The following is a 72,089-nucleotide window of genomic DNA, read 5'->3' as shown; positions in this document are numbered from 1 at the left end:
GCTTGAGGTGATGAATACTCCATTTACCCTGATGTTATTATGCATTGCATGCCTTTATCAAAGTATCTAATGTAACATATATATATATATATATATACACACCTATTATGCACCCACAATTTTTTTAAGACAGGCAACAATAAATACTGGACAGGAGGTGGAGAAAGGGGAACCTTTGTACGCTGTTGGTAGGTATGTTAATTAGTTCAGCTACTACAGAAAACAGTATAGATATTCCTCAAAAAACTAAAAATAGAACTATCATATGATCCAGCAATCCCACAGCTGGGTATAATATATCCAAAATAAAGGAAACTAGTGTGTCAAATAGACATCTGCACTCCCATGTTTATTGCAGGTCTATTCACAATAGCCAAGATATGGAATCAACCTAGTGCTCATCAATGGATGAATGGATTAAAAAAGATGGTACATATACACAATAGGATTTAGCCTTAAAAAGAAATGAAAGCCTATTATTTGCAGCAGCATGAATGAAACTAGGGGAAATTGTGTTAATTAAAATAAGCCAGGCATAGAAAAACAAATATCGCATGTCCTCACTCATGTGTGGAAGCCAAAAAAACTATTGATCTATCTAATAGAGAGTAGAAGGATGGTTACCAGAGGCTGGGAAGGGTAGTGGGTAAGGGGGAATAAAGAGGGACTGGTTAATGAGTACAAAAATACAGTTAGATTGAAAAAGTAAGATATAGTGTTTGGTAGAACAATAGGGCGAATATAGATAACAATAATGTTCTATATATTTCAAAATATCTAGGAGAGTGAAATCAGGACATTCCTAACACAAATAAATGATAAATGCTTGAGGTGATAGCTTTTCTGCTTTCCTTGATTTCATCATTATACATTGCATGCTTGTATCAAAATATCACATGTAAAACTATTATGTATTCATAAAAATAAAAAATAAATTTTTTAAATGTAAAAAATTATTTTTAGAAAAGTGAAGTATAGATGTTACTAGAAAAATCATATATTTTACTTAAATTTCCAACTGATATTAAGAACAATTTTTAAAATTTTATTTTTTCTATTCTTAAAAGTTATGACTAGGTTGAAAATTATATTTTAAGAAAATTTTCAAGTTAGCATCTCAATGTTTCAGTGATAGACATAATGAATTGTTAAAGTTTCAATTTAAACTGAACATGTAGTTCATTCTGAGGAAAAAAGCTAAAAGCAATTTCTTTTCTGAGTCTCTTAAGATTTTCCAGAATACATATATAAATATATAATTAATTTTATATATAATTTTACATATAATTAATTTTAAGTAGCATGTCCTCAGCAAAATACTATGCTAATTTATATTAACTATTAAATACTATGTTAATTATATTAATCCACAAGGGACTTGAGAATTCTGGTGTTATAGATCAAAGATCTATGGTATATTTCACAGATACAATATACCAATTATTTATTTGACCCTGGATAAATATGGTGTACTTCCAAATGTAAGGAAGCTGTAATTGAAAAGTACAGAGCAACCAAAAAATAAAATAAACCTACAGTGCCCTCTGTTGGTGAACTAGAGAATATGTGATCAGAAAGAAAATTTTCAACTATGTTTCTTCATTTTTAATTCAGTATAACTCAGTTTTTGTGTCTGAATTTAATTTCATGGGATGAACTTGTTACGTTCTGTTTTTATGTCAGTCAGTTCAAAATTATGTAAATTAATAGGGAAAATGTCAAAACGTTAATGGTTAATGCAGTGCATCCTGTTGCATGGCCTTCAGTAGGCACGATGTAGTCTGGCCTTGTTCTGGGAGAGTAACAATAGACAGAGAAGAACTATTTATAGACAATTTCAATGAAGGTGTTTGAAGAGGAAAATAGGTGGTATTATGAAAAAAACAGATTGCTATTCTCCTCCTCTTTTTCTCTAATTTTCAAATATCAGCCGAAGTTCTTACAATTGAGCAAGTTCATTGCAATTTATTGGCAAAAATAGGAGTTGGTATCCTGAAACTAAATCTAAATCCCCTTCTAAAGAAGGTTGATAGATATCCACAAAGATTGAACTATATCCCCACAATACTCATTTCTTTTCTCCTTGGTAGTATACCATAAATTTTGGTTCAGCATATTGGCCACTTAGAATAAACATAGTATTTCTTAGTTTCCTTTGCAGTGAGCTTTGGCCATGTAACTATACTCTCGCCAGTAAAATGAAAGTGGCACCATACACAATGTTTGGGAAATGTACTTAAAAGGGAGGAGGCACGTCCTTCTTTAGTTTTTCCACAAGTGTCGTAGCTGAGAGCAGTTCAGCAAACATTTTGGACAATGAAGTTGAAGATATACATTGAGGATGGCAAAGAAACTGTATATAACAAATCTATATTCCCCAATAGATTTATGAATTTCTCCTCCATGTGCCAGACTGCCTGTCTTATAATCAACTATATTGTTTTTTTAAGTTATTGCTATTTTGAATCTCTGCTACAGCTAAACTTAAACCTAAATGAAAAAAGGACTATTAGGGTAAAAATTTTCAAAAAGACTATGAGTGGGGTCCTCTCAAACAGCATGTGAGTACCCAATAAAACAACCAACCAAGATTGTTACTTATTACATGTACTTGAAAAACTGAAAAGTACACAAGAACAAAATGACACTATCAGTCATTATGAAGTTATAGAATTACATTTTTCAACTGCTTATGAACACATTAACATACTTAGTATGTCTGCAAAATGCTGCCAAGGCGTCTCCATTTGTTCACCTTCTCTACACAGGAATGGAAAGCAAAAACCATATAATAAGTAGCAATTCTCTGCTATTTGAAGATACATATATGGAGGCAGTATAATGAGGGAAACGAATCAGGAGATCAGGTTCCTAGTTAACTAATTCTGAGAACTTAATCAAAGCAATTAAATAATCTACATCACCTTACTCAACTGCAAAATGGGAATTAAACCTGTCCTATCTACCACAGAGGGTGGTTGGGAAAATTAAATGAAATCATGTAAATGAAGATGCTTTGAAAGCATAGAAATAATAAGCAAATGTAAGGGCATGAACTTACTGTCCAGATTACTGGAGGTAGCAAACCATTTTCACAAATAAATTGTCCATGTAACCAAATACATTTATCTAACTCTCGTTACCATAAACAACACTGTAAAGGGCTCAACTGTAACGTAAATATTACACATATTCAAACACCAGCTTGAAAATATTCATCAAGTTGCCTACCAATATTTAACAGTGAGATGCAAATGGTTGAGGAATCAGGTATTTTCAAATTTAACATTGTTTTTTCCAGGTTTATTGATGTATGATTGACAAAAAATTGTATATATTAAATGTATAACAACATAATAAGATGTACATGTGCATTGAGTAATAATTGCCACAATCAAATTAACTAACATCCTTCACCACACATAGTTATTATTTCCACAAGTGTGTATGTGTGTGTGCAGTGAGGACAGTTAAGCTCTGCTGTCCTAGTAATTTCAAGTAAACAATACAGTATCATTAATTATAGTAACAATGTTGTACATTAGATCCCCAGAAATTATTCATCTCATAACTGAAAATGTGTATCCTAACATCTACCCATTTTCCCTAATCCCCAATTCCTGGCAACCACCCTCTTAATGCACTCCAGATTGTCCATTATGCTAAGTGAAGTAAGTAAATATCTATGTTGTCTCAGATGGAATCTTAGAAATAAGCTAAGTAGATTTCTATGTTCTTGTGGATGGTAAGATTTCCTTCTTTTATGGCTGAATAATATTCCAGTGTGTGTGTGCATGTATATATAGTGTGTGTGTATATATATGTGTGTATATATACCATACACCATATTTTCTTGAACCTAAATGTCATGCATTGATGGACACTTAGGTTGTTTTCATATCTTGTCTATTGTGAGTAGTGCTGCAATAAACATAGAAGTGCAGATAACTCTTTGAGATATCAATTGTATATGTACCTGGAAATGAGAATCCTGGATCATAAGGTAGTTCTATTTTTAATTTTTTGGCATAATGTCTGTACTAATTTCCATTGCTACCAACTGTGTACTGTCTCCCTTTTCTTTATACTCTTGCCAATACTTGTTTGGCACCTTTGTCAAAAATGGTCTTTTTGATAATAGCCATCCTAACATATGTGAGGTGATATTTCATTGTGGTTTTGATTTGCATCTCCCTGATGATTAGTGACATTGAGCACCTTTTCATATATTGGTTAATCATTCATATGTCTTCTTTGGAAACATGTTTATCCATGTCCTTTGCCCATATTTTAATCAGGTTATTTTTGTTTTTTCTGTTTAATTGCACGAGCTCCTTATATATTTTGGACATTAACCTCATAGGAGATAGTTTACGGTTTGCGAACATTTTCTCTCATTCCATAGGTTGCCTCTTTATTCTGTTGATTATTTCCTTTGCTGTGCAGAAGATTTTTTAGTTTGATGTAATCTCACTTGTTTTTTGTTTTGGGATTTTTTTTTTTTTTTTTTGGCTCTTATTTCCTGTGCTTTTGGTGTCACATCCAAATAAACATTTTAAAACTCATTGTTAAGGAGATTTCTCTCTATGATTTCTCCTACAAATTTTATTGCTTCACATGTTACTTTTAGGTCTTTAATATATTTGAGTTAATTATTGTATATGGTATAAGACAAGGGTTCAGTTTATTCTTTTGCATGTAGATATCCAGTTCTACAAACACCATTTTTGGAAGAGACTGTCACTTTCCTAATGTGTGTTCCTGAAACCCTTGAAGATTAGTTGACCGTATATGCATGGGTTTAGTTTTGGACAATCAATTCTGTTTCATTGGTTTCTATGTCTTTTTTCACTGAAAGTATCATATTCTTTTTATTACAATAGGATTGTAATAAAGTTTGAAATCAAGAAATGTGAGGCTTCTAGCTCTGTTTTCCTTTCTCAAGATTTCTTTGGTTATTTGAGGTCTTCTGTTGTTCCATACAAACATGAAGATTGTTTTCTCTTTGTCTGTGAAAAATGCCCTTTGGACTTTTGTAGGAATTGTATTGAATCTGTACATACTTTTGCATAATGCAGGTATTTTATTAATATTAAGTCTTTCAATCCATAAACATGGAATATGTTTACATTTATTTGTCTTCAATTTTTTATCAATATCTTATAGTTTTCAGTATATAGATCATTCATCCCCTTAGTTAAACTTACTCCTAAATATCTTTTAATTTTTTAATATTTATTTTATTTAAATGAATCTGAACTTAACATGAAATGATAACTCATTTCAGTTCCATGTTTTCATTCTTTGTTTTTTGTAGGTACATGAAATATTTTGATACAAGCATGAAATATGAAATAATCACATTATGGCGAATGGGGTTTCCATCCCCTCAAGCATTCGTTCTTTGTGTTAAAAACAATTCAATTATACTTTTTAAGTTATTTTAAAATGTACAATTAAATTATTGACGATATCACGCTGTTGTGCTATGAAATCATAGGTCTTATTCATTCTTCCTATTTTTTGTGCCCATTAAGCATCCCCAACCCCCGCCCCCCAATTCCTCTACTACCTTTTACATCTTCTGGTAACAATTCATGTCACTATATCAGTGAGCTCACTATGTCAATGAGCTCACTATGTCAATGAGCTCAATTGCTTTTAATTTTAGATACTACAAATAAGTGAAAACATGAGATGTTTGTCTTTCTGTGCCTGGCTTATTTCACTTAAGATAATGATTACCATTTTGATCCATATTATTGCAAACAACAGAATCTCATTATTTTTACAAGAATAATTCATTGTATATATGTATCAGATTTTCTTTATCCATTCATCTGTTGATAGATACATAGGTTGCTTCTAAATCATGACTACTAGGAATGGTGCTGGAACAAACATGTAAGTGCAGATGTCTTTTCAATATACTCATTTACTTTATTTAGGTATATAATGAAAAGTAGAATTACTGGATTCTCCAAACTGTCCTCCATAGTGGTTGTAGTAATTTACATTCCCATCAACAGTGTACATGGCTTCCGTTTTCTCCATATCCTTACCAGCATTTGTTATTGCCTGTCTTTTGAATATAAGCCATTTTCACTGGGGTGAGATGATATTTCATTGTAGTTTTGATTGGCATTTATCTGATGATCAATGATGAGCACCTTTTCATAAGCCTGTTTGCCATTTGTATGTCTTCTTTTGAGAAATATTTATTCAAATATCAAATTCATTTTCTTATTGGATTATTAGATTTTTTTCCTATAGAGTTGTTTGAGCATTTTATATATTCTGGTGAGATGGGTAGTTTGCAAATATTTTCTCCCATTCTGTAGGTTGTCTCTTTACTTTGTTTCCTTTGCTGTCCAGGAGTTTTCTAAGTTGATTGGATCCCATATGTTCCTTCTTGGTTTGGTTGCCCATGATTGTGGGGCATTACTCAAGATATTTTTGCCCAGAACAATGTACTTGAGATACTTCCCAAAGTTTTCTTGTAGTAGTTTTACAGTTTGAGGTCTTAGATTTAAGTCTTTAATTCATTTTCATTTGATTTTTGTACATGGCGAGAGATAGATAGTGCTCTAGTTTTACTCTTCTGTAAATGAATATCCAGTTTTCCTGGCACCATTTATTGAAGAGACTGTCTTTTCCTTAGTGTATGATTTTTGCACCTTTTTCAAAAATGAGTTTACTGTAGGTGAATGGATATGTTTCTGGGTTTTCTATTCTGTTTCCTTGATCTATGATTCTGTTTTTTATTCCAGTACCATGCTGTTTGGGTTACTACAGCTTTGTAGAAAAATTTAAAGTCAGATAATGTGATTCCCCCAGTTTTGTTCTGTTTGCTTAGGATAGTTTTGACTGTTCTGGGTCTTTTTTGGTTCTATACAAATTTTAGGATTATTTATTGTATTTCTGTGAAGAGCATCAGTGGTATTTTTATAGGGATTGCATTAAATCTCTATTATCTCTTCCTCTTGTCCAATTTTTCTAGCTAGGACTTCCATTGCTATGTTAAATACCAGTGGTGATGGTTGGTATCCTTGTTGTGTTCCCGATCTTACAGGAAAGGCTTTAAGTTTTTCCCAATTCAGTATGATATTAGCTGTGGGTCTTTGATATATGGAGTTATTACGAGGTATATTCCTTCTATTCCCTGTTTTTTGAGGGTTTTCATCATGAAGGGATGTTGAATTTTATAAAATGCTTTTCAGCATCAATGGAAATGATCATAGGGTTTTGTCTTTCATTATGTTAATATAATGCATCACATTGATTGATTTGCATATGTGGAACAATCATGACAACCCTGGGATAAATCCCATTTGCTCATGATGAATGATCTTTTTCATATATTGTTGAATTCGATTTGCTAGTATTTTGTTGAGAATTTTTGTATCAATATTCATCAGCGATATTGGCCTACAGATTTCTTTTTTATGTGTCTTTGGTTTTTACATCAGGGTAATTCTGGCATTGTAGAATGAGTTTGAAAATTTTCCTTTCTCCTCTATCTTTTAGAATACTTTGAGTAGGACTACCATTAATTTTTTAAATGTGTGGTAGAATTAAGCAGTAAAGCCATTGGGTCCTGGGCTTGTTTTTACTGGGACACCTTTATTAAAGCTTCAATCTCGTTACTTGTTATTGGTCTGTTGAGGTTTTGGATTTCTTCCTGGTTCAATGTGGGTAGGCTGTAAATGTCTAGGAATTTATCCATGTTCTCTAGATTTTCCAATTTGTTGGCATATAGTAGCTCATAGTAGCTACTAATGTTTCTTCGAATTTTGGCAGTATCTATTGTAATATCTTTGATTTCATCTCTGATTTTATTTATTTAGGTCTTCTCTCTTTTTTTCGTAACTAGTCTAACTAAATTTCTCAATTTTGTTTAACATTTTTAAAAACAATTTTTTGTTTTGTTGATCTTTTGTAATGTTTTCATTTCAATTTTATTTTTCTTTGAAATTTTTCGAAGTTCTAATCTTCATTACTTCTTTTAAAGTTAATTTTTGGTTTGGTTTGCCCTTGCTCTTCTAGCTATCCATGATGCAATATTAGGTTATTAATTTGACATCTTTCTTCTTTTTTGATTTAGGCACATATAGCAATAAACTTCCCTCTTAGCACTGCTTTTACTCTATCTCATATATTTGGTATGTGTTTCCATTATCATTTGTTTCAAGAAATTTTTCAATTTCTTTATTGATCCACTTGTCATCCAGAAGTGTATTTTCAAAATTCCATGTATCTATATAGTTTCAAATATTCTTCCTGTTATTGATTTGTAGTTTTATTCCATTGTGATCAGAGAAGATGCTTGATATTATATAATTTTTGAATGATTTAAGACTTGTTTTACGACCTCACATATGCTCTATCCTTGGGAATGATCAATGTGCTGAGGAAAAAAATTTGTATCCTGCAGCTGTTGGAAGAAATATTTTTTGAATATCTATTAAATCCATTTGCCCGATAGTACAGATTAATTCTGATGTTTCTTTGTTGATTTTCTGACTGGGAAGATCTGTCCAACGCTAAATATGGGATGTTGAAATTTCAGCTATTGTTATATTGTTATCTTCTTATACTTTTTGTTTTGATATCTATTTTGTCTAATATAAATATAATACTCCTGCTTTTTTGAAGTTTCATTGGCTGGAATATCTTTTCCCATCCCTTTAAGTGTATGTATGCCTTTATAGGTGAATTGTGTTTCTTTTTTTTTTATTTTATTATTATTATACTTTAAGTTTTAGGGTACATGTGCACAATGTGCAGGTTAGTTACATATGTATACTTGTGCCATGCTGGTGTGCTGCACCCATTAACTCATCATTTACATTAGGTATATCTCCCAATGCTATCCCTCCCCCCTCCCCCCACCCCACAACAGTCCCCAGAGTGTGATGTTCCCCTTCCTGTGTCCATGTGTTCTCATTGTTCAATTCCCACCTATGAGTGAGAACATGCGGTGTTTGGTTTTTTGTCCTTGCGATAGTTTACTGAGAATGATGATTTCCAATTTCATCCATGTCCCTACAAAGGACATGAACTCATCATTTTTTACGGCTGCATAGTATTCCATGGTGTATATGTGCCACATTTTCTTAATCCAGTCTATCATTGTTGGACATTTGGGCTGGTTCCAAGTCTTTGCTATTGTGAATAGTGCCGCAATAAACATACGTGTGCATGTGTCTTTATAGCAGCATGATTTATAGTCCTTTGGGTATATACCCAGTAATGGGATGGCTGGGTCAAATGGTAATTCTAGTTCTAGATCCCTGAGGAACTGCCACACTGACTTCCACAATGGTTGAACTAGTTTACAGTCCCACCAACAGTGTAAAAGTGTTCCTACTTCTCCACATCCTCTCCGGCACCTGTTTTTTCCTGACTTTTTAATGATAGACGTTCTAACTGGTGTGAGATGGTATCTCATTGTGGTTTTGATTTGCATTTCTCTGATGGCCAGTGATGGTGAGCATTTTTTCTTGTGTTTTTTGGCTGCATAAATGTCTTCTTTTGAGAAGTGTCTGTTCATGTCCTTCGCCCACTTTTTGATGGGGTTGTCTGTTTTTTTCTTGTAAATTTGTTGGAGTTCATTGTAGATTCTGGATATTAGCCCTTTGTCAGATGAGTAGGTTGCGAAAATTTTCTCCCATTCTGTAGGTTGCCTGTTCACTCTGTTGGTAGTTTCTGTTGCTGTGCAGAAGCTCTTTAGTTTAATTAGATCCCATTTGTCAATTTTGGCTTTTGTTGCCATTGCTTTTGGTGTTTCAGACATGAAGTCCTTGCCCATGCCTATCTCCTGAATGGTAATGCCTAGGTTTTCTTCTAGGGTTTTTATGGTTTTAGGTCTAACGTTTAAGTCTTCAATCCATCTTGAGTTAATTTTTGTATAAGGTGTAAGGAAGGGATCCAGTTTCAGCTTTCTCCATATGGCTAGCCAGTTTTCCCAGCACCATTTATTAAATAGGGAATCCTTTCCCCATTGCGTGTTTTTCTCAGGTTGGTCAAAGATCAGATAGTTGTAGATATGCGGCGTTATTTCTGAGGGCTCTGTTCTGTTCCATTGATCTATATCTCTGTTTTGGTACCAGTACCATGATGTTTTGGTTACTGTAGCCTTGTAGTATAGTTTGAAGTCAGGTAGCGGGATGCCTCCAGCTTTGCTCTTCTGGCTTAGGATTGACTTGGCGATGCGGGCTCTTTTTTGGTTCCATATGAACTTTGAAGTAGTTTTTTCCAATTCTGTGAAGAAAGTAATTGGTAGCTTGATGGGGATGGCATTGAATCTATAAATTACCTTGGGCAGTATGGCCATTTTCACGGTATTGATTCTTCCTACCCATGAGCATGGAATGTTTTTCCATTTGTTTGTATCCTCTTTTATTTCCTTGAGCAGTGGTTTGTAGTTCTCCTTGAAGAGGTCTTTCACATCCTTTGTAAGTTGGATTCCTAGGTATTTTATTCTCTTTGAAGCAATTGTGAATGGGAGTTCACTCATGATTTGGCTCTCTGTCTGTTTTTGGTGTATAAGAATGCTTGTGATTTTTGTACATTGATTTTGTATCCTGAGACTTTGCTGAAGTTGCTTATCAACTTAAGGAGATTTTGGGCTGAGACGATGGGGTTTTCTACATATACAATCATGTCGTCTGCAAACAGGGACAATTTGACTTCCTCTTTTCCTAATTGATTACCGTTTATTTCCTTCTCCTGCCTGACTGCCCTGGCCAGAACTTCCAATACTATGTTGAATAGGAGTGGTGAGAGAGGGCATCCCTGTCTTGTGCCAGTTTTCAAAGGGAATGCTTCCAGTTTTTGCCCATTCAGTATGATATTGGCTGTGAGTTTGTCATAGATAGCTCTTATTATTTTGAGATATGTCCCATCAATACCTAATTTATTGAGAGTTTTTAGCATGAAGGGTTGTTGAATTTTGTCAAAGGCTTTTTTCTGCATCTATTGAGATAATCATGTGGTTTTTCTTTCTGGTTCTGTTTATATGCTGGATTACATTTATTGATTTGCGTATATTGAACCAGCCTTGCATCCCCTGGATGAAGCCCACTTGATCATGGTGGATAAGCTTTTTGATGTGCTGCTGCATTCTGTTTGCCAGTATTTTATTGAGGATATTTGCATTGATGTTCATCAAGGATATTGGTCTATAATTCTCTTTTTTGGTTGTGTCTCTGCCCAGCTTTGGTATCAGGATGATGCTGGCCTCATCAAATGAGTTAGGGAGGATTCCCTCTTTTTCTATTGATTGGAATAGTTTCAGAAGGAATGGTTCCAGTTCCTCCTTGTACCTCTGGTAGAATTTGGCTGTGAGTCCATCTGGTCCTGTACTCTTTTTGGTTGGTAAGCTATTGATTATTGCCACAATTTCAGCTCCTGTTATTGGTCCATTCAGAGATTCAACTTCTTCCTTGTTTAGTCTTGGGAGGGTATATGTGTCGAGGAATTTATCCATTTCTTCTAGATTTTCTAGTTTATTTTTCGTAGAGGTGTTCGTAGTATTCTCTGATGGTAGTTTGTATTTCTGTGGGATTGGTGGTGATATCACTTTTATCGTTTTTTATTGCATCTATTTGATTCTTCTCTCTTTTCTTCTTTATTAGTCTTGCTAGTGGCCTGTCAATTTTGTTGATCCTTTCAAAAAACCAGCTCCTGGATTCATTAATTTTTTGAAGGGTTTTTTTGTGTCTCTATTTCCTTCAGTTCTGCTCTGATTTTAGTTATTTCTTGCCTTCTACTAGCTTTTGAATGTGTTTGTTCTTGCTTTTCTAGTTCTTTTAATTGTGATGTTAGGGGGTCAATTTTGGATCTTTCCTGCTTTCTCTTGTGGGCATTTAGTGCTATAAATTTCCCTCTACACACTGCTTTGAATGTTTCCCAGAGATTCTGGTATGTTGTGTCTTTGTTCTCGTTGGTTTCAAAGAACATCTTTATTTCTGCCTTCATTTCGTTATGTACCCAGTAGTCATTCAGGAGCAGATTGTTCAGTTTCCATGTAGTTGAGCGGTTTTGAGTGAGTTTCTTAATCCTGGGTTCTAGTTTGATTGCACTGTGGTCTGAGAGACAGTTTGTTATAATTTCTGTTCTTTTACATTTGCTGAGGAGAGCTTTACTTCCAACTACGTGGTCAATTTTGGAATAGGTGTGGTGTGGTGCTGAAAAAAATGTATATTCTGTTGATTTGGGGTGGAGAGTCCTGTAGATGTCTATTAGGTCTGCTTGGTGCAGAGCTGAGTTCAATTCCTGGGTATCCTTGTTGACTTTCTGTCTCTGTCTCGTTGATCTGTCTAATGTTGACAGTGGGGTGTTAAAGTCTCCCATTATTAATGTGTGGGAGTCTAAGTCTCTTTGTAGGTCACTCAGGACTTGCTTTATGAATCTGGGTGCTCCTGTATTGGGTGCATATATATTTAGGATAGTTAGCTCTTCTTGTTAAATTGATCCCTTTACCATTATGTAATGGCCTTCTTTGTCTCTTCTGATCTTTGTTGGTTTCAAGTCTGTTTTATCAGAGACTAGGATTGCAACCCCTGCCTTTTTTTGTTTTCCATTTGCTTGGTAGATCTTCCTCCATCCTTTTATTTTCAGCCTATGTGTGTCTCTGCACGTGAGATGGGTTTCCTGAATACAGCACACTGATGGGTGTTGACTCTTTATCCAATTTGCCAGTCTGTGTCTTTTAATTGGAGCATTTAGTCCATTTACATTTAAAGTTAATATTGTTATGTGTGAATTTGATCCTGTCATTATGATGTTAGCTGGTTATTTTGCTCATTAGTTGATGCAGTTTCTTCCTAGCCTCGATGGTCTTTATGATTTCGCATGATTTTGCAGTGGCTGGTACTAGTTGTTCCTTTCCATGTTTAGTGCTTCCTTCAGGAGCTCTTTTAGGGCAGGCCTGGTGGTGACAAAATCTCTCAGCATTTGCTTGTCTGGAAAGGATTTTATTTCTCCTTCACTTATGAAGCTTAGTTTGGCTGGATATGAAATTCTGGGTTGAAAATTCTTTTCTTTAAGAATGTTGAATATTGGCCCCCACTCTCTTCTGGCTTGTAGAGTTTCTGCCGAGAGATCCGCTGTTAGTCTGATGGGCTTCCTTTTGTGGGTAACGCGACCTTTCTCTCTGGCTGCCCTTAGCATTTTTTCCTTCATTTCAACTTTGGTGAATCTGACAATTATGTTTCTTGGAGTTGCTCTTCTCGAGGAGTATGTTTGTGGTGTTCTCTGTATTTCCTGAATCTGAATGTTGGCCTGCCTTGCTAGATTGGGGAAGTTCTCCTGGATAATATCCTGCTGAGTGTTTTCCAACTTGGTTCCATTCTCCCCGTCACTTTCAGGTACTCCAATCAGAAGTAGATTTGGTCTTTTCACATAGTCCCATATTTCTTGGAGGCTTTGTTCTTTTCTTTTTATTCTTTTTTCTCCAATCTTCCCTTCTCACTTCATTTCATTAATTTCATCTTCCATCACTGATACCCTTTCTTCCAGTTGATCACATCGGCTCCTGAGGCCTCTGCATTCTTCACGTAGTTCTCGAGCCTTGGCTTTCAGCTCCATCAGCTCCTTTAAGCACTTTTCTGTATTGATTATTCTAGTTATACATTCGTCTAAATTTTTTTCAAAGTTTTTAACTTCTTTGCTTTTGGTTTGAATTTCCTCCTGTAGCTTGGAGTAGTTTGATCATCTGAAGCCTTCTTCTCTCAACTCATCAAAGTCATTCTCCGTCCAGCTTTATTCCATTGCTGGTGAAGAATTGCATTCCTTTGGAAGAGGAGAGGTGCTCTGCTTTTTAGAGTTTCCAATTTTCCTGCTCTGTTTTTCCCCATCTTTGTGGTTTTATCTACTTTTGGTCTTTGATGATGGTGATGTACAGATGGGTTTTTGGTGTGGATGTCCTTTCTGTTTGTTAGTTTTCCTTGTAACAGACAGGACCCTCAGCTGCAGGTCTGTTGGAGTTTGCTAGAGGTCCACTCCAGACCCTGTTTGCCTGGGTATCAGCAGTGGTGGCTGCAGAACAGCGGATTTTCATGAACCGCGAGTGCTGCTGTCTGATCGTTCCTCTGGAAGTTTTGTCTGAGAGGAGTACCAAGCCATGTGAGGTGTCAGTCTGCCCCTACTGGGCGGTGCCTCCCAGTTAGGCTGCTGGGGGTGTCAGGGGTCAGGGACCCACTTGAGGAGGCAGGCTGCCTGTTCTCAGATCTCCAGCTGCGTGCTGGGAGAACCACTGCTCTCTTCAAAGCTGTCAGACAGGGACATTTAAGTCTGCATAGGTTACTGCTGTCGTTTTGTTTGTCTGTGCCCTGCCCCCAGAGGTGGAGCCTACAGAGACAGGCAGGCCTCCTTGAGCTGTGGTGGGCTCCACCCAGTTCGAGCTTCTCAGCTGCTTTGTTTACCTAAGCAAGCCTGGGCAATGGCGGGCGCCCCTCCCCCAGCCTTGCTGCCACCTTGCAGTTTGATCTCAGACTGCTGTGCTAGCAATCAGTGAGACTCCGTGGGCGTAGGACCCTCTGAGCCAGGTGCGGGATATAATCTCCTGGTGCACCATTTTTTTTAAGCCCATTGGAAAAGCGCAGTATTAGGGTGGGAGTGACCTGATTTTCCAGGTGCTGTCTGTCACCTCTTTCTTTGAATAGGAAAGGGAACTCCCTGACCTCTTGTGCTTCCCGAGTGAGGCAATGCCTTGCCCTGCTTCGGCTCACACACAGTGCACTGCACCAACTGTCCTGTGCCCACTGTCTGGCACTCCCTAGTGAGATGAACCCGGTACCTCAGATGGAAATGCAGAAATCACCCATCTTCTGCATCCCTCACGCTGGGAGCTGTAGACTGGAGCTGTTCCTATTCGGCCATCTTGGCTGCCCTCCAAGCCTGAATCAGTCTGAATTGTGTTTCTTGTAGGCAACAGGTTACTGGGTCTTGTTTTTTTTTTTCTTCTTTTTTTTGACTTTTTATTTTATTTTATTTTTCTTTCCATAGTTTTTGGTTACATGGGTAAGTTTTTTAGTGGTCATTTCTGAGATTTTGGTGCACCTGTCACCCAAGCCATGTACACTGTACCCAGTGTGTAGTCTTTAATCACTCACCCTTCTCCCACCCTTTCCTTGAAGTGCATTACATTATTCCAATCCCTTTACATCCTCCTAACTTAGTTCCCACTTATAATTGAGAACGTACGACATTTGATTTTCCATTCCTGAGTTTCTTTACTTAGAATAATGGCCTCCAGCTCCATACAAGTTGCTGCAGAAGACATTATTTCTTTCTTTTTTATGGCTGAGTTAGTAGTCCATGTTGTGTATATACCACATTTTCTTTTTTTATTATTATTATACTTTAAGTTCTAGGGTACATGTGCAGAATGTGCAGTTTTGCTACATAGGTATACATGTGCCATGGTTTGCTACACTCACCAACCTGTAACCTACATTGGATATATCTCCTAATGCTATGCCTCCCCTAGCCCCCCATTCCTGGCAGGCCCCAGGGTGTAATGTTCCCCTCCCTGTTTCCATGTGTTCCCATTGTTCAACTCTCACTTATAAGTGACAACATGCAGTGTTTGGTTTTCTGTTCTTGTGTTAGTTTGCTGAGAATGATGGTTTCCAGCTCCATCCATGTCCCTGCAAAGGACATGAACTCATCCTTTTTTATGGCTTTATCGTATTCCATGGTGTAGATGTGCCACGTTTTCTTTATCCAGTCTATCATTGATTGACATTTAGGTTGGTTCCAAATCTTTTCTATTGTGAATAGTGCTGCAATAAACATACATGTTCATGTGTCTTTACAGTAGAATGATTTATAATCCTTTGAGTATACACCCAGTAATGAGATTTCTGGGTCAAATGGTATTTCTGGTTCTAGAGCCTTGAAGAATCGCCACACTGTCTTCCACAATGGTTGAACTAATTTACACTCCAACAGTGTAATTTACACCACCAACAGTGTAAAAACGTTCCTATTTCTCTGCATCCTCTCCAGCATCTGTTGTTTCCTGACTTTTTAATGACAGACGTTCTAACTGGTGTGAGATGGTATCTCATTGTGGTTTTGATTTGCATTTCTCTAATGACCAGTGATGATGAGCTCTTTTTCATTTGTTTTTTGGCTGCATAAATGTCTTCTTTTGAGAAGTGTCTGTTCATACCCTTTGCCCACTTTTTGATGGGGTTGTTTGTTTTTTCTTGTAAATTTATTTAAGTTCTTTGCAGATTCTGGATATTAGCCCTTTGTCAGATGGATAGATTGCAAAAATTTTCTCCCATTCTGTAGGTTGCCTGTTTACTCTGATGATAGTTTCTTTTGCTGTACAGAAGCTCTCCAGTTTAATTAGATCCCATTTGTCAATTGTGGCTTTTGTTGCCATTGCTTCTGGTGTTTTAGTCATGAAGTATTTGCTCATGCCTATGTCCTGAATGGTATTGCCTGGGTTTTCTTCTAGGATTTTTTATGGTTTTAGGTCTTACATTTAACTCTTTAATCCATCTTGGGTTAATTTTTGTATAAGGTGTAAGGAAGGGGTCCAATTTCAGTTTTCTGCACATGGCTAGCCCAACACCATTTATTAAATAGGGAATTCTGCATATGGCTTTCCCAACACCATTTATTAAATAAGGAATCCTTTCCCCATTGCTTGTTTTTGTCAGGTTTGTCAAAGATCGGATGGTTGTAGATGTGTGGTGTTATTTCTGAGGCCTCTGTTCTGTTCCATTGGTCAATATATCTGTTTTGGTACCAGTACCATGCTGTTTTGGTTATTGTAGCCTTGTAGTTTTTCTTTTTTATCCATTCAGCCACTCTGTCTTTTGTTTGGAAGGTTTAGTCCATTTACATTCAATGTTATTATTGGTAAGTAAAGACTTACTCCAACCATTTTGTTATTTGTTTTCTGGTTGCTTTGTGGTCTTTTATTCCTTCTTTCTTTCTTTCCTGTCTTTTACTGAAGGTGATTTTCTCTGGTGATATGAGTTAGTGTCTCCCTTTTTATATTTTGTGCATTTACTCTATGCTTTTGTTACAAGTTACCATAAGGCTTCAAACATTAACTTATAACCCATCATTTTAAGCTGATGGCACCTTCATGCTCTTTTCATTAAAAAAAAAGGAGCAAAAAAAAAACTAATAAAAACTATAAGCCTTTACTTTGTCTCCCCACTTTTTAGCTTTTTGTTGTACCTATTTATTTCTCACTGTATTCTCTATGTCTCTAAAAGTTGTTCTAGTTATTATTTTGATGAGCTCATCATTTAGTCCCTCTACTTAAGACTAGCATACACATCACAGTTACAGTGTTATAAAATTATCTGTTTCTCTGTGTATTTACTATTCCCAGTGATTTTTTTACCTTCAGATGATTACCTTTTGCTCTTTAATATTCTTTTCATTTTGATTGAAGGGCCCCCTTTAGAATTTGCTATAGGACAGATCTGGTGTTAATAAAATCCCTCAGCTTTTTTTTGTCTGAGAAACTATTTCTCCTTCATCTTTGAAGAATATTTTCACTGGATATATTATTCTAAGGTAATTATTTTTTTCTTTCAGTGCTTTAAATGTGTCGTACCACTCTCTTCTGGAATGTAAGATTTCCACTGAAATGTTTGCTGCCAGATGTATTGGAGCACTATTGTATGTTGCTTGTTTCTTTTCTTTTGCTGCTTTTAAGATCCTTTTTTATCCTTGACTTTTGGAAGTTTGATTACTAGATGCCTTGAGGTAGTCTTCTTTGAGTTAAATCTGCTTGGTGTTCAATAACATTATTGTACTTGGATATTAATATCTTTCTCTAGGTATGGGACGTTTCCTGTTATAATCCCTTTGAACAACTGTCTGCCATTATCTCTTTCTCTATCTCCTCTTTAAGGCCAGGAACTTTTAGATTTTCCTTTTTGACGCTATCTTCTAGATCCTGTAGGTGTGCTTCCTTGCTCTTTATTCTTTTTTCTTTTTCTTTTGTCCCCTCTGTGTCTGTATTTTCAAATAAACTGTCTTTAAGCTCCCTAACTCTTTCTTCTGCTTGATCAATTCTGCCACTAAAGACTAATGCATTGTTCAGTAAGCAGATTGCAATTTTCAACCCCAGAATTTCTGCTTGATTCTTTTTCATTACTATAGTAGCTACCATAGTGAGGCATTTGCTAAGTCTCACCTGAGTCCAGATAGTTTCAGAGTCTCACTCAAAGCCATCAAGGTAGTATCTCAATATTGTTGCTGGCTATACAGGGCCCAAGGGCTCCTCAGTTAGAAGGTGATGAATGCTGCCAGGACTAGATCCTTCCCTTCAGGGAAGTGGGTTCCCTCATTTCTCAGAGTATGTCTAGAATTGTCTTCTAGGAGCTGGGGCCTGAAAAGGGACCTCACAGCTCTTACCAGTGCCCCATCCTGCTGTGGCTGAGCTGGTATCAAAGATGCAGGACAAAGTCTTCCCCACTCTTACTTCCCCTCTACTGAAGCAGAAGGAAGGAATCTCGTTTGGAGCTATAAGCTGTGCAGCCTGGGTTAAAGGAGGGGTGATGTCAGTATTCCTTTTGCTGCCCCAGCTGATATGTCAGTCGGTTGTGTGAGCCCCCAGTCTACTGGCTCTTGGCCCAGTTTAACACTGGGACATGCTTATGAGTTGCAGTCCTTGTGGCTTAGACTGCCTTTCCAAATTATTTACAGACCTAGAGCACTTTAGCCCACATTGGTCAGGCTTGCAAAAACTCAAGTTCTGACTGCTGGGATCAGTGATTCTCCTCTGGCTATGGCTGGTTTAAATTCTTACTCTGTGGGTGGGCATCAGCTGAGTGTGCTCTGGTTTTCCTTTCTCCTATAATAGACAGTATTGAGTTCAATGACACAATTGCTGGCTCACCCTCTCCCTAGGGCACAGAAACAATCTCTGCACTGCACTACCACTGCTAGGGGGATGGAGGATGAGTGGGGTCAGTGATTCAAGACCGTTTTTTCTACCTCTTCAGTGCTTCTTTCAGTGATATGAAGTTAAAACTATGTACTGTGAATGCTTCCTTGAGTTTTGGTTCTTATACAGGCTTTTTTTTTCTGTGTAGATAGTTGTTAAATTGGTGCTTTTATGGGGCAACAATTGGTTGAGCCTTTATATTCTGCCATCTTGCCCCACCTTTTCAGTCCTAAATATGGTCTTCTTTCTGACATTATTGGAAGTGGGATTTTTTTTTTTCAATTTCCTCTTCAGATTCTTCATGACTAGTGCATAAAAACACAACAAATTTTTGTATGTTGTATCCTGCAACTTTGTTGAATTTATTAGGTCTAACAATTTTTAATGAAATTTTTGATGTTTTCTATATATAAGAGCCTGTCATCTGCAAAAAGAGACAATTTAACTTCTTATTAAGATGGCTTTTATACATTTTCTTGCTGAATTTGTTCTGGCTTGGACTTTTACTACTGTGATGAATCCAAGTGGTGAGAGTGGGCATCTTTGTTTTACTCCTCATCTTAGAGTAAAAGCTTTCCATTTTTCACTGGTTGAGTATACTGCTAGCTGTAGGCTCCTCTTACATAGCTTTTATTATGTTGAAGTACTCTCCTTCTGCATCTTCCTAGCCTTGTTCACTTGTAATATCTTTAATATTTTCTATTGTTGTAAGAGGCAGGTATCCCAATTTTAAAACTGTGTATGAACATTGAGTCTTTGTCGATGCCAATAACCCATCTGTGTCTAATGCCCAACATCATAATATCAAACACATTCGCGCTGAGGTATTAATAAAAATAATAATATTCTAAACTAAAATAATTTTACAGGAAACGTATCTTTTCTATCAAAAAAACAGAAAATAGAGGATGAGAGTAAGATAACAGAATAGAAGGCTCTATTGTTAATTAAACCCCCAGGTTTATGGACACAAATTTAACAAATAATTACACAAAAAAGCACCATCGTTAAAAACTGAAAAATTAGGTAAGCACTCACAGTATGTGGTTTTAACTTCATATTACTGAAAGGAAGCACTGAAGAGGTAGAAAAAGATAGTCTTGAATTGTCCACGCCACCCCTTCCCAATCCCCCAGCAGTGGATGTATGGTGCAAAGAGTGTTTCTGTGTGCTAGGGAAAGAGAAACTGCAGAAGTTGTGAGGAATTGAACTCAGTACTCCTGTTATAGCAGAAAATAAAGCCAGAACAAAGTCAGCTAATGCTCATCCATGGAGTGAGCATTTAAAACAGCCATAGCCAGAGAGGAATAGCCAATCCCGGCAGCCTGAACTTCGGTTCCCACAAACCTCGCCAAAGCAGGCTAAAGCATTCTGGGACCCTAAATAAACTTGGAAGGCAATCTAGGCCACAAGGACTGAAAGGCCTAGGTGAATCCTAGTGCTGAACTGGGCCCAAGGTTAGCGGAGTGGGAAGGCACATGACCTACCAAGATACCAGCTGAAGCAGATAAGGCAGTACTGGCATCATCCCTTCCCTAACTCCAGGCTGCACAAAAAAAACACATTCCTTTTTTTTTTTTTTTTTTTTTTTAAGGACAGGAGAGAAAAGACTAGGGAGGACTTTCCTTGCATCTTGTATAAGAGCTGAGCCACAGCAAGATAGGGCACCTGTCAGCTTCATGAGGCCCCTTTTCCAGGCCCTAACTCCTGAATGACATTTCTAAACATACTGTACGCCAAAAGGGAACCTGCTGCCTTGAAGAGAAGAACCCTGTCCTGATAGCATTCATCACCTACAAACCATAGAGCCATTGCACCCTGAATAACCAGCAGCTATCCCCAGGAAATATATCCAGAAATTTGGATGAGACTCAGACTTCCTGGCTTAATTTGAGACTCAGCACCTTCCCACCTGTGTTGGCTATTGGATGAGAGTCCTTCTGGTTAAGAAAAGCAGATGGAAAAGTAAAGGGGACTTTGTCTTGCACCTTAGGTACCAGCTTGACCAAAGAGTGGTAAGCATCAAGCAGGCACTTTTGATCCCTGATTCCAGGACTTGAATCTTGGACATTATTTCTGGACCTGCCCCGGGCCAGAGGAGGGCCCAGTGCCTTGAAGGGTGAGTTCCAGACCAGGCAGCAATTACCACAGGCTGACTGAAGAGCTGTTGGGCCTTATAGGAACATGAGCAATAGCCTGGTGATACTCCACATGGGTTTGTAGTCGTGGTGGACATGGGTAAAAGCACTTCTGTCTTTGGAGAGGGGAAGGAGGAGTGTGAAAGTCTGCATCTAGTGGTTTGAGTGCAGGCTCAGCCACAATACAATATAATAGATGGTAGACTTATAAGGTTCTTGATTCTAGTCCCTGGCTCCAATACAGGATCTCTTGATCAACCCAAGGCCAGGGGGAACTCTCTACCCTGAAGAGAAGGACACAGGTCTGTGTGGCTTTGCTACATGCTGATTGTAGAGCACCAGTGCATTGAGCAAACACAGGAGATAGTCAGGGAGTGGTTACATCAGGCCTTGGGTGAGAACCAGTGCTATGCTGGCTTTAGGTCTGACCAAGCACAGTCATAGTGGTGGTGGCCACAGGAGTCCTTGTGTTACTACACACCCAGGTTCAGGGGGCTCAGAACAGAGAGAGAGAGAGACTCTGTTTATTTGGTGGAAGTAAGAAAAATGAATAAGAGTTTCTGCATGGTTGCCTAAAAAATTCCTCTGGATCTTGTCCAAGACCATAAACTCAGTACCTCTGTGAATCTACAAGAACCACAGTACTACTGGGCTTGGGGTGCCCTCTAAAACAGATGAAGCTAAGATCACAATCCCTAAGTTCTTTAAAATATCTAGAAAGCCATACTAGAAGGACAGGTACAAATAAGCACAGACTGAGAAGACTACAATAAATATGTAATTCTTCAATGCCCAGAAACTGACAAACATCTATAAGCATCAAGATAAACCAGGAAAATGTGACCTCAAAAAATGAACTATGTAAGTCACCAGGAACCAATCCTAGAGAAACAGAGAAATGTGGCTTTTCAGACAAAGAATTCAAAATAGCTCTTTTGAGGAAACAAAAAAATTCAAAATAACACAGAGAAGGAATTCAGAATCCTATGAGATAAAGTTAACAAAGAGATTGAAATGATGAAAAATAATCAAGCAGAAATTCTGGAGCTGATAATTGCAATTGGCATACTGAAGAATGCCTCACAGTTTTTTAATAGCCAAATTTATAAAGTAGAAGAAAGAATCTGTGAGCCTGAAGACAGGCTATTTAAAAATGTATGGTCAGAGGAGACAAAATAAAAATGACTAAATAACAATGAACCACATCTATACCACGTAGAAAATAGCCTCAAAGGGGCAAATCTAACTGTTATTGGCCTTAAAGAGGAGGCAGAGTAAGAGATAAAGGTAGAAAGAGTATCAAAAGGATATTATCAAATAACTTTCCAGACCTAGAGAAAGATATCATGTGCAACTACAAGAAGTAAATAAAAGACCAAGCAGACTTAACCCAAAGACCACCACCTAATAATCAAACTCCCAAAGGTCAAGGATAAAGAAAGCATCCTAAAAGCAGCAAGAGAAAAGAAACAAATAATATACAATGGAACCCTAACACATCTGGTAGCAGACTTATCGGTGGAACTCTCACAGGCCAGGAGAGAGTGGCATAACATATTGAAAGTGCTTAAAGCAAACCTTTTGCCCTAGAATGGCATATGCAGTAAAAATACCCTTCAGACATGAAGGTGAAGTACTTTCCCAGACAAACAAAAGCTGGGGAATGTTATCAACTGTAAACCTGTCCTACAAGAAATGCTTAAGGGAGTACTTCAGAAAAAAAAAAAGAATATTAATGAAAAATCACTAATTACCTGAAGGTAAAAAACTCCCTGTTAATATTAAGTACACAGAAAGACACAGAATATTATGTCATTGTTATTTTGGTGTGTAAACTACTGTTATCCTAAATAGAAAGACTAAATGATAAACTAATAAAAAATAACTACATTATTGTACTCTATGAAGACATAGAGTACAATAAGGTACAAATAGAAACAACAAAATTTAAACAACAAAAATTAAAAAGCGGGGTATGAAGTTATGGCGTTGGGCTTTCACTAGGTTTTTCGATTGTATGTTTGTTTACGCAAAAAGTGTTGCTATCACCTTAAATTAATGTATTATAAGGTATAATTTTTTTTTGAGACGCAGTCTCGCTCTGTCAAAAGGCTGAAGTGCAGTGGTATGATCTCGACTCACTGCAACCTCTGCCCCCCAAGTTCAAGCAATTCTCCTGTCTCAGCTTCCTGAGTATCTGGGACTACAGGCAGGTGCCACCACACCCAGCTAATTTTTGTATTTTCAGTAGAGACAAGTTTTCACCATGTTGGCCAGGATGGTCTCATTCACCTGACCTCATGATCTGCCCTTCTTGGAGTACCAAAATGCTGGCGCTTTTACACTGTTGATGGGAGTGTAAATTAGTTCAATCATTGTGGAAGACAGTGTGGCGACTCCTTAAGGATCTAGAACCAAAAATACCATTTGACCCAGAAATCCCATTACTGGGTATATACCCAAAGGATTATAAATCATTCTACTATAAAGACACATGCACACGTATGTTTATTGCGGCACTATTCACAATAGCAAAGACTTGGAACCAACCCAAATGTCCATCAATGATAGACTGGATACAGAAAATGTGGCACACATATAACATGGAATACTATGCAGCCACAAAAAAGGATGAGTTCATGTCCTTTGCAGGGACATAGATGAAGCTGGAAACCGTCATTCTCAGCAAACTAACACAAGAACAGAAAACCAAACACTGCATGTTCTCACTCATAAGTGGGAGGTGAACAACGAGAATACGTGGACACAGGGAGGGGAACATCACATACTGCGGCCTGTCTGGGAGTGGGGAGCTAGGGGAGGGATAGCACTAGGGGAAATACCTAATGTAAATGACAGGTTGATGGGTGCAGTAAACCGCCATGACATGTGTATACCTATGTAACACACCTGCCTGTTCTGCACATGTACCCCAGAACTTAAAGTATGATTAAAAAAAAAAGAATTTACAAGCCTTATAATAACTTCAAACCAAACAAAATACAATGAATAGTTTTTAAAAGCCAGAAACGAAATTGTATCACCAGAGCAAATCACCTTTGCTGAAGGATGACAGAAAGGAAACCAAGAATGAAGAGAAGACCAAAAACAACCAGAAAACAAATAACAAAATGGAAGTAAGTCGTTACCTACCAATAATAACATTTAATGTAAATGGGCTAAGCTCTCCAATCAAAAAACACAGAGTAGCTGAATGGAAAAAAAAACAAACAAACAAACAAACAAACAAAAAAAACACCCCCTTGATCTATTGCCTACAAGAAACACACATCACCTATAAACACAGATAAAGAATGAAAATCAAAAGATGGAAAAGTTATTCCAAGCAAATGGAAACAAAAAAGAGCAGGAATAGCTGTACTTTTCTCACATAAAATAGATTTCAAGACAAAAATTGTAAGAAGACACAAAGAATGTCACTATATAATGATAAAGGGGTTAATGCAAGAGGATATGACAATTTTAAATATATATCCACCCAATACTGGAGGATCCAGTTATATAAAGCAAATATTATTAGAGCTAAAGAGAGAGATGGGCCCCTATACAATAATAGGTGGAGACTTCAACACCCTACTTTCAGCATTGGACAGATTTTCCAGAGAGAAAATCAACAAAGAAACATTGGACTTAATCTGCACTATAGAGCAAATAGATCTGCTAAATATTTGCAGAACATTTCTTCCAAGTGGTACAGAATACACATCCCTTTCCTCAGCACACGGATTACTCTCAAGGACATTTATGTTAGGTCACAAAACAAGTCTTAAAACATTCAAAACATTGATGTAGTATCAAGCATCTTCTCTGACCAAAGTAGAATACAACTAGAAATCAATAATGAGGAATTTTGGAAACTATGCAAACACATGGAAATTAAACAATATACTCCCAAATTACCAGTGGATCAATGAAAAAATTAAGAAAGAAATTGAAAACAATTCTTGTAACAAATGATAATGGAAACACAACATAGCAAAACCTATTAGATACAGCAAAACCAATACTAGGAGAGAAGCTTATAGCTATAAGTAAGTGTGCCCATGAAAAAAGAGGAAAAACTTCAAATAAACATCTAACGATGCATCTTAAAGAACAAGAGAAGAGCAAACAAAACTAAAAATTAATTGGAGAAAAGAAATAATCATAGCAGAAGTAAATGAAATTTTAAATGAAGAAAACAATACAAATGATCAACGTAACAAAAAGCTTTTTTTGAAAAGTTAAATAAAATGGACAAACCTTTAGCCAGACTTTTGGACACAGGAAGGGGAACATCACACACTGGGGCCTGTTGTGGGGTGGGGGGAGGGGGAGGGATAGCATTAGGAGATATACCTAATGTTAAATAACGAGTTAATGGGTGCAGCACACCAACATGGCACATGTATACATATGTAACTAACCTGCACTTTGTGCACATGTACCCTAAAACTTAAAGTATAATAAAAATTAAAAATAAAAATAAAAAAATAAGGACATAAAAAAAAGGAGAGTGAAAAGATCCAAATGAATAAAATCAGACATCCAAAAGGAAACATTGCCACTGATACTGCAGGAATTCAAAAAATCTTTAGTGGCCACTACGAGCAACTATACGCCAATAAATTGGAATATTCAGGAAATGTACAAATTCCTAGGCACATACAACCTAGCATGATGGAACGAGGGAGAAATCCAAAACCTGAACAGACCAATAACAAATAATGAGTTAAAAGCTGTTAAAAAAAAAATCTAGCAGTAAAGAAAAGCCTGGAACTCAATGGCTTTACGCTGAATTCCACAAAATGTTTAAAGAAGAACTAATACCAACCCTACCCAAACTATTCCAAAAAATAGAGAAGGAGGAAAAACTTAAAATTCATTCTATGAGGCCAGTATTGCCCTGATACCAAAACCAGACAAAAACACATCAAAAAAAGAAAACCACTGTCCAAGATCTCTGATGAATATTGATGCAAACATCTTCAACAAAATACTAGCATGTCAAATTCAACCAGACATTTAAAAGATCATTCATCATGACCAAATAAGCTTTATTCCTGAGATGCAGGGATGGTTTAACATACACAAATCAATCAATGTGATATATCAATAAAATGACAAAAACCATATGAGCATTTCAATTGATGCTGAAAAAGCATTTAATAAAATTCAACATCCCTTTTTGATAAAAACCATCAAAAATCTAGGTATAGAAAGAACATACCTCAACGTAATAAAAGCCACATATGGCAGACCCACAGCCAGTATCATACTGAATGGAGAAAAACTGAAATCCTTTTCTCTAAGATCTGGAACACAACAAGGGTTCTCACTTTTACTACTGCTATTCAACATAGTACTGGAAATCCTAGCTAGAGCAATCAAACAGGAGAAGGAAATAAATGACATACAAATTAGAAGGAAAGAAGTAAAAGTATTCTTGTTTGCTGGTGGTATAATTTTATATTTAGAAAAACCTAGAGACTACAAAAAACTATTAAAACTGATAAATACACTCAAGTTTCAGAATACAGAATTCACATAAAAATCAGTAGCATTTCAACATGCCAACAATGAACAATGTGAACAATAAATTTTAAACAGTAATCTCGTTTTCAATAGCCACAATTTAAAATAAAATACCTATGAATTAATTTAACCAAAGTAAGTAAAATATCAGTATAATAAAAACTATAAAACACTAATGAATGAAATTGAAGATGAAACCGTAAAATGGAAAGAAATTCCATGTTCATGAATTAGAAGAATCCATATTTTTAAAATGTTCATACTACCCAAAGCAATATACAGATTCAACGTAATGCTTATCAAAATACCAATATCATTCTTCATGGAAATGGAAGAAAAATCTGAAATTTATATGGAACCAGAAGAGACTCAGAATTGCCAAAGCTATCCTAAAAAAGATCAAAATTGGAGGGATTACATTACCTCACTTCAAATTATACTACACAGCTATGGTAACCAAAACGGCATGTTACTGGCATAAAAACAGACACATAGACCAATGGAACAGATTAGAGAACCTGAAAAAATCCACACACCAACATTGAACTCATTTTTGTCAAAGGTGTCAAAAACATATACTGATGAAAAGAGTCTCTTCAATAAATTGGTCTGGGAAAAACTGTATATTCATATGCAGAGGAAGAAAATCACACCTTTATCTCTCACCAGATACAAAAATCAAATCAAAGGGACTAGAGACTTTAATCTAAAACCTCACATTATGAAGCTACTACAAAAAATTGGAGAAAACCTCCAGGATATTGTTCTAGGCAAACGTTTATTGAGCACAGACAACCAAAGCAGACATGGACAAATGGGATCACATCAAGCTAAAAAGCTTGTGTACAGTAAAAGAAACAATCAACAAAGTGAAGAGTAAACTCAAAGAATGGGAGAAAATATTTGCAAACTATCCATCTGACTAGGGATTAACGGCTAGAGCATATAAGGAGCTCAAACAACTCTATAGAAATAAATCCAATAATACCATAAAAAATGAGCACAGGATTTGAAGAGGCATTTCTCAGAAGACATACAAATGGGAATTAGGCACATGAAAAAGTGCTGAACATCATTGATCATCAGAGAAATGCAAATCAAAACTACAATAAGATACCATCTCACCCCAGTTAAAATGGCTTATATCCAAGACAGGCAATAACTAATGCTGGCAAGAATGTGGAGAAAAAGGGAACCATCATATGCTATTGGTTGGAATGGAAATTAGTACAACCACTTTGAGTTTCCTCAGAAAAAATAAAAGAGAGCTAGCGTATAATCCAGTAATCCCAGTGGTGGGTATATACTCAAAAGAAGTCAGTATATAAAAGAGATGTCTGCACTCCCATGTTTGCTGCAAATAGTCAAGATTTGGAAGTGACCTAAGTGTTTTTCAACAGTTGAATAGATAAAGAAAATGTGGTATATATACATGATAGATTACTATTTAGTCATAAAAAAATTAAATCCTGTCATTTGTAACAACATGGATGGAACTGGAGATCATTAAGTTTAAGCAAAATAAGGCAGGCAGAGAAAGACTGACACGGCATGTTGTCATTTATTTGTGGGATCTAAAAGTCAAAACAATTGAACTTATGGACATAAAGTGTAGGAAGAAGGTTACCAGAGGCGGAGAAGGGAAGCGAGGAAGGTGGTGGTGGAGGCGGGGAATGAGGATGATTAATAGGTACAAAAAATGCAGAATGAATAGAAGTGGCTTAGTATTTGGTAGCACAACAGGGTAGCTCTAGTCAATAATAATTTAATTCTAAAATTGTTTAAAAATAATAAAAAATAGATGACTAAAAAAGCATAACTGGTTTGTTTGTAATACAAAACATAAATGCTTGAAGAATAAATACATAAATACATACACCCACCATGTACCTAGAGCCCAGGAGTTGGAGACAAGCCTGGTCAATATACCAAGATCTCATTTCAAAAAAAGGGATAGACAGACGAATGAAACAGAATACAGAGACCAGAAACAGACCCACATAAATATAGTTGACTGATCTTTGACAATACAATGGAGCAAACATAATCTTTCAATTAATGGTGGCAGAATAACAGGACATCCACATGCACAAAATAAATCCACAGACAGACCCTACGACTTTCATAAAAATGAGCTCAAGATGAATCACAGATCTAAATTTAAAGTGAGTTTGGTGATGACTTTTTAGATCCAACACTAAAGGCACAGTCCATGAAAAAAAGATAAGCTGAATTTTATTCCAATTAAAATTTCCTCCTCTGTGAAAGACACAGTCAAGGTAATAAAAAGATAAGCCAAAGACTAGGAGAAAAGATTTTCAAACAATATCTGATAATGGACTGCTATCCAAAATATACAAAAAACTGTTAAATCTCAATAATAAGAAAACAAAAAATCTGATTTTAAAACGAGACAAAAATCTTAACTGACACCTCACCAAGGAAATATACAGATGGCAAATAAGCATACAAAAATATGCCAAGCATCAGATACCATCTGAACAATCCAAATTAAAGCAAGAATGAGATATTAATATGCATCTATTAGGATTGCCAAAATCCAGAACACTGACGCCAAATGTTGTCAAGAATGTGGCGCAACAGGAACTCTCATTTAGTGCTGGTGGAAAGCAAAATGTTATAGTCACTTTGGAAGACAGTTGGTTGTTTTTTACAAAACTAAGTAAACCTTTACCATATAATCTATCTGTCATATTCCTTGATATTTACTCAAAAAAGTTAAAAACTTATGTCCACACACAACCCTGCACATGGACGGTTATAGCAGCTTTTTTCATAACTGCAAATACTTGGAAGCAACCAAGATGTCTTTGAGTAGGTTAATAGATAAACTCTTGAACATCCAGAGAGGACTAAAAAGAAATGAACTATGAATCCATGTAAACACATGGAGGAAACCTAAGTGCATATTACTAAGAAAAAGAACCCGATCAGGAAAGGCTACAAATTGTATGATTCCAACTATATGACATTCTGGAAAAGGCAAAACTATGGATACAGTAATATGATCAGTGGTTTACAAGGGTTGAGGTGAGGGAGGTGTAAATAGGTAGAGCACATAGGATTTTTAGGTCAGTGAAACTACTTTGTACAATACAATAATGGTGGATACATGTCATTATAAATTTGCCAAACCCATAGAATGTACAATGCTCAAGTGAATCCTAATATAAACTCTGGACTCTGTATGATAAATAGGTACTAATTTAGATTCATCAGTTGTGACAAATTTACCACTCTGATCACGGAATGTTGAAAGTCCGGGAGACCATGCATGTGTGAGGGCTGGAGGCATACGATAAATATCTGTACTTCCTGCTCAATTTTTGTGTGGATCTGAAGCTTCTCTAAAATTGTATATTTTTAACTGGTAGCCAACTGAAGTCAACAGAATATTTAAAAAATTATACACCATAACCAAGTAGAATTTATTCCTGGAAAGCAAACATAGTTCAATATATAAAAATCAGTCAGTGTAATGCATCACATTAACAGAATTAAAAGGAAATAAGCACACAATCATGTGAATTGATGCAGAAAAATATTTGACAGAATTTAACAGCCTTCAAGACGAAAACCCTCAACAAACTAGGAATCAAACATCCTCAGTGATAAAAGGCTAAAGCTTTTCTTGTAAGACATGGAAAAGGGCAAGGATGCCCTCTCTTGCCAGTTGTGCTTAACATGGTACTAAAAGTCCTTGCCAGAGCAATTAAAAAAGAAAAACGAAACAAAAGATCTCCAAATGGAAAAGGAAGAAGTAAAATGATCTCTGTTCGCAAATAACATGATCTTATATTTAGTAAGCCCTAAACATTGCACACGCACACACACCGATACATACACACACACCTTGACACACACACTCAAAATTAGAACTAATAAAAGGATGCAGCAAAGTTGCAAGATGTAAAATCCACACTCAAAAATCACTTGCACTTTTGTCCACTAACAATAAAATCTGAAAATTCAGAAAACAAGTCCATTTTCAATAGTCTCAAAAACATTAAAACACAGAAATGCACTTAACAAAGGAGGCAAATTACTTGTACACTAGAACTACAAAATGCTGCTGAAAGAATTTAAAGAAGACACAAATAAATGAAAATATATACCGTAATATTGGGGTGAAAGTGTTAATAATCTTAAAATGTCAATACTACTCAAAGTGATCTACAGAGTCAAAGCAAGACTTATGAAAATCCCAAAGATGTTTTTTGCAGAAATATCAAAATCCATGCTAAAATTTACTTGGAAACACAAGAGACATTAAATGGCCAAAACTATCTTGAGAAATAAGAACAAAGTTAGAGGACACACATTTGTTGATTTCAAAACTTACCACAAAGCTATGGTAATCAAAAAAATGTGCTACTAACATAAAGACACACATGAGCCAACGGAACAGAGAGCACAGAAATAAACCCTTGAATGTATGGTCAATTTATTGTCAACAAGGGTACCCAGACTATTCAATGAGGAATAATTAGTCTTTTCCTTAAATGGTGCTGGGAAAACTGGATCTCCATATGCTAAAGAATAAAGTTGGACCCTTTAGACAATATGCAAAAATTAACTCAAGGGAATCAAATACCTAAACTTAAGGGGTAAGACAATAAGACTCTTAGAAGGAACATTTGAAAAAAGCTTCATGATGTTAGATTTGGCAGTGATTTTCAAGATATGACACCAAAATTACAGGCAACAAAAGAAAAGTAGGTAAAGTGGAGTTCATCAAAATTAAAAGCTTTGTGCCTTAAAGGACATTATTAAAACAGTGAAAAAGCAACTCACAGGAAGAAATAAAATATTTGCACTGCAAATATCTGATAAGAGATTGGTATCCAGAATATATAAAGAACTTTTACAACTCAGTAACAACAGAAAACAGACAAATTAAAAACCAGGAAAGGACTTGAATAGAGGTTTCTCCAAAGAAGATATAAGCACATAAGACATTCAATATCACTAATCATAAATGCAAATGGAAGTCATAGTGAAATACCCTTCATAACCATTAGGATGGCTACTATATAAACAAAAGCAAGAAAACAGAAAATAACAATTGTTGAGGAGGATATGGAGCAATTGGAAACCTTGTGCACTGTTCATGGAATATAAAATGGTGTAGCAGCTGTGGAAAACATCATGAAGTTCCTGAAAAATTAAAAATAGAATTACCGTATTATCCAGAAATTCCATTTCTGGGTAGGTACCCAAAGGAATTAAAAGCAGGGTCTTGAAGATATATTTGTACATCCATGTTCAAAGCAGCATTATGCACAATACTAAAACATGATAACAGCACAAAAGTTTATCAACAGAAGAATGGAAAAGCCAAACATGGTATACACATACAGTGGAATATTATTCAGCCTTCCCTTCCTGAAAAAAAGGAAATTATGACACATGCTACAACATGGATGAAACTTGAGTATATTACGCTCATTGAAATAAGCCCTTCAGGACAGGACAAATATTGCGTAATTCCACTGCCGTGAGGTATCTAATGTAGTCAAATTAATAGAGACAGAAAATAGAAGGGGGGTTGTCAAGGACTAGGGAAAGGGGAAAATGGGAAGTTAATGTTTAATAAATATAGAGTTTCAGTTGGGGAAGATGAAAAAGTTCTGGCGATGGATGGCTAATGTTTATACAACCATGTGATTGTACTTATTGCCACAAAACTATACACTTAAAATTGATTAAAATGTTAAATTCTATGTCATATATGTTTTATAATAAAAAATAAAATGAAAAAAAATCAATGGTTAGCAACAGTACTTTAATGTGTTTGATGAGAATATTTTCAAATATTTCTGAAGTTTTCACTTAAATACCAGTAGGATCAAAATTCAATATCCTATTGTTAGAGATAATGTTAATGGGCTTCACTCAATGTTATTCAATGAAACAGAAAATTTAGATGTCAGGAAGCCCACAATCACATACTAATAGAAGTGTTATTGCCCAGTTATTGAATATTAAAATCTTTCAATGCTCTATTCAAATTTGTCTTCATTTGTACTTCCTAGACTGACATGAAGAAATTTATTTTATATCTAAAATTTCAATTATGATTTATATGTAGATGACTCACAAATTTATGTCTTCTCTTATCTCCCTGGGAGCATTTATTTCATGTCTCAAAGCCACCTCAAACTGCGTTTGTCCAAGACTAAATTCATGACCAGCAACTCCATACTTTTTTATCTCCTATTCATCCAATTGAGTAAGCCATAAAGCCAGGAACTTCACTCCTCTTTAGATCCTATATTCTATTATGAGCTCCCACACCACCAGGTACTTTTTGGTACCATTTATCTCAGCACTTCCACATACATTTCTGTATTTGATTAATGTCTGTCTCTTAAACTAGAGTGCACATTCCAGGTGGAGAAAGACTTTATTTTTGCTTATAATCAGATTCTTAAAATACAGAACAGTGTCTAGTATATAAGTGTTTAATAAATATTCATTGAATCAACAAAACTTTAAGCTTTGTACTCATAACTAGGAAATGGTATGATATGAAAAAAATTAAAAATGTAATTTCTCCCCTTCCCATCTCTATGAAGATGAGAGTTGTTTACCTAGCAGAGTTACTGGGTTGCATTTGGACACTCACCTTAAGATTACCGTGGGTATTATTTTTAGTTCCGGGTCTTTAGGTCAGTGTCATAGTCTACATTTAACTGAATTTCCTGAACATTTTTAACTGGAACATTTCCTGAACATTTTAACCTAGGAAGAACAACTAATGGGTGTTGGGCTAATAGGTGCTGGGCTTAATTAATACCTGGGTGATAGGTTGATCTGAGCAGCAGGCCACCATGGCACACATTTACATATGTAACAGACCTGCACATCCTGCACATGTATCCCAGAACTTAAAAGTTGATAAAAAATAAAATAAAAATAAATGTCATGGTATAAACTTGAAATTAAAAAAAAAGTACCCTTAGTACAAATTTATTGTGAGGTTTATATGTGAAAATGTCCCCAAAATTATTTCTTAAACTGTAAAATGATACAAATGTACATAATTATTCCAATGTAACTAGGGTTGGAGTAAATGCTAAAATTGCAAGGTGACTGTGGAGGAGGTAGTTTCTGGCAAAGATAATTTGGGGGTAATTACTTTTTACATTGCATTTTTGTCTTGTTTTTGAAGTGAATAAAGCAGTGGTTGTACCAAAGACATATTTTTTAAAAGGTAGGAGCACTTTAAATATTCTATTTAACCAATCCATTTACAGCCTGTCCTTCTACTACCTTTCGGCTTCCCAGAAATCCCAAACTTCCTCACTGTCTTTCACTCTCCTCTCTAAGGACCTGACACTAACCAGGTGGGCAGTACTAAGTGCCGCCTGGTTTCCGGCAGGGCCGGTTTTTACATCATCTTATTGTGGCGCAGCACCGCCGCATGCGTGCCCAACTGTGAGGTCTCGCGCCCTCAGCAGTATATAAAGCGGGACAACGCAGAGGATCCCAGTTACACCAGGCAGTGCAAGACACATAGCATCCTGGCCCGAAGTTTCCCAAATCCGGGCGGCTAGAGGCCCACTGCTTCCCAGCTACCAGCTGAGGGGGTCCGTCCCGAGAAGGGAGAAGAGGCCGAAGAGGAGCCATGAACTTCTATTTAATCCTAGCGAGCGGCATTCTGTGTGCCTTGATGATTGTCTTCTGGAAATACCGCCGCTTTCAGGTAATGGTGAATGTAAGGGAGATTTGAATTACATGAAGCTAGATGAGTAGATGGACTTGGGAGTGTGTATGTAAGAGAGTAAAATACAGTAAAATGAGAGGTAAAGGGAGATCACTTCATCTCTCCTTTTCGCTCAAAGGAGCCCCGGACTTTTACCCCCTCACTCCCGCAATTCCTGTATTCTGACCAGTGATTCGACAGTTGTGGTCTCTTCCAAAAAGCCGCAAGTCCCTAAGTAATATGGTCAGCTTTTCACTTATTGGAGAGCAAAGTGCAGTTGTCAGTGCCCATTCCCCACCACCATCTCTCCACTTTAAGAATCTTACCTTCTCTCTTTCTTCTCTTCCTTCTCCTCTCCCACGTGTCTGTTTGCTAATCTCACCATCTTTATTTTATGGTGCTTTCTGGGCGTTCACAAATAATTCGAGTGTGAATGTGGATTTTCTGGTGTTAAAGTCACAAGTGAGGTGCTTTTAGATAAGAGTCAAAGACAGGGTTCATATGTTTACCTACTGGGCTGCTTTCCTTACAGGAAATGTAAGGAAAGGATATGGAACTTTGTCACTAACGGCTACTTTCATATATTTTTTTTCTCAGTCTGGTTTTGGAAGAATATGTTTTTGAATTAATGTAGTAATTCAATACATTTTTAATCTCGACATATTAGGGGAAATCAGTTTATTTTGGTGACCAAGATTAAACAAGTTGTTTTTCGGTAGTTTGGAAATTGCTTAATTCAATAAACTACATATGTATAATTCCCTTCCTTTACAGAGAAACACTGGCGAAATGTCATCAAATTCAACTGCTCTTGCACTAGTGAGACCCTCTTCTACCGGGTTAATTAACAGCAATACAGACAACAATCTTGCAGTCTACGACCTCTCTCGGGATATTTTAAATAATTTCCCACACTCAATAGCCATGCAGAAGCGAATATTGGGAAACCTCAGTAGGGTGGAAAACAAGCTGGTTGAACTGGAACATACTCTACTTAGCAAGGGTTTCAGAGGTGCATCACCTCACCGGAAATCCACCTAAAAGCGTACAGGATGTAATGCCAGTGATGGAAATCATTAAAGACACTTTGAGTAGATTCATTTGATTGTGTGTTTATACTAAATGAATTATTATTTTATTTTATTTTATTTTATTTTATTTTATTTTTTTTATTATCATTATTATTATTATTATTATACTTTAGGTTTTATGGTACATGTGCGCAATGTGCAGGTAAGTTACATATGTATACATGTGCCATGCTGGTGCGCTGCACCCACCAACTCGTCATGTAGCATTAGGTATATCTTCCAATGCTATCCCTCCCCCCTCCCCCCACCCCACAACAGTCCCCAGAGTGTGATGTTCCCCTTCCTGTGTCCGTGTGTTCTCATTGTTCAATTCCCACCTATGAGTGAGAATATGCGGTGTTTGGTTTTTTGTTCTTGCGATAGTTTACTGAGAATGATGATTTCCAATTTCATCCATGTCCCTATGATAAATGAATTATTTTTTTAAGAGGGAGGGGATGCCAAGTCAGATACAAAAAATCCAGATACCAAGTTTCTTATTTATACTTTAAGTAATTGATTACATATGGCTAAAATATACTTACTGGGGAAGAAATGGAAGCACAATAGAGAAAGAAAAACAGTTCAAAAGTTTCTTAACAATAAAAAAGTGACAGTAAACGACTGGTTGAGATATAGTGATTTTAATTTCACTCAACTGTGAAAAAGTTTTCATTAATGGTTTACAATACAGTACCATAAATTATCTCCAAGTTCACATTAAAGTAAGTGGGATTTGATGGAAATGTTTTCCATTATGTAGAATGATGTTTCTTGCCACTGTTGAATCTGAGTAATAATAATAAAAACCACCATTGAGCACCCTACAATATGCCAAGCACTCTGTTAAGATCTGTGCTTTACACACTTGTGAAGATAATGACAAAAACTTTTAACTACTCTTTGTGGTCAGCTTTTGAAAAGAATTTCTTTCCCTTCACACTTCCCCCAATTAGATATTCTTTCATTTAAAATGCCCAAATCTTCCCTGAATTGCAAAAGTCACCTATAGAAAATTGCACACCTTAAATAGTACCAAATGTAGTGGTAGAATGCATGTAACATAATGTGGATTAAAATTAAGGAAAAGTATTTCTAACCTCTTGTTAGCCATCTAGTCTCAAATATTTTATAAAATCTGGTATAACTAAGGAATTAACAATCTCTTGAAACTTACTAACAGCATTTGATCTGTCTTCAAAGAAAACCCTCAGAATGGGCCGGGCACGGTGGCTCACACCTGTAATCTCAGCACTCTAGGAGGCCGAGATAGACAGATCACTTGAGGTTGGGAGTTCGAGACCAGCCTGGCCAACATGGGGAAACCTAGCCTCTACTAAAAATACAAAAATTAGCTGGTGTGGTGGCGGGCACCTGTAGTCCCAGCTACTCAGGAGGCTGAGGTAGGAGAATCACTTGAATCCAGAAGGCAGAGGTTGCAGTAAGCTGAGATCGTGCCACTGCACTCCAGCCTGGGCAACAGAATGAGACTCTGACCCCCAGCCCCCCACCAAAAAAAAAAAAAAAAAAGGAAAAAGAAAAAGAAAACCCTCAGAATGTCAAACACAATTTCAGCTTATATATATGTACATAACTTAGAGAGGTGGTTCAATTAGAGGCCTACCTATTTACCTACCTTCATGTCCTATCCCCCCTAAATAAATTACCAGTATAAATTAAACAAATGCCTTAATTTCTTACTCCTTTCATCTTCAATCACAAGGAAGAGAAAATGTTTTAAAATGTGTAAGAAAAATTATTTCTTCTATTGTCACTCATTTGCCAAGCACAAAAAGCCAGCAGCAGTGTATGTGGTTCTTAAACTTCTTTGGGTCACAGTTTTCCTTGATATTCTGATAAACCTACGAACTCTCTCCCTAGAAAAATGCATGTACATGTACACACAGAAAATGTTCCATATAATTTTGGTTTCATATGTTCCCTGAAGCCTAGGTTAAGAAATTTAAGAATTGATGAAAAGTTCTTTACATATATAGGCAGTGTTTATCATCATAGGCTATGATGCTTAAACCAGTTGTCAACAATATATAATCAATATATAAAGCTCTTAGTGATATATTTAATTATCCTTGGTAAGGAAACTAGGACATAGGATTTTCTAATTTGGCTTTCCTCATTCCTGACAAGTTTGACAAGTTTCTCTTCCAATAGTATGTAAGTTATCACCTGTAAGTAGTAACTTATTCATATAAGACAAAATCACTCTATCAGCCCTGTATTACAGTAATAAAATGCTAGAATTGATTAAAGCCATTTTCTCATTAACATTTAAGTCCATATTCTATTTGAAATTAAGCCTATATTTCAGAGAGTATAATAAACAACACTTAATTTTGTGAAACACAATAGAAATTAAATGGGTCATAGTTTTCTTCCAAATTACCTAAGGAAGGAAGATTGTATATGGGAAAAGAGGTACTCAAAACTCAATTTTCTAGATTTATCACTTACTGGCTGTAGGATCCTTATTTTTCCATCTTATTTCACTTTTTATAAAGAACATTAGTGACTAAGTTCATATAGAAAACATGAGCTGTAACAAATGCATGAAGTTTTTAAACATATTTGGGTAAAAAGTATTAAACTACAGTCCTCTTATAGTATATATAGTCCATTTGTCCATATATTTATCACGTTTCTAATTAAGTGAGGCCTTCAGTTTTAACACTTTCTTTTAAATGTACTGATTTATTTCCCACTCATATTTGTGGAAAAGAAAGATTGTATATTAAGAAAATACAAGTAAATAATATTTTTAAACTTGTGTAATAGAAAATATAACTATTCTCTAAGAAATTAGCTCAAAATAAAGCCTCCAATGTATTAAAAATGCATATACTATTTACAAAAATATAATTGTGAAATAGAGACTGTTAGGTGTGTGCGTGTGTGTTATACAGATAGACAATCTAAAAAGAAATATAATAAGCACATGGCTGAGAATTAAGAGATTCACATTTTTATATTGCATTCCTGCTTAAATGTGAAAAAAATCACACTATCATGAACATAGTATGTACATTTTCCTATTCAGTTAACATACAAATAAATAAGTTTCCCCCTATTCTAAGAAAAATCACATTATACTATCACATATTTTTTTCAATGAGATCTCATTCCGGTTTTCTGCTGCCACTGACAGTAGGTATTTCATGGTCAGCCTCTTTTTTGGGATCTACCATGCCTTCATATCTTTCCCCACGATATTGTTCCAGGTATGGACCCCAGTTAGAAGCCGGTCTGCAGCAACTTATAAGGCGCTGAAATGCAAAAACAAAAAATCATTGTCTTAGAATTTAAGTGCTACAATCTGTAAACAAGCAAATATTGAACTATACTTTCCTTTAAATTATTTTTCTCTACTAACAAAAAATAAGAATCATAGAAAACTAAAAAGTGATCATCTAAATTCTTAATAATGCACAGTTTACCAAGAAAAAGGTATAATCAAATGTAGCTAGTTGTTAATAGAAGTATATTAACTACTAAACCAAAATAACTGAGCATGTAAATGATTTCAAAACAAGGTGTGTGAACCCATTAGAGTAACAGAGTGACTACTCTGTACCTTCACTGAATCAGACATTTCCATCCTGGCCTTAGGATGAGGATGAGCTGAGGATCTAAACCAGTGTATACCTGGGATGTGTTTCAAGAACAAAGGAAATGGGAGTTCCAGGATCAAACCATTGATTTGGATCCATTGTTGTATGGACTTAGGAATTTATTTAAATCTAAGGCTGCTAAGCCTACTTTGTCATTGTACTACTGAGATGTCATAATGAACTTCATACCCCTAGACTTCCATGGAAGAGGGATGACTCAGGCTCTAGATTGGGTTCACGATATTTACCAGGCTTATTCCAGTATAAAAACACTGTTAGGATGTATATTATAGCCAGATGAGGTTTAAAAGTAGTGACTATGGATATAAAGCAAACAGGTCATTTGCTTTGTGACATCTTCAGGGACAACTCAACATAGGTATAGATATCATAGCTGTCATATGCTAAGCACTGTAGCAAGGCCAGAGGTACAGCAACAAATAAGACCCGACTTTCCCCACAAGGAGCTTATAGTCTAGCATAGAGAAACACAGCAAATATATAAATAACATAATACCATGTTGTGCACTAGTAACAGATGACTGTGTCAGGTATAGAAGTAGCCAAGAGGAAGGAGTAATTAATTGTATTTCATATAATCTCATATTACCACCATGTGAGTAAATTAATCTCCATTTTGATCATAACTACTTTGTATAAAGTATAAACAATTTTAATGCACTCACTTGAAAGATGTTTCCTTTAGCCTGAATTATTTTTATGATAGCCATGACTGGAATCCAAATAATGCAGAAAATAATCATACACCAGCCTAAAGCAACTCCCCAGTCAGGGTATGGAATTGTGCCATAATTAGGTCTACGAAATTGCACCAATGACCAGATAAATATTGCCTGTCAAAGTTAAATATGCAAAGACAAAGCTAAAGATTAGACTGCATTGCACTGATGATTAGCAATTTGATTCTGTTCCTCAGATATGATTTGTAAAAAATAATATGAAAATATATTCAAATAATTGAAATAATCAGGTAACAAGCCAGAAGATAACAATATGGAATGAACCAAAATACATAACTTTTATTTTTACTTTGAATAAATTTTTCCAAAATTAATACCATCATATATTTATAAATCCAAATACTTTTTCAACATATATTTTAATAAAACACTTGACAATATATCTGATTGAAAGTAAAATAATATCTGAAATTTTCTGTTATTGAGCTTTTCACTTTGATTTATAATAGCATGGTTTTATTCTATGCCATAGATTAAATCTACATGCCAGCATATAGATTAATACAATGAGAATGTGAAGTACACCTTAGTGGGCATGCTTTTCTCCTTGCTTAGGAATTGCTTCTATTCTTTCCCACTGCACAAAGATCCCCTTTTGACACATCAAAAACACACATGCATTTACAGACACTATTGGTGAGCATTTACCAAAGCACATTTCACTTCCAGCATCTTACTGAGGGAAAAACAAAAAACAAACAAAAAACTCTCAATATATGTTTAGGCAATACGGTCAAATCTGAATGTTAAAGATGAACACATTATAAGGCCAAGTTAAAATAAACCCAAAATGTTGAAGCATTAAAACTAATTACTTAGAAATTGGTAAAGCAAAACAAAACAAAACCCAATAATTATTAAGGAGTTTCCTTAAATTTAGCTGATTTTGTTTTATTAAAATCAGTGAGAAAACAATAAATAGATCTATGTTTAATTTTAAAATTAAATGGCTTAGCTCCATTAATTTAATTACAGTAATTTAAATATATTTTACAGTTACTATGAATGTACATAACTACAAAAGAATGGATGAGGGATACTGGAGTCCAATACACACGACTTTATAAAAACTAGATGGCAATGTAAATCATTTCATATGTAATACTTTTGCATTTTAAATTAAATTCAGGTGTCAAACTTATGTAATCATTGATTATTCGCTTGTTAAAAGATCCAGCTTAGACCCTCTAAGTTGACAAGGGGGCTTACTTTATATGGAGACTTGTGAAATAAAAATATTTAGTGTCATTTTCAAAATCATTTAGCAAAAATATGGAATATCCAAATATTTTAATTCACCATGATCTCGTTCCAAACTGCTCAGCTTTTGAAAGTGATCTCATAATGTTAAAAAAAAAATGTAATCCTCTCTACAAACAAATGTGATACTTTAGATTTGAAGGAAATCCTGCATAGAATTACTTAATGGCCTTTTCTAGGAAAACCTTTGAAGCATGAAGGCAACGAAAACCAAAATAAATCTATGAAGCTTTGACACTGCCTCACCCCACCACCATTATTTCTAGTCCATAATCATTCTCCCTCCAGTGTAGTGTTTATTTTGGTGCTCAGCCATTTACTGTCCTGAAATGTTATTTGAACATTTTAAGTTGATAAGTTATGTCTCTCAAGTAAGGCACACTTTTGCTTTACCTCAGCTTCTAAATAGTATTAATTGTTGAATTTGTTAACATAAACCATTGCCCCTATTGACACAGGTAAGTTTCTTTTACTATCGTCTGCCAAATACCTCCCTCATTAAGAGATAAAATATGAGTTAAAATATGACCATTGTTTCTCAGCAGTCAGTATATTTAAACTGAATTCTTTGAAGAGAGGATCTGGGCCTTATGCATCTTTATTTTTTCTGTGCTTGGCAGAGAGGTTAGGAATATTATTGATGGCTCAACATATTTTTTTAGGGAATGAGCAAATTCATGTTTTATTTTCATTTTTTCTAATGATACATTTTAAATTATTGATAACTTTTACATCTATACGAACCTGTTTATTTTCTCAAATGGTAAATGTTTAAACTGATGGCCTCAAAATAATACTACAAAGGCATTTTAATTTAGGCAACTTGGAGGCACCAGCCATAAATACTGCAAAACTTGAAAATCATTCATTTATAAAATTAATTTGCCTTTTGTCTTCAATGTGAATTATTAAGTTTATCTTAGAATGTATGTATTATTGAAACCAAGTTCATGGTATATTATTACTTACAATCAAAAGGATAGGTGTAATTACAAACCAGCAAGCTCTCCACCACAGCCAGAATATCCACCTCTTTGCTCCAATCATCATTTCTATATCCTCAATGAATCTGTTCCCTCCTAAAGAAAACAAAGAGTACATTGAGTGCTTGCTAATATTTTCTTCCAGTAACCATTCTGGCATCAATTATCTTTCTGTGTCTTAACATTTTTCTCTACCACAACAATGAATCATACACCTGTAATTATATTTTTTATAACATAATTTTGTGCAGTATATTGTACTTTGCTATTATAATAGTATAAAAATTAATAGTATAATTAGGTGAATATAATGAAAATGAATCAAACTAAACTATTTTAATAAAACTGGAAAATAATTTTATAGTTACTATTTACCATAAATCCAGATGATTCCAACTAGCTCCAGTATAGCTGCAATTAAAATGCCCCATCCAGCACAGAAGTGGTCGATCAGATGAACCCAGTAAATTCCAGCCTACCAATAAAATATTAATTACTTCTAAGTATATTTTAATTGTTTTATGATTGATGGGATATTCAAATTGAATCTATTAATTTGATCTTGACATATGCTCCTTAGTTTCCCTTCTGCTAAAATGCAAAAAGCAATGTTTCAAATGTAAACCCAAATGTGACTTTAAATATCTCAAAAATCTTTCAATCTATACTGAGTCACTAGAAAGAAAATAAGCACTTAAACTTGTTGATTATCAGAATGGTATGCAATGTCTGTATGTTCTGAAGTGGCTTTGAGAAATGTAGTATGTGTTTAAAGTCTATAATCTTATTGTAACTGAGGTAACTGTCCATTATTCGGCCTCCTCATCTGCAAAACAGACTTTCTATAAAAGTAATAATGGAGAAAAATGGGCTAAAACCCAGAAAACCTTGATCCAAGTCAGACCTGGACTTGTCACTAAACATCCTCTTAAGCTTTGGTTTCTTTAGTTAGGTTATAAAGTATGTTCCAACTAATATGTTTCTATGAAAAAAAAATGCTGTAGTATACCTGAGTCACACAGACGAGACCAAGGAGAAACAAAACCAAGCAGCAGCCCAAAGTCATGGGAACCCTCATTTTCTTCATCACTTTGGGAAATAAATCTTGAATTGTTGTTGTGATCGTTTCTTCAGAGGGAGAGAAATGACATGTTATGTCAACTTATTTGCCAATACTGTTAATCACAGAATTCAATGTATGTTAATCAAATTTACAAATATATGTGGAAAATAGACTCTGAGCCCTGTTCCTTGCTTTTAAAAACCCACAGGGTTTTTCTTTTGGCAGTCACCACTTGGTTCTGATGAAAATCAAATGCAGCTCTATTTGTTGTTTTTAGTCTGCTTTATATGATTTTTCATCGATAACAACTGTAAGGTAACAGTCCCCCGTGAGCTGAATTAGTCTAAAAGGAAGAATTCTAGTAGGACTTTTAAATAAGGTAAATATTTGAATCAGTGGTGTGGGAACAGAAAGGATTCTAGGTTAAGAAATAAATGTGTTCATGAAATAGGGAACTGGCTAAGAGTAGAAGGATGTGAGAATGAAAATATCAGAAAATATGTTTGAGATTTTCAAGGACTTTGAAAGTCAACCAGAAATAAACAGAGTAAACTGAAAAGATTGTATGTGAGAGAGTGGTAGGATGAAAATTGTTTCAGAATTTCTCTAGTCATGTAACCTAGGTAAATCCCTATGTGTGCCTAGAAGTATGTGCAAGGATGATCATTGCAGCAGTGTGTGTAATTTTTTAAAAATTGTATATCATTCATATGCCCATTATTATGGCAACAAAGAGATTGTGATTTAATTAGATCTATATGCCTGTGTATCAATGGGATTCATAATCAATGCAAAAACAACTTTCAGAGTCATATGCATGCTATGAAACTTCACATTTATGTGCAAATTTAAAACTGTATATGATATGTACAGACACATATAAAATGTATATAAACATGGACAGAATAACGTACACAATCTATGGTAAGAGTTGCTTCTAGAAAAAAATGTGATTGTATTAGGAAAAGAAAGAGGACTTCAAATTCACCTGTAGCAGTTTATTTTCTTAAAATACCTGAAACAAGTATGATAAAACATTAATGTGTATTCCTTTTGAGTGTCAAGTGTTTTTCTGTATTTAAATTTTATTTAAAACAACTTTCAGAAAGATCATTCTGAGATTAACAGCTAGAGGGGGTAATAGGGGTAATAAAAGCACCTTGTTTTCAAGTAGAGGAAATGCAAAAGAAATATAAGAGGAATATGTTACCACTGGAAGTATTACTTACCAATCGAAGCAAACTGAGAATCGAGACCCAAAGTTAAAAGCATGAAAAAAAATAATATGGACCAAAATGGACCACCTGGGAGTTGGGCTAGAGCCTCTGGATAGGCAATGAATGCCAAATCAAAACCTACGAAACATGTATGATATTATAAATTAGTTACCAAGAATATTCACATATTTCAACATTGAAAATATAAGATATTAGAAAAATCTCATCTTATTTGGCAACACAATCCATGACATAAATTTTTTTTACCAACTATTTCACATTCCCTTTTTACAATATTTAATTTGGTTGTTTTGTGATGTGGTAATGTGAACATGTGACATGAATTAAGTTAGCAAATAGACTGTAATGTAAATGGTACATTCCTCACATAAGAAATTTTAATTCTTTTAATAGTTTTATTTAACTTATCTTATTTTTTAAGATTGACAAAGAATAAAAACTGTCTTAAATTCCAGAAACGTAAATTAGTTCACATTATCTTAGCCTAGATGCTCTAAAAGAATTGCACTATTAAAGAAACATATATTTACGAACTAACTTTTGTTTTTAACCTTCTCTCCAAATGTTTACCCAGAATCACTATATGCATATATGCAAAATCGTATGTAAGGAAACTACAAATTAAATCTTGTTTTCCATTTGATGTTACCTTTAGAATGCTTTTTAATTTTGTGCCAGTTCTATTACGTGATCCTCAGTTTTAAGTATTTTTAAGTTTCTTCGACCTCCCGGAGGACTAACTTGGGATTCATGAAAATTAGCTTTTAGTCTAGGCTCTATCACGTCCTAAATATTTGACCTTCTACAAGACATATATGACATTACTGTGTATCAATCCACTTCTCTGTAAATGAGGAGCTGGACACTAGATAATCTACAAGATCCTTGACATTCTCTTATGAATCACCAGTCTTTCCATCATATGATACTAACTATAAACAAAATTTTAATGAAGCATCCCTACTTAAAACAGCCCTAGTATTTTCCCCCAGAATCTGTAGCCAGATAATTAAGCATCCCTAGCTAATATCTGTAAAGTTAGGGAGTTCACTAAGATTCCTTTAAAGCTAGACACAACTGGAAACTCAAAGTCACTTGACTCTCTCACCTATATGAGAGAGTCATGTGTTTTAAAAATTCAAACCCAATAGTATAATCGTACAGAGGGAATTTGTATATACATTTTCTTTCTTTTATAATGCATGGAAAGTGCTTAGCAAGGACTAAACAAAATTAAACATCCTATCTTCTTCAGCAATATTTCCCTAATATACTCTTGTTTATATGGATAATCTAAGAATTATTATATTGTTACAGCAACAAAATTATATAAGATGAAATGAGGAAGAAAATTCAATATTCTAAATCATGACTGTGTTGAGTAAATTTCTATAAATTCTATTGGAGTTGCATAACTGAGATACATTGAGTTAATCAAAGTTGATAATATATAGTATTATATACCTGATTTTACAACTTGAGAAACTTCCTTTCCAGATATATGGGCCATGTGTCCCAATATAGAAAAAATAGCAAATCCAGCAAACACACTAGTGAGACAGTTTGTCAAACAAACTACAATGGCATCAGAGAAGCAGTTGTTTTTGAACTTATTGTAAGATGATAGAGCAACTAAGCCACCCCAAGCCACTGAAAGGGAGTAAAATATCTGAGTGGCAGCATCTTTCCATACCTATAAGAGAAGATAATTTAGTATTTTAAAACATATACTCAATTTTTTATTTGTGTAAATATTTCACATAAGCAAATGAACATATTATCAATAACAATGAAATGAACACCCAAATGCCCACTACTCAGCTTAAGAAATAAAATGTTGCAGTCTTTTAAATCCTTTTTGTATCCCTTCCTCATCATTATCACCGTTCTACCCACCAGTGGCAATTGCTATCCTGACTTTTGTGTTCATAATTTCTTTGTTCTTCTTTACACTTAGATTTGAATGTTTTGTTTTGGAATTTATAGAAAAGTTATCTTAATGCATGTAAACATATAAAACGTGCCATTTTTTATTAGGTATTGTCAAATTTATCCATCATCAAGTTGAACTATATAAAATGTCCACTTTGTAATTCAAAAGTGAAAGAATATAAGCAAATTCATTTGGTTAAATTAAATATATGTAGTTTTAATCATTCTTTTCCACTTCTTTTTTGTTTGTTTTTGTTTTTGAGACAGAGTCTCGCTCTGTCATCCAGGCTGGATTGCAGTGGTGAAATCTTGGCTCACTGTAATCCCCGCCTGACAGGTTCAAGCAATTCTTGTGCCTCAGCCTCCCAAGTAGCTGGGATTACAGGCATGCACCACCACACCCGGCTAATTTTTTTGTATTTTTAGTAGAGACAGGGTTTCACCATGTCAGCCAGACTGGTCTCGAATTCCTGACCTCAGGTGATCTGACCACCTTGGCCTCCCAAAGTGCTGGGATTACAGGCGTGAGCAACCGCGCCTGGCCCTTTTCCACTTCTTTATTGCCACACTGCGTATGCCACAATTTATCCTTTCTCCTGTTGACGGACATTTAGATCATTCAGTATGTTGCTATTATGGAGCTGTAAACATTCTTGTACATTCCCCATATGTAGGTGTGGAACTGTGATGTCGAAAAGTATATGCATTCCTCCCTTCTACTAAATCTTGCCAAATTGTTCTTTAAAGGGCTGTACCATTTGGCACTCCCACCAGCTGGCTGTGAGGGTTCCCATTCCTCCACCTACTTGCGAACACTTCATTTTCCATATGATTTGTTTTTTTCTGTGAAATTTCTGGTCATGTCTTTTGCCAGTTTTGGGTTTGGGCTGTCTTACTCGGTTTTTAAAATTCTTGATGTAATTTGGAATCGAATCTTTTGACTATTATATATTTTCCTCCAAAATTTGTGGGTTAATTTTGTTTACCTTTTAACATTGTGTCCTTTGATGAACCAAAGTTTTTGTTGTTGGTTTACTGTAGCTGAAGGTATCCATCTTTGACTATAGGTATTATCCTTGATCTCTATTATTTTTAAAAAATGGCTTAGCCCAAGGTTATAAAGGTACTGTTCTGTATTTTCTTCTAAAGGAATTCAAGTTTTGCCTATATTGTTAAATTTTCAGTTCACCTAAAATTGATATTGTGCATATCAATATATGTGATATGTGAATGATATGTGAAATTTCCAACTGATGTTGTTTCCTAAATGGGATATCAATTGTTCAAGGATAATTGATATTATCAATTAAATCAATTAGATATCAATTGGATATCAATTCTATCAATTGGATTATCATCCCTTTCCTTATTGATCTGCATTGCCACCTCTGCCACATACCAAGTTCCATTTGTTTTTGAATTTATTTCTGAGACTATTATCCTGTTCCACTGGTTTATATGTTTATACCTATGCTAACACCTCACTATTTTAATTAGTACAGCATTATAAATATTGTTTCATATCTGATAGGACAAGTCCTCTTCACTTCAGATACACCTTGGGGTTTTGGCCTTTTTCTTTTTCAAATAAACTTTAGAATCAGTTTTCAAGTTTCATAGAAAACTCTTTTGGGATAGATCATGGTTATTTCACTTATATTTTAGAAAATTGTGTTAGAAATAAAATGCCCTCTTTTTTCTTTGGTCATTGCCCATATTAACAGATGAACAGCATGCTCATGTTGGTCTCTGAGCTTCTTTTACTTGATACATTACATGTGCCTGTGTGACAGGGGGAGCTGGAAGTGGGTGTGGCAGTCCTGTGTTGTGTAAGAATGCTACTGAATACCATGATGTGTAGCTAGGTTGCAAACAAAAGTGAAGAGAAATTTCAAACATAGTTTTAATCTCCATTATCTATTAATCTCATACCAATATACAAGATTATTACATTCGGGATTAGGAAATCATAATTCAAACTTTATTAATTGGCTGTGTACAATTGGCTAAAATTGAATCTATGTAAGTCTTAGTTTCATCACTGTAAAATGAGGGAGCTAGAAAAATAATCTCTGCATTGCTGAAGACTCCTCTATCTATAAATTTGTGTGGTTCTTTACTCTCCTGGAGATCTCAATGAAGTTCAGATATTCAAAGGAAAGGAAAGGAAAGGAAATACACCTGATTATGATTCCATGTTTAGAATATATATTGTGAGGAATAAAAAAAAAAATCTAAGAAAAACAATTGTCATTGCCAGCAAACCCCAAAAAGAAGGAGTTGGGTCGTGTCGTGTTGGAAAGTAGAGAGGTGAGAAGATGAAATTGTTTGTCTCACAAGGAGCTTTAGGTTTCACTCTGATTTTTCAAAGATGTTAGAGTCACTGAAACACAGATCAATATAAAAGTGTCATATAAATTTTTAAGAATGATTTCAAGGAACTACAAAACAGATATCTTAGGCTTGCAAAAGCCACTAAAAGAATATCAAAGGGGATTTTTAACTAGGCCCAAAGTCATGAGTTTCAAAGAAAATGGTGAATCTATTTCTTAGGGAAAATGTTGCAACTCTAACAAGATAGTATAATATAACAGGAATAATTGAAATAATTGTACATTAGCTCATATTTATATAAAATCTTACTATTTCCAAGTGCATTAACATAATTTATCTTGTTCAATAACCTAACATGGAGAAGGTGATGAATGCTAAGTTCCATTTTATTTGTTTCTTATTCACCATCCAAAATGGTCTTCAAATTAGGAAGAGATTAACCAACAGGGATAAAAAGAGTGAGGCCCAAGATAAATGAAGAAGCAAATTAAGATGTCCTGTGGACACATCAAAGTATATTAATCTCCAAGACTATAATAATAAAATTCCATAGATCTAAAATAAGTTAAAGCTATGTGATTAATCATTGAGTGGAAATTATTGAGCACAAAAAAAGGTAACCAAAGACCAAAGATTGGCATTTCAGTTTTCAGAAAGGTAATTGTAAATTAATGACAGATTTCCACAACTAAAAGCTAATAAATTTGGCACTGCTGACAAAAAAAATTTACAAGAAATAATTACACATCCTCTTGTAAATATTTAGAAAAGAAGACAACAATGGCTGGAAATTAGCATGAGTTTCATGAAGAATACTATAGCAAACTAATATCCATTTTGAATAGTACTAGTAGTATGGCAGATAATATTAACATAGTCTCTCTTGATTTCAACATAAAATTACAGGTTTTTAGTTGAACAGAAGCTTAATGTGTGCTAAGAATGTGATGTGACTAGTAAAAAAGTGAAAGGGCCGGGTGCGGTGGCTCACACCTGTAATCCCAGCACTTTGGGAGGCCAAGGCGGGTGGATCGCCTGAGGTCAGGAGCTTGAGACCAGGCTGGCCAACATGATGAAACCCTGTCTCTACTAAAAATACAAAAAATTAGCCGGGTGTGGTGGCACACGCCTGTAATCCCAGCTACTTGGGCGGCTCAGTCAGGAGAATTGCTTGAACCTGGGAGGCAGAGTTTGCAATGAGCAGAGATTGTGCCATTGCACTCCAACCTGGGCAACAGAGTGAGACTCTGTCTCAGAAAAAAAAAAAAAAAAAAAAAAAAAAAAGAAGTGAAAGCATTCTAGACCATACTAATAGAAGCATACTATCTGTAGTACACTTACTGTTAATACTCTCAGCAGTCAAATTTTAAAAGATGTTACATGCCAGTGATACATTCAGCCATTATCTGAAGGTAAAGTTGAAATAGGGTTACCCAATTCTTATTCATGGCACATGTTTAAGTTTTTGGTATAAGTAACGATTTTGGAATGCTTAATCCATGTCAAATTTATGTTTTAACTTCACAATTCACTAGACAAAATTTGATAATATTTTGCGAATATTAAATTTTGAAGAAAACTAAAATGTATATTAGACTATTAAACTTTCAACAGTAATCTCTAAAGCTAGTCTGAGTTTATCCAATAAATCACATAGCCCCAATCATCAACTTGCAGGTATTTATGCATGAAAGATTGTTTTTCAGATTAATAAGCCTGAAATTTTGTTGGTCAAATAGATTCAGTTTATATGAATAAAAAATGACTTTAAAAATCCTATTTCTAAAAATTATCTCACCATCAATAAAAGAATATTAATGGCAGGTTAAATATTAGCTAAGTCAGACATCCTAGTGGATAGAAACTAATAAATTTAACTGTATATTATTTTTCAAGCTATTACATTATGATATTCATATGGAACCAAGGATGTTTGGCATTTACTTTTAAGATTTACCTCCTCAGATAATTTGAAATCCAAATTAAGACTCACCTCAGCTTCCTTAAGTTTTGTAAAATTTGACTGTGCTCCAATGTAGTATGAAATGCCTGTTGAAGCACCCTCCAGAGTTGCACCACGTACTAACAGGATGAGTAGGACCACATAGGGGAAAAGAGCTGTAAAATATACCACCTACCAAGAAAAGTAACCAAAAATTAGTAAGTTATTTTTTAAATCATGATGTATGACTGTGTACAAGTAAAATTATTAGCCAGTTGAGATTAATTAAATAAAGTACAGGGGATTTCATAGGGTCTGATGATATACCAAAGTTAGCATAATTTCTTATTTGTGTTCTCACTACTCTCAAATGATCCATTTCAAAAATAATTTGATGTATTAATCCACATTTCCCAGGTTTATTCTGTAAATAAATAATACATCAGCAGTGATAACTTGGGATCTAAATGGATTGCTCTGATAAATATATCCTTATACATGTCTAAGGAGACTGAATGTCTTCTCTCAGTAAATTACTGCATTGAGGTGAGGAGAGAAATGATTTAATCCCTGCATTGATTAATATATATTCAGTCTTCAAAGAAAAGGAAAATATTTCCTAGTAGATGTTCAAATCCCAGAAAAGCATATTGAAGTGAATACTGGATACTTGTTACTGTTATCCTTACAGCTACCATTAAGAGAGTTTGATAGCATACATACAAGTACATTGCTTCTGTACTAGATAACACAGGGTTCCAGATGAGCAGATTGCCTTTGAGACCAACTTTGCCTTCATGAGGATAATTTCCTTGATCCATAGATGTCCTATGTTTTATAATACACCCAAGGAGATGATTTAAACAAGTCATTCAGAGACCAATAAAAATTAATCGCCTGGGTAAATGGCCTTTAATGGACTCTTTCAATATTAACATCAAAAGGAAACCAAGGGTTTAAAAAATGTGGAACTAAAACATTTTGGAAAGTTTTCACTGGATTTGTGATATTCACAGTATTTTTGTGATGTAACAGCATGTCTCATCACAACTTAACATTAACAGAACATGCTAGATATTGTACTGAGAATACAAAGACAAGATCCCCAGTTATTCCTGTCCTCCACCTTTAAGGAAATATCCATTTACTAGTTAAAAACACATAGACATTTTTTTCTGGGTATTGTGTAACTGTTCACAGAGAAAATTTCATGTTGTTCTCTTAAATTACCATTATTCTCTCTGAAAGTTTATAAAAGTAAACAATGAAGTGGGAAAATATAACAAAGTTTTTCAGAAGAGGCCCTTTCACTGAGAGAAAAAGTTCTGTGTCCATTTTGGCAATCTTTAAGAGAATGAATACATAGTTTGTGTGTATATATACATACACACACACACACACATACATACACACAAACACACACATACACACATTTCTCTCTCTCTCTCTCTCTCCGACTAGGGGATTCCTGATACTATTACTCTATAGAACAAGAATCTAGACTTTCCAAACCATATATTGCAATATATGATTCCATTCAAGATGCTTCTTTATATAGTAGGATATAAAATTTAATAATATACTCAAGCTTCAGAATGCTCTATCAGCTAAAAGGGTCCATGTTTTTAGGAAATGTGCACCTCTAGTACCAGTTTTTATTTTGTTTGTTTGTTTTGTATTTAGCAATAACAGAGATCCTATGTATTTACTTAGAGCTTAAAATGACTATTTAGAAAGCTTTTCACAGACTATTTAGAAAGCTTTTCACACATTTGAATGCTCCCATTAAAGAAAAAAAAACACGCTTTTGATAATGCTTGATATTGAACTACCATGAAATTGGAAAGCTGCTATATCACTATCTAATGTGTTTTTCAAGTTACCTTGCCAGACGACTTGATTCCTTTAAATAGTGCTGCTCCAACTATGAGCCAAGCCAGAAGAAGACAAAGTGCTAAATACCACACAATTACTCCAGTCTCATTCATTCCACTTGACCGTTGGAGCGCCACTTTACTGAAACACATAAGCCATTTTATGATCACAGAATCACTTGACTTAAAGAAAATACATTGAGTTTTGTAATACCATTTATCCAGGTGGAAGCTTCATGAATATTGTATATCAAAGTTCGGTGAGCCTTTATTGATAGATACTATCAATATGAAGGGCACAGATAGTTCATTAAATGGCCAGGCTCTGAACTTCAGTTAACCACAGCCAATCCAAAGTTTCAAACCATAGAATAAAAGATCTACTGATTCTTTTAGCTATTACTTTCCTCTATTTCAAGATCCTTTATGTAAATAAATTGACTTTATGTCAGATTATTTTATTTTACTATTACAGTATTTTCTCATGTTAAAATAATGAGGAAAACATTTACAATTATAATAAATATTTCCTCATTCCATATTTATAGATATCATCAAACTCAAATGATCCTGTTATTCATGCCTTTTCCACAGACTTTCTGTAAAATTCCAAGATTCTCAGTAGGTACATGCATGGATCTAGGATCTTATTTCTAAGCTTGAAGTTTGAGAACATTTGAAGATCCAAAGTTTAAAAGAGTTACAAAGGTCATTAACAGTGAATGACGAAGAGGTCATTTAGCAGTAGAGTCAACAATATTAGGTAAGAGTAATGGATAGATATAGAGTAAGTAGAGAGATCATTTGAAATTAATAAAAGTAAATAGAACACTACATATCTATTCTTACCATATAATGACAATTGTAAACAAAACTGCTGAAGAATTACACTTTTTTAAATAGCAATATTACTCATCACCCAACTATTTATCATTACAACTTGATCATTGTAGTCTAAAATTTGTATGTGTTTTCTTCAAAGCAATTTCCTAACTCATAGCTAATAAGCACTTCATAAATCATTACAGTGTTGTGCCCATTTAATAACTAATTTATAAAAGACACATTGCTGACTATGAGCTAATTTTGCAAGTAACTACTAATCACCTGGGATAGGTAGACATTTGAGTTAAATGAAATATAATTTGTCCTGATTTTCCTTTTTCTATTTATGTGAGTTAAGGAAGGAGATGATTAATATTTTGTTGTTTTGTACAAATTTTAAGATAGCATCTGCTTAAAAGTAAATCATCTAGTATACTTACTTCCAATATTGTTCACTGGGAAGCTGCCCTGGCTGATAAATTTCACTGCCATTGATGCAGGTAAAATTGTTGATGTTTACCCAGCTTTTATTCATTTGGATGATCTCCTGTATTCCTTTATTCACTGTACTCACATTACAGTGAGTTACTAAAGATGATAAAAAAATATAGACACAGACATGTACTTAGTTTTAGAAGATTACTTTCCTAGAAAATGTTTTAATGGTAAAATATTTAAATTATCATCAAAATTGTTACTTGAAAAAAGTGGAGTAGAAATCTTACAGATGGAATAAGCTATGTACATTCAGCATCTTAAAATCTTTTCTACTAAACTAGGAGGGATTACAAAACTGTCTGCCGTTTTAAGCTGTGATTGTATTTATAGTAACAACAGGTATAGAGTAACAATTGTTTCAGTTGAAGTTGAGTGCTCTAACAAATTTTGTATGTGGATTTACCTATCCAACCTATGTATATAGACAAATTAAGGCCTTTAAACTTCTCAGAAGCATTAAATATTTATAAATTTATCCTCTGATATACATAGGTAGTTAAAATGGTAATAGCCTATGACATGGATGGTACGTTATTCCAAAGATTAGCAACATATGACATGAACAACACCTACTGTCTCCTGAGACACACACAACTATCCTAGATAGCACTTTTCTCCCTTTATCATTTTCTCAGTTTCTCCTCTCCTGCCCAAGACTTAGGCCTGGAAGAAGTACTCTTAGGCATGATTTAGCCTTCCTGACTGCTCTCAGAGATTAATACATTGTATTAATCATTTTTCTGATTATATATGCTATCTTCTGCTTTCACCAGTGACCTTTGGAACATTTAAAATTGTACCTAAGTTGCTTAGAGAATGATTTGACCCTTCAAGCTTATAAAAAAAATATATAAAGGAACTATTGGGGGTGGACAAATTTTACCTATTGGTGATCTGCTACAGTTTTTATCTGACCACGAAGAACAATTTTTCCACGGTAGTTCACTTTGAAAAGAAGCAAACATGTAGTAAAGACTATAGGCAATTATGACATTGTAATAGATTGTCACAAAAATGGATATCAGGACCATTGTAATTCCCACACCTGGAAAAAAAAGAACAATTAAAATAAAAACCAAACTCAAGTGAAATTTACTTTGCTAATGCATAAAAAAGTTGTATCTCAATTACCACAAAATCTATTTTAAAATAAAAAAGACTGTTTCAGGCAGGGTGCGGCGGCTCATGCCTATAATCCTAGTACTTTTCAAGGCTGAGGAGGGTGGATCACTTGAGGTCAGGAGTTCGAGACCAGCCTGGCCAACATGGTGAAACTCTGTCTCTACTGAAAATACAAAAATTAGCCAGGCGTGGTGGTGCATGCCTGTAGTTCCAGCTACTGGGGAGGCTGAGGCAGGAGAATTGCTTGACCTTGGGAGGCAGAGGTTGCTGTGAGCCGAGATCCACCACTGCACTCCAGCCTGGGCATCAGAGTGAGACTCTGTCTCTAAATAAATAAAGACTGTTTTAAATTACTTTTTTCCTTTTTCTTTCTGAGAGAGTAGGGGCTAATGCTGTCTGAGTAATTTTCTTCTAAATTTAAATTTAATTTTATGATTGGCTTTCTGATGCAGTTTCTCAGTTGATTAGAAAGGGTATTAAGGCCAAGGCCAGAAGACTTGTGGTAAGCGCATCAAATTCACATAAAGAAAAACCCATGTTTATTACTTTTTCTTGTTAAGCCTGCAAATTCTTGTCAGATCATGCAAAGTCGACATTCTTTAGACAAAAAAAATTCAAAGCTTGTATCTTATTTACTCACTGACCAATACAATATTCATCTATAAATCAACATTTTGAGAAGTAGAAAGTGAAGCCTCTAAAATAATGACCTGGAGGGATGGTGTACATGTATCTACAATTATGTGTAAAGAAAATTAAATAATTCAGTAACAATTTGAATTTAAATATCCAAAGTTTCCTTAACTAGGTAGTTTCAAAATGCAGTTTAGCGTGCTGAATATAACTCCAATGCTTAAAACTAGCTTTTAAGGTAGTTTCTCCACTCTTCCAGAGCAATATTCTATTCACCTCACTATGAATTTATTTTTGATGTTGCATTGAAAACAAATAATTTTCAGCAGCTAGCACATACCAAAATGATATTTAATCTTCAGTCAAAAGAGGTAGTTTGATGTTTAATAACAAGGCATTTTTAAGCTTTACCAGTGTCCTATTGTATTAAGCGCATCCAAGAAAAAAAATAGTGACCTACCCTTCAACTTTTCTGAATGAGGCATTGTAAAAGATATGCAAAGGCAGTAAGACAAAAACTACATATGAATTAGGAAAAAGTTAGGGCCTTTAAATTAGAGCACGAGACTATGTGCCAAAAGAATTCACAGGGTGAAAATAGGAAAATAATGACACCCTTCTAACCTTCTTTAGCGTGCTTTCTAACCCTTCCCATTTCTGCAGCCCATGATAAACAGAAATAAAAACATTTGATTTTTTAAATTCTGCAGCTGCAAACTGTACAGCAAAACAACAATAATGCATGTTTTCTTTGCTTTAAATTGTCAGAATTTTAAGCAATTTTTTGTTCCTCACGGTGAAGGTAGCTATATGCACAAATATACAAAAAAGCATGGTGAAGAAAATGCTTTAATACCAAGAAAGTGCTTTAATACCAACCTTGAAACAATGGAAGAATCCTCCAAACTGAAACTGGACCTAAGCTAGCAAATTGTCCCAGTGAACACTCCAGAAAGAACAAAGGTAAACCAGCCAATGCTAACATAATTGCATAAGGTATCAAGAAGGCGCCTAAAAAAGGTGAGAAAGAACCAAAGCACTATTACAGCTCAAAGTCTTGATGGCACTTTGACAACCAGCATAACATTTTAAAAGCATCCTGATATAGTGGAATCAAAGAGTGCTGGGTTTGGGCCTAAAATTCACTGCTTTCCATGAATAAGTAGTTGATTCTTTAAACCTTGGATTTCTCATCTATGAAATGGGGATGCTAGTATTACCTAATGAGGCTGTTGTGATTATTAAAAATGGTAGAGTATAAAAAGTAAGCCAGAGGAATTGAGCGATCCCAGGCGTTGGAGCCAGATAAACCTAGGTTGAAATCCTGGCTAGACCATTTACCAGTTATGTGACCTCCAGCAATTTGCCTAACATCTGAATCTTGGATTCCTTATAAAAGGGGAGAACAATGCCAACTCAGTTTGTCATAAGGGCTCAAATACAGGGCCTATGTGAGAACACTTGCCAAAATGCCAGGCACATAGCCCGTGTTCAACATTGGTTATCTTCCTTTCTCCTTTAAAAATAAATGGTCTATTTTTAAGACTTGGGGTAAAAATGCTAATGTGGCTCAGAGTGTAAGCTATTGCAATTAAGTTTATTATTCTCCAAAGAGTCACAAGGTTCTTCACTCAATGTTAATACAAAATGTATTGGTTTTGTTTGAAGACTCTGAACTTTTGAGAAATACTTGTAGTTAACTTTCTTTTTTTTCTTTTATTATTATTATTATTATTATTATCATTATTATTATACTTTAGGTTTTATGGTACATGTGCGCAATGTGCAGGTAAGTTACATATGTATACATGTGCCATGCTGGTGCGCTGCACCAACTTTCAATTTCATAAGGAATAATTCTCCCGCACTAGACAATTCACCTCCCCCATCCTTTTAACCTTTTATCATTTTCCTTTTTTTTCTTTCCACTTTTGGGGCATAGTATTTTTCGTTAGAAGTTTTGCCAAATTATAGGTTGAAGCAAGGGCAGAATATTAAACTTATTAATAAAACATTCCAGAAGTATTGGCAAAGTTTAATGAAGAATGTGGGGATCAGTGGATAAAAATGGGTTTTCAGATTATATACATTTAATTTACTCATGTTACAGTTTTGCCTCAAGTATTTTTCATATTATGATACTGTAACATCATACCTAGGAATAACATTTTTTTCAACTCTCAAAATACATTCTACTAAAAATGAGTCTATAAAGAACTTGTTATTTATTCATAGGTAAGTGACTTACTTTAATACTAACCCTGGAAGTCACTAGACCATAGGGAAAAATATGTTTGTATAGATGTTGCAATGTATATACCATCTTTACTATGACTAATAGAAGTTTAAGTCCTATGAATGACAAATATGAAGAAAAAAATACAACTGTTTAACTACAACAATAAACAAGCTTTACCAGCCGAGTGTGAACAGGTATTTTTCGTTAAAAAAGATTATTTTCTTCAGTGTTATACCTGACTTTTCACCTATTATATTATTTTATTATTAATACTATCCACAGATGATAAATTGTTAATATAGTTAATATAGCCACAAATTGTCAATACTGCAGACCTAGACCTTAAAGTGGTATGACACTTCTCTTTAACAAACTGTTAAAAAGAATATACAGATAAAAATATTTCCAGATTTTAGAAACAACTTTTCAAACCTGACCATATTTTTAAACCTAATTCGCATTTAACAAATTTTAATTTCATTTTCCCCTTCTACTCTTGGATGAAAGAAGGATTGAGAGCGCCTAGATCATCTATTACCCAAATGATGTTATTATAAAAAATTGAAAGCCAATGTGGCATATTAAATTTTAGAGGAAATGGTGAAAAAGATAATAGCATACAATTAATATTATTATTTTTGTTTTGGCTATATTTTAAAAGTTTCTATTAAAACTAGTTTAATATAGTTCCTAGGAATTTGTAGCAATTACTGGGCCTATGTATGATGTCAAGGCACAGGGAATTTCTTTTTCTAAACATGAGTTACAAGAGGCTCAAAATGATCCAGAATGCTTCTCTTTACCACACTGGACCTTAGGACATAGACGGAAATAAAACTGATTTCTGATGCATTTTCCAGCTAATATTCGATACCAAGACAACTAAGTGACCCAGCTTCTAGATAGGGGAATTCATGCTACTGACCCTTAAACTGTTTAATAAACAGAGCTCCTTTCTTAAGTCTCTGAAGACCACTTTGAATATTTTAATGTAACCAATTAATAAGAAATATGATTGAAATATCACCACACAAAATCCTATTATACTAAGAAAAATAATTATAGTGGCACAGTCTCACTGGTACCCAGTTATGAAATATAGGGGCATGTCATCTCTATACTTCTAATAGAACCTGTAATTACAAGTAAATAAAATATGGTGTAAGTGAAAAGTTGTTTGGACATTACTAGAGAATTGTGCAATTCATTTTGTTCCCCTTTGTGTGTCACCTCAAAGTTATTTTTCTCTCCTTTTTCTAATTGAGTCTACCCTAATGATCTACAAGGTATAAACAGTGTTTTTTTGCAGGAATAAAACAACAATCCTTGAACTAAATTATTTCATTTTAGAAGGATCTTCTACATAGTCAGTCCAATTTGGAATACGTGTAACTCAATATTGCAGCTTAAAATACTAAACCTTTAATTACTTTTTAATGATCTCTTTCCACACTTAAATCACCAAAATGTAATGCATTATTTTAGTTAAGCAAATAATTTACTTGAGCTTCTTAGTAGAACTTATTTTTCTGTTTATTTCTGATTCAGCTATAAATTAAGCAAAGCACAACTTGAGTTTGAACAGATTATCACAGAAACATGCATAAATTAGGAAAAGTATGTCATAGTTGAAGATTACGTGAGATCTCAAATCAGAAGCTTAGAAGTGCTAAAAACAAAGCTTTTTTATCAAGTTTATACCTGAGGATTTTGTGACTAGGTTTCTAACTTGAGCTAGTAGCTCAGACTAATAATAAATTCAATATGCTTGTTTCTCATTCTCCCACTAACCCAAACTATCAACTATCATATGCCTTCCTTCAACTCGTAAAATATTCTCAGAGGCCATACAGAACCACACTTAAAACTGGAGGGAAAAGCGGGGGTGGGAGGGTGGGGGTGAAATAGAATACCTCCACCATTGTTGTAGGTCAGATATGGAAATCTCCACACATTTCCTAATCCCACGGCGTATCCAATCATAGATAGAAGATAATCCGATTTTTTGGACCAGTTACCACGGTCCTGATTCTCATCATTTTCACCAACGTGGAAATTCTCTGATGAAGCCGACACTTTCTGGGAAAGAAAAAATATCAACAGCTTGCCTTTCTACCATTACAAATTCCACAGAAGCATAATTTCACAAATCCATAGAGCAACAGAAAATGGGCGGAGGAAACCCTGAAAACCATAGCTGAGGGGAATGCTTTACAAAGTTGGGGAGATTTCTGCTGATAGCTGCTTTTACTTTACAACATTTACCTCTTAAAATGAGCAAAGTTCTGTAGGTAGATATGTTTACTACTCCATCAGCTAAGATTATCCAAATTTTGGTAAAAACGTTAAATGTGACACCAGTGTGAGACACAAATGAAAGCAGACAAATTAGGTTTGAAATACAAAGGTCTTTGTCACACTGGTGTGAGGGAAAAATGAAAGTAGACAAATCAGGTTTCAAATACAAAAGTCTTAAAGATGAATTAGATAAAGTCATTAGTACTGATATTGTAGCAGATCTTTGAGCAGGATCAAATGTAGTGTCTGCTGGAAAAAAAATCAAGAATCTATAAACTTTTCTTATGGCTTGATAGTATTGGATGTATCAAGTTAAGGGTAGTTTAACTTTTCTCTGTCTTACAGATTAAAATCAATGCCTTTCTAAAAGCCGTAGAATAATATGCAGAGACAAATTCTCCTGTCTCACCAGATGAAGTAGCTCTCTCTCCACTTGGGAGGGAGAGAAGGGACAGGGGTTCTATCCCAACCTGCTCACTTCTCTGGGGTATGGAGGGTTCCTTGGGTCAATTAAGAACAGTGTACTTTTGTACTTTCCTCTAGCATATGGACACAGTTAGGAGAGGGATAGAGAACAGGATTTTGTGGGTACTCCCAAGGCAGAGGATGAGGTGGCTCTAAGTCTTCTAGCTATGAGAGTAAGAGCTTTTCTTTCTTCTCTACTCTATAGGTATATCTCAGTCACACCTAATAGTTGAACAGAAATGTGGAGCACAAGGAACAGCCACAGAAAGCAAAAACTGAGACTAGCAACCCCCCTTAAGTTTTCCACTCTCAGGTCCTCCACACCTCCCGCAGCTCCCAGACCCCTACCTCCTTCTCCCTGCACTTGAAGAAACTCGGGCATTTCAACTTGTCCATGGTTCACTCCCTCGGCTGGCTCCGCCTCGCCTCCTCTTGCAGTCTGGCTGAGCTTGACTGGTGGCAGGTGCACACTCCCCTGTTCCTACCTGCCAGAGTGAGCCACCTTGCCCAGGGGTGGGAACATTTATGAAGAGAAGCTCTCTCCTCCCCCTCCCGGGTGTCCAGTAGTGTCAATTACCGGAAGGGACTAAAGTGAGGCTCTGGTTTTTCCCCAGATAAGCCTACATGTAGCAATCTCCTGCCCCAGCCCTGGGAAAGGGCTGGGCTGCTGGAGAGCAGAGCAGTCTGAGCCGAGATGACTGACAGGCTTTGACTCAGAGCTGTGTAGGTGCGTTTGCAATCTAGCCTCCTTTCCTGGGTCCCCTGTTTCCTCCTAACCTCGCCTCTCAGTCTGGTCTCTGTTCTGGGGCCAAGTGCTGATCTGCACAAGTGCTGGAGGGAGAAGGGGGCCATTCTGTTCCCCAAAATTCTCCTGAACAGACCATACCACCCTGGGTCCTCAGATTTCCCAAAGTTTTGCCCCTGACTAGAAAGCACTTGATTCCCTGGAGCAAATGCTGCTCCCAGAGGAAAAGCCCCTGAATTGGGCACCTTGAAAAGCAGCCATCTGAGATAAGATTACCCAGCTGGCTCTGCCTGAAAAGAGCAACTTGGAGCCTATGTCTCAGGCTCCTTTCTCAGCCTTCAGGACAGCTTTGCCTTTTACAGGGATTGCTTTGTGTAGTATTTCAAAGAAACCAAACACAAACAAATTATTGAGCAGGTTTATGGGAAATTCTAACCTTAACAAAGGAGCACACTCTGTAAGAAAGATGAGGCCTAGAAAGTAAACTATGAGGAAACATCCCAGCTTGACCAGGGAGGAAATAATTATTATAATGCTGTTTACCAATGCAATGCCTTTTCATCAGGAAACTCAAAGGATTTAAACTCAGTCTGCCCAGGTAAGAGATAGTGATGGTGGTTCTATGAAGCAAAGCACAAATTCATGCACACAGAGGAATGAGCAAACAGGCAAATTCTGTACCCTATGTACAGCTCCTTTGTTCTCCACTGACTGCAAGAATTTTCCATTTGCAATAGAAATATGCCCTGGGGAATCTTGGTAGGTAAGGTAGAGAAAAGTCCATGAAAGATGTAGGATAGTAGTAAGGAAAGTATCAATAAGTTTTATTTAACTTTGTCTTGAACATAACAAAGGCTGATGTGCGTGTGTGTGTGTGCACATGTGCATGTATCAATGGGGAATTGGGGGTTGGAGAGTGCTAATGCATGAGTGTGTGCCTATTAGTACTGTACACTACTGGTATGACCTAAAGGCTAAGATGAAACATAGAAGGGAGAGGAGCAAGAAGGGCTTATAAACCTCCTTATAAAAGGATGAGCTAAAAAGCAAATCCAATAGCATTTAGTAAACTATCAAAGTCCCATATAAATGAAAGAAGCCAACCTTGGGGCACGTCAAACAATTGGTAACCAAGGGAATAGAAAGAAGACAAGAATCCTAAGGATAGAGAGATTACGGGAATCACAAGGTGTATTAGTTCGTTCTCATGCGGCTATGAAGAATTGCTTGAGACTAGGTAAAGAGGTTTAATTGATTCACAGTTCCACGTGGCTGGGGACGCCTTGGGAAACTTACAATCATGGTGGAAGGGAAAGCAAACACGTCCTTCTTCACATGGCAGCAGCAGAAAAAGTGCCAAGCAAAGGGAGAAGAGTCCCTTATATAACCATCAGATCTTGTGAGAATTTACTCACTATCACGAGAACAGCATGGGGGTAACCACCCCATGTTTCAATGACATACCACCGGGTCCCTTCCATCACACGTGGGGATCATGGGAACTACAATTTAAGATAAAATTTGGGTGGGGACACAAAGCCCAAACATATCACAAGGCAAGGGTATCTGTTATACAGCGGGACCAATTTTCCCTGCCTGTTATGCAGTAAAGTTTCTATCACCTTTGAGAGTTGGAGCATTTAACACATAAAATGTGAGATCGATTTTAGATAATATACTTCTATTTCGGGGGATAGGACTATTCCCATTACCATGCTTTGCTTTTCATGACCTGGCTCCTGCCTACCTTTTTAGTATCATCTCTTCCCATTCATTGTCTCAAACGTTTAGTGTGTATGTCACAGACATGATGTTTCTCACCTCAGTGCCTTTGCTCATGCTATTGCTTCTTCTGGAAATTCCCACCCTCCTCTTCATTTGGCTACTACTCATCCTTTAAAACTCTGCTTGGGTGTCCTCCTCCAGGTCTTTTCACAATAGTTCCTCCTCTATTACAGCGGACCAGATTTAGATGTCTCTCCTCTGTGTCCCTGTGCACCATATATTCTTTTTACATTGTGTGAAATTACTTGTTTATCATCCACTAGACTACAAGTTCTTTGAAGGCAGGGAGACTGTGTTAATTCTTCTTGTATTCTATGCATCTAGCACAAAACCTGATGCAGAGTAGGCACTCAGTAAATATTTATTAGAAAATTTGACTCAGACAAGTAATTTAATGACTTTGTTGCCAAAAAAGGGAAGGACACCTGATCTGTAATTCACTCTCAAAGGCTCAAGAGATCCAAGGGAATATTTTCTTTTCTTTGGGCCCTGATTTATTAACTGATGAACAAATTATGTTTATGAATTATTGATTTGGAACTTGAAAGAAGTATAGAAGTTGAATGGGTGAAAGAGAGAGGGAACTAAGTAAACTTGATCACAGGGATATGAATGAGCATGGTGTGGGAAAACAGGAGAAGACTGTTCATTATTGCAGTAATAAAAAATAAGGAGAGAGAGAGAGTGTGTGACCACTCATCTGCCTTGCAATCTAAGCCTAAGCCACAGTCTGAATGGCAATAGTAAAGTGATTGTTAACTTGGGCATGACACATGGCAAGCTCTGTTTTAGTTGTGCAAAAACACCTCAACATTATAATTAACGACCCACAGGCACTACGTTGTTCAGTGGGGGACTTTTAAATATGGGCCATCCCAGCTAGGACACACACAACAATAGCCATGAACCTGATTTGCTATTTTTTTCACACACACACACACAAACACACACACACACACACACACACACACACACAAAGCATTGTCAGCAAATAAGATGGTTTGCCTGTGTTCCCACCCAAATCTCATCTCGAATTGTGATCCCTGCATGTCAAGGGAGGGACCTGATGGTAGGTGATTGGATCATGGAGGCAGTTTCCCCCATGCCGTTCTGGTGATAGGGAGTTCTCATGAGATCTGATGGTTTAAAAAGTGGCAGTTTGCCCTGCACTCTCTCTCTCTCTCTCTCTCTTGCCACCTTGTGAAGAAGGTGCTTGTTTCTCCTTCCCCTTCCTCCATAAGTTTCCTGAGGCCTACCCAGCCATGTGGAACTGTGAGTCAATTAAACTTCTTTTAGTTATAAATTACCCAGTCTCAGGTAGTATCTTTACAGCAGTGTGAAAACAGACTAATACAGCAATCGAAAGATTTAGTTAGTAATAAGTCACTAGCAACTAAAAATCAGCTCATAATTGTGATTTTTTTCCAGGAAACAAGTTAAAATAAAAATTGATCCAATAGTTACATCCCATATTCTTCTTCTTTCTCACTAAGATTATGTCATTAACCATGGAAGTTGTCTTTAGTCTCATATTTAAGGCGATGGATATCCCAATTACCCTGATTTGATTACATGAATATATCAAATTATCCATCACATGTACTTCCAAAATATATACATCAAATATGTAATTAAAAAAATACAAACAAAAGAGAAGCCATTTGAATACTTTCATGAAACCCAGTGCCTTATTGAGCAACCACATTGTTTTTTAGCCCTCTCCTGAAAGAACTCTTTTAAACTTCACCATCTGAAAGTGTGAAAGAATGAAGAAGAAAGACTAGTTGGTCTACAGTAAAGATAATATAAATTCCTATTTTAGTAAATGTGTCTACATGAATTAAGCATTTGAAGTTTATGATTTCAGACATTAACCACTTTACTAAAAATCAGAGTCTACCCATAGTCAAAACATTAGTAAGTTTTTCTAGAAAAGGTTCCTATAATTCTAAGAAGCAAGACTTATTTAAGAAAGAAAATTTTGTTGTCAGCCAAAGAAGTAATGATGCTCTAGCAGTATCAACTAGTGAATTGACAGAGAACACAAATCTTGCTTTCTACAGAATATAAAGGATAACTTGCTATAGAAACTTGAAAGAAAATAATAGCTCCTGATGCATAATATCATATTGCTTCTTTCCAAATAGGGAAGCTGAATTTGTTAAATTTCATGTTTTTGTTACATTGCCTGTAACATAACATAGAGCTTTTAGTATAAACTTTATATTGAAGTGTAACATGTATACCAAAAATGCACAAATTATAGATATACAGCTTGATGAGTTTTCACAAACTTAACACTCCCATGCAATAGCAGTAAGTTCAAGAAACAACATTAGCAGAACCTCAGAAGGCCTCTTATTACCCTCCCAAAGATTGGCCAGTATCTTGAGTTTTACCACCTTAAGTTAGTTTTGCCAGTGTTTGAACTTTTAACAAACGGAATATTGTAATATATACACTTTTGTGTCTGATATCTTTGACTCAACCTTATGTTTTACAGGGTCTTTCATACTGTTACATGGTTCTGTAGTTCACCTATTATCATTCTGTATCATATTACAATGTGTGAATATGCTACTATACAATACATACCAAATTCACTTAACCATTTCACTGATGAACATTTGAGCTGTTTCCAGATTAGAGCTATTTTGAATATTCCTGCTATGAACTTTCTTTTAACATTTCTTCTGTATGTATTTCTGTTAGGTATAGACCTAGAGTAGAATTTCTGATCACAGGGTATAATCAATTCAGCTTTAATATATGTTACCCAACAGTTTTCCAATGTATGTTTCCATCAGCATCAGCACTACAACATAGACCTTTAAAGGCCTCATGGCATGGAATGAGCTGTGGCAGGAAAAGAAAGAAGGTAGAAGAAAGAGGGTGCCTGATGAGAAAAGAAAACCATTATTTACTGAGCCAGGTACTGTGTTAAGTGATCTACATTTATTCTCGAATTTAATTTTCACAGAACCCCTTTGAGGTAGGAAAAATTATAATTCTCATTTTACTAATGAAGAAACTAAGGCTCAGAGAAGTTAAGTGACTTGCTCAAAATAACACAACTCGTAAGTGAAAGATCTGATATTCCAGCCCAAACAATCCGACTCTAAAGCCTATGTTCTCTATTTTACTATAAGAAAATAAGGTAACATGTTAGAAAATTCTGTTTGTTGACTCCCTGCTGTAATCCACCAGCATTTATGGTAACACGGAATAATTAGGCATCACTTCACCCTCCATATCTAATAGAGCACCACACATAGATGAAACTCTGTTTAATATCCACTTCAGTTAGACTGAACACATTTATTTATATTTCCTCTTTGAAGAGGTCGCAACTTAAACAACATTTGTGCCTCCTTTCCAGCTGAGTCTCACATTGTCCATCTACAAGTGTCACCTGCAAGAAGTTTGGATCCACAGTGAGGACAATCAGTGCTAGGTGCTCAAGATGAAGGCTGGATTTCAGTAGCTATGGCTCAGAAACAAATATAGACATATATTGTTTACTAAGGTATAACAAACAAATAGGTTCGGAGACTCTGGAATACTTGGGTGCTTCACTAACCAACCCATGCAATGCACCCTTTTTCCTGAATATATTTAACCAAGCCAAATCCTTAATATAAGGCACACCTAAATCAACTGGGCAATGGAGCTAGTGTGGCTGTTTAACTACTTTTTTAAACAAACAATGAATAAAACATTTTAACATGACCTAGTTACCTGATACTATTCTAGTGATGCATTAAAGGAGGGAAGTACGGAGATAGTTTAGAGATACTGCAGTCTCAGTTCCAGACCACCGCAATGAAGTGAATATTGCAATAAAGCACGTCACACACATTTTTTGGTTTCCTAGTGCATATAAAAGTTATGTTTACACCACATGGTAGTCCATTAAGTGTGCAATAGGATTGTTTGGAAAACAATGTATATGTGTTAATTTAAAAATACTTTATTGCTAAAAATGGTAACAATCATCTGAGTTTTCAGCAAGTGATAATCTTTTTGCTACTGGATGGCCTTGCCTTGATATTGTTGGCTGCTGGCTGATAGAGGTGGTTGTTGCTGAAGGTTGTGGTGGTTATGGCAATTTCTTAAGACAACAATGAAGCTTGCCACATAAACAGACTCTTCCTTTCACAAAAGATTTTTCTGTAGCATGTGATGCTGTTTGACAGCAAAACTTCTTTCAAAATAGGAGTCAGTCCTCTCAAACACTGTCACTGTTTTATCAACTAAGTTTATGTAATATTCTAAATTATTTGTTGTCACTTCCACAATAGTCACATCATCTTCACCAGCAGTAGATGACATCTTAAGAAAATTCTGGCCGTGTGTGGTGGCTCACGCCTGTAATCCCAGCACTTTGGGAGGCCGATGCAGGTGGATCACTTGAGATCAGGAGTTCAAGACCAGCCTGGCCAACATGGCGAAACCCCGTCTTTACTAAAAATACAAAAAATTAGCCAGGCGTGGTGGCAGATGCCTGTAATCCCAACTACTTGGGAGGCTGAGGCAGGAGAATCGCTTGAACCTGGGAGGTGGAGGTTGCAGGGAGCCGAGATCATACCACTGCACTCCAGCCTGGGCAACAAGAGCAAAACTCCATCTCAAAATAAATAAATAAATAAAAACAACTCCTTGCTCATGCATAAGAAATAACTCCTTATTCATTCAAGTTTTATCATGAGATTGCAGCAATTCAGTTACCTCTTCAGGCTGTACTTCTAATTCTAGTTCTCTTGCTATTTCCACCATATTTGCAGTTACTTCCACCACTGACATCTTGAACCCCTCAAAGTCATCCATGAGGGTTGGAATCAACTTCTTCCAAACTCCTGTTAATGTTGGCATTTTGAACTTCTCCCATGAATCATGAATGTTCTTAATGTCATCTAGAATGGTAAATCTTTCCCTGAAGCTTTTCACTTTAATTTGTCTAGATTCATCAGAGGAATCACTGTCTATGGCACTTATAGTTTTACAAAATATATTTCTTAAATAATAAGACTTGAAAGTCAAACTCACTCCTTGATCTATGAGCTGCAGAATGGATGCTGTGTTAGCAGGCATGAAGAGAACATTAATCTCCTTGTACATCAGAGTTATTGGGTGACCAGATACTTTGTTAATGAGCAGTAATGTTTCAAAAGGAATCTTTTTTTCTGAGCAGTAGGTCTCAACAGTCAGCTTAAAATAGTCAATAAACTATGCTGTAAACAGATGTGCTGTCATCCAGGCTTTGTTGTTCCATTTGTAGAACACAGACAGAACAGATTTAGCATAATTCTTAAGGACCTTAGGATTTTCAGAATGGTAAATGAGCACTGGCTTCAACTTAGAGTCACCAGCTACATTAGCCCCTACCAAAAAAGTCAGCTTGTTATTTGAAGTTTTGAAGTCAGGTGTTGACTTCTCTAGCTATGAAAGTCTTAGATAGCATCTTCTTTGAATAGAAGTCTGGTTTGTCCTCCATTGAAAATTTGTTGTTTAATGTAGCCACCTTCATCAATAGCCTTAGCTAAATCTTTGTCATAACTTGCTGTAGCTTCTACATCAGTACTTGCTGCTTCATCTTGCACTTTCCTGTTATGAAGATGGCTTCGTCCCTTAAACTTCATGAACAAGGTCTGCTAGCTTCACACTTTGCTGCTGCAGCTTCATCACTTCTCTCAGCCTTCATAGAATTGAAGAGTTAGTGCCTTGCTCCAAATTAGGCTTTGGCTGAAGGGAATGTTGTGGCTTGTTTGGTCTACTATCCAGACCACTAAAACTTTCTCCATGTCAGTAATAAGGCTGTTTCACTTTCTTATCATTCATGTGTTCATTGGAATAGCACTATTAATTTCCTTCAATAACTTTTCTTTTGCATTCACAAGTTGGCTGTTTGGCACAAGATGCCTAGCATTCAGCCTCTCTCAGTTTTCAATAATGGTTCCTCAGTGAGCTCAATCATTACTGGCTTTTTAAATTTAGAGTGAGAGATGTGAGACTCTTCCTTTCACTTGAACATTTGTAGGCCATTTCAGGGTTATTAATTGGCCTAATTTCAATACTGTTGTGTTTCAGGAAATAGAGAGGCCCAAGGAGAAGGAGAGAGATGGGAAACAGCTGGCCAATGGAGCAGTCAGAATACACACAACAGTTTGCCGTCTTGTATGAACATAGTTCATGGCACTTCAAAATAATTAAATGTTAACATCAAACATGACCAGTCATAGATTACCATAAGACATAAGAATAATGAAAAACTTTGAAATATTGTGAGAATTAGCCACGTGTGACACACAGACACAAAGTGAACACATGCTGTTGGAAAAATGGCACCAATAGGCTTGCTCAAACCAGGGTTGCCATAAACACTTAATTTGTAAAAAGTGCAATATCTGCAAAGCACAATAAAAGTGACGTTCAATAAAATGAGGTATGCCTGGACTTAGACTTCACCTTTGGTATACTGGTATTCCTCCTTTTAAATGCATTGCTGTAAGGTATGCTTGCTGCCGGTTTTCATTTACAAAAATAAACTTTATCAAAACTATGTATCTTAGCTCTTAAATCCAAGGCCTTTCAAGACAGCCAAATGCCTACTCTTACTTTCTTACCTCAGGAAATTATTTGCTTCATAAGATCCACGGAATAATTGTTCTTGTTAACTTCTTAAATAAAAACAAAGCATAATTTATTATGAACCCTAACCTACCTACTAGAGTCCTTTGAAGAGATAAAAAACAATTAAAGAATAGTTATATTAGTCTGGGCGTGGTGGCTCACGCCTGTAATCCCAGCACTTTGGGAGTCCAAGGCGGGTGGATCACGAGGTCAGGAGATCGAGATCATCCTGGCTAACATGGTGAAACCCCGTCTCTACTAAAAATACAAAAAATTAGCCGGGCGTGGTGGCGGGCACCTGTAGTCCTAGCTACTCAGGAGGCTGAGGCAGGAGAATGGCGTGAACCCGGGAGGCGGAGCTTGCAGTGAGCTGAGATCGCGCCACTGCACTCCAGCCTGGGCAACAGAGTGAGACTCTGTCTCAAAAAAAAAAAAAAAAAAAAAAAAGAATGGTTATATTAATATTATCTGTGTGTGTTCCTGTGCAGGCATTTTCAATATGTTTTTCTAATTAATAAAATTTAAATTGTATCACTACATATTCTAAAGAACTGGAAAAGGAGGTGCTGCAAACAAAACTAGTCATAAAGTATAGCATTTACTTTTTCTTGCTTGCCTGAAGTTCTTTAATGTAAAAGTTATGTCTAATATGTGAATAACACAGTGCAATTCTTTTTTCCTTCACCACACATACCAATGTTCTAGCTTCTTTCTAAAACTGATATATGGAGGGCTATCTGAGGCATCCTTCATTGATGCACTTTCTTTTTTTGCTGAATGTCATGGCAACTAATTAACTTGTGCTTTATTACTGTCAAATAATATTGTCACTAACAATAATAATGTGACTGCTTCTAACAATAACAATAACCACTATTACCACAATATCAGCTACCCTTTTCTTTGAATAGCTACCATATGCCATGTACTTTATGCGTGTTATTTCTAATCTTCACAACAACTCTACCACACAAGTGTACTACTATCCCCATTTTTACATATTAACAAATAGGCAGAGATAGGTGAAATAACTTGTCCAAGGTCGTAGGGCTAGAATATATAGGGGCTGGTATTCAAACCCAGTTGTATTAACAAAACCTGAGTTTTTCCCAGTAATTTTGCTACAGAGGGTCTCCTTTCCACCTCAGCCTTTCTCAATTATTCTATTAAATTGTCTTCCCTCTTAGTATTCCTCCCTCTTGCTTACTTCTATTTCTCCTTCCTCTACCCCACGTCATGCTTCACCCAGTCCTTCTTCCAAACTGTTTTCTTTTTCTTGGAAGACTTCCTTCCTTCCACCTTTCCCCTCTTATCCAGTTTCTCCTTAAAACACAAACAAAGGGCTAATTAGTATTAATTACCAGCCTGAGGAGATAACACCTTAACACCGGATAGATATCTCACTGCTCCAAACTGAGGATCCCTCTCAGGAGACTGCTGAAGAGAGGAGGGTCGATTCTGTGCATAAGCCAATTGGATCAGTTCCATAGACTTTTCAACTGACAATCAGAGATCAGTTTATGAAACTAGCACTGGGACCTCCACCAATATCCATGGAAGGGAGGACTCATAAACAATTAAGTGGAGTCCAGCTGTATAATCAGTATTATTATAGTTGTTAACATCAGTGGGGTGCAGCAATCAGTTACAGGTGGTCTGGCCCATGACCTGTGTTATTGGAATACTGTTGTTTTCAGGCTTAGGAGTGGTGATACACCTGTCTTGTAATTACACAACACCAGCTAATGCCTCGGTGTGGGTTACAGTCTGACTCATTTGTTTAGATCTTTTTTTGTCTAGAAATGAAGGGAGCTATGTGATTAAAACTTACTAGGAAGTAATGAAAATGCAGAAAAAAGTTTAAACAGTACCTCTTACATAGTATCTTTCCATTTAATCATTTTACCAGCTTGAGTTGCTGCTTATAATCGGGTATTACAAGTGAAATAGGTATAGTGTGTCCTAGTCCTTTTTGTTAAGTAGTTCAGAAGAAAACACATTGTTGTTACATAACTTCTTGATGCAAAAAAAAAAAAAAATGCTGTAGATACAGACAAAAAATAGCAACGTTTTCTGACATAGGTACTAAATCCTATTGCCTATTCTGACTAGGGTACTTTTAGGAAAAAAAATATGTATTGATATTCAGTTTGTTGAATTGTGATGGGTACAAATATGTGATTTTTTTCAGATTATTACCTTTAACCATGATGTCTTCAATCTGCATTTCCTGACCCCTAAAAACACCTTAGGCAGATCCCTAGCTTTTTTTTTTTTTTTTAATCACTTTTAGTTATTAAAAAGTCCAACCCATTTTAAAAATTGTAACCCATTTTAAAATTTCAATTCATTGCCAGTTTACTTCTTCCCTTCCCTCAGTAACAGCCAAACTTCAACTCAAGAGACTTGGAGTGCTGATTGAATACCACC

The 72,089-nt window shown here is 35.6% G+C and overlaps 2 protein-coding genes across 2 annotated transcripts; one reads left to right on the top strand and one right to left on the bottom strand.

Annotated features, from left to right (window-relative positions):
* The first annotated feature begins 34,075 nt into the window (after positions 1-34,075).
* Positions 34,076-35,432, top strand: LOC100455522 (kita-kyushu lung cancer antigen 1). The gene is made up of 2 exons (XM_002832028.4): positions 34,076-34,336; positions 35,111-35,432. The coding sequence occupies exons 1-2, from the start codon at positions 34,259-34,261 to the stop codon at positions 35,375-35,377; spliced, it is 345 nt and encodes a 114-aa protein (XP_002832074.3). The 5' UTR covers positions 34,076-34,258; the 3' UTR covers positions 35,378-35,432.
* A 602-nt stretch (positions 35,433-36,034) lies between these two features.
* On the bottom strand, positions 36,035-60,999 carry LOC100455151 (sodium- and chloride-dependent neutral and basic amino acid transporter B(0+)). The gene is made up of 14 exons (XM_002832027.3): positions 60,848-60,999; positions 59,650-59,815; positions 56,377-56,508; positions 54,626-54,787; positions 53,685-53,832; positions 52,429-52,561; positions 50,597-50,737; positions 45,802-46,030; positions 44,329-44,454; positions 43,046-43,164; positions 42,412-42,511; positions 42,023-42,132; positions 39,719-39,886; positions 36,035-38,687 (listed from the first exon to the last, which is right to left on the bottom strand). The coding sequence occupies exons 1-14, from the start codon at positions 60,893-60,895 to the stop codon at positions 38,541-38,543; spliced, it is 1,929 nt and encodes a 642-aa protein (XP_002832073.2). The 5' UTR covers positions 60,896-60,999; the 3' UTR covers positions 36,035-38,540.
* Between the last annotated feature and the right edge of the window lie 11,090 nt (positions 61,000-72,089).

The sequence above is a fragment of the Pongo abelii genome, chromosome X (assembly GCF_028885655.2).
Source record: "Pongo abelii isolate AG06213 chromosome X, NHGRI_mPonAbe1-v2.0_pri, whole genome shotgun sequence".
Taxonomy (NCBI): domain Eukaryota; kingdom Metazoa; phylum Chordata; class Mammalia; order Primates; family Hominidae; genus Pongo; species Pongo abelii.
Note: the sequence above shows the minus strand (reverse complement) of the source record. Positions and strands in the feature narration are given on the sequence as shown.

Coding starts and splice junctions, on each gene's coding strand:
- LOC100455151 (XM_002832027.3), bottom strand. CDS start 60,895: ATGGACAAGTTGAAATGCCCGAGTTTCTTCAAGTGCAGGGAGAAGGAG. Junction 50,738..52,428: donor GAATCAAGTCGTCTGGCAAG/GTAACTTGAAAA, acceptor TTTTCTTGGTAG/GTGGTATATTTTACAGCTCT. Junction 42,512..43,045: donor GTCTCGTCTGTGTGACTCAG/GTATACTACAGC, acceptor TTTTATTGGTAG/GCTGGAATTTACTGGGTTCA.
- LOC100455522 (XM_002832028.4), top strand. CDS start 34,259: ATGAACTTCTATTTAATCCTAGCGAGCGGCATTCTGTGTGCCTTGATG. Junction 34,337..35,110: donor GGAAATACCGCCGCTTTCAG/GTAATGGTGAAT, acceptor CTTCCTTTACAG/AGAAACACTGGCGAAATGTC.